We start from the raw sequence: 50507 nt of genomic DNA, 5'->3' as shown, positions 1-50507 counted from the left end.
TCATATCCATAAAATTGGTATGTGATTGAATACCAGCACTAATAGAGTTAATATATTGCAGTTCCTGTAGTTTCAGAGAATGAGCATAATTCAGTCAGTGTCAGGTGAGAATTATGTCTCCACACCCCTGATAAAGGGAGTAGCGCATACACAGGAAGCACAGCTTGTAGTTATCACAAGTGGGCCTGCAAAGGGGAAGAATTAAGAGGGAAATGAATTGGCCGTGCCCCAGATATATTATTTATCTGAAGGGTGGATTGACTTCTCCTGCCTGTTACACTTGTTTTGACATTTCAGCATATCTCTGGTTATCTATAAGTAAAAGTCCCACATGGTGGGGCCCTAACACCTAAGCTGGCAGCCAGAATGCAAGCAAACGATTCCCCATGTCATATGAGACCCATTGTAAAAATCACATTCCTGTGACTTTGCGTTAGACTAAATGTTCTCATAAACACAACAATGTTTGAGTATCACTGTGAGTAATGTTTGTACACACTCTGTTTATTCTAGCTATGAAAATTCTACTCTGGAAACAATCTTCACTCATGGCAGCTGGCCCACATTCTGGATCAAGGTGGCATCGTGCTGGACCTGCGTCATCCTTTATTTGTGGATACTGCTGGCACCAACTTGCTTTTCTGGAACAGGCCAAAGAAATGGCCCAACACGTACTGAGAAGGAGGCAATTCAGGAGGGTGACTGATTCAAAATGATACCGTCCATTGTCAGCAGCTGCCACTCTTTTTGGAGAAAACACAAGCCTTCCTGTATTATCTTTCTACCCTATTAATACCATTGGTGTCAAGCATCATTTTTATTGGTCAACTGGCAACCCTATGAGTGAGCATGGGATGAAGAATCAAAGACATATACCAACGATTCAGACTATGCTCCATGATAATCATTAAAGTTCAGGTTATATCCTGCTAGCCTATAGAGAAACGGCAGAGAAATATAATAGATAGAAGTTTGACACTTCAAGAACTGAAATCACCAAATTCCTATTGCCAAGTGTGAAGGTGCATGAACTCTATTTTAGTGTACATTGTGCAAGTGTCAACCTACTGCTGGTGGTTTTATATACAAGTATAGATTGCTGAATTAATTATAAGGGAAGAGACAGTAGAAAGGGCTACAGTATCTGAACAAAAAACTGCAAACGGCTTAAATCTGGTCAATCCTGACCTTTTAATAAAACTCTTTGGGCTTTTTTTTATGACACAGAGAGGGATTTATATGTCAAAAATCCCTTTATCCCCTCTTGGCATATAACAACCAGCTGTTACATTGCTGCTGAGTTTACAAGTAACAAACAACTCTTTGGTGCAGGGGGCACCATTAACACTTCTTGAGCAGTGACTTCTAAGCCCCTCCGAAAGCTTAATATGTTAAGCATCAATGCACCAGCACTGTGGTAAATCTCTAATGAACAGACATTCCTGCACTGACCCTTGGAAAAGTCACTGAATGTTGCAGGACTGAATGACATATACTTACAAAGGTTGTTTTTTTGTGAAGCTATGCAAGTTGTACTTTGATTACGGTGAATAGCTCTGAGTTACAAATGATCCTAGTGTTTCCACTAGTTTATTCTAACGTTATTTGCAGAGACAAATGCCAAACGAGTTTAACAAAGAAGATGTTCTTAGACTAAAAGCCATGAAAAACTTACACCTTCAAGCAGCACAATAAGACGTGCGTACAAGCTGTGCAGCCTGCATACCTCTGCTCTCATCTATACATAATGAGATTAGTACTGAAGCTACCTGAAGTGTCCCATAGAAGCCTAATGCGCAGATCCCAGGAGGGAATTACCTTGGCTGACAAGGATTTTGCTTTTAGATGTGAATTACAAATAAAATGTAATTTTCAGCAACTTTTGAATATACATTCATTACAAATGGTCAGTGGTTTTAAAGTTTCCATTTTCAGTTCCAAAGCCGTATCTGTCTGGCTGTTTATATTCTCCACACTACCAAAACAGTGTAGCAGAAGCCAGTCTAGAGGCTGTTAGGCAAACTTCTGCTGCAATTTTTCCTCTGCAAATACATTTACAAATAGCTGTAAATCCTCGTTAATGAATGTATATGGGAAATCTGCTCAGAATTACATTATCTTTCATTATTCAATAAAAGTTTCACTTTTAGGGTGTTCTGGGTCATCACATTTTAACATCCATCTTTTGTCAGAAGTGATATTTTTTACAGGTGGCCCTGTATTTACACACGTGTCTGTGTCATTTGTTCAGGAATTCTGCGTGCAGCACCTGTGATAAGATCACATCTATAAGGAGTACAGCTTAGTATCAGTATTCTGGAAGTGATTCTTTGAGCAACATTGTCTGGGTATCTGGTACTGTTCTGTGTGGTCAGTTTGACACTGGATTTGCCCACAAATGTTACCTGAGGGACAAGAACATCTAGTATCACATGCTACTAAGCCCTGTGCAGAAAATTGCAGCTTTTGCTATTTCCAGGCCAAGCAACTATATTTGCAAATGGAATGTGATTGGCCTAGCTCGCTCACAACCATACTGGCTTCATACATTGTACCTTGTGTGTCTGACTTTGGCAACACACAACATCTCATGTGCTTTCGGAAGTTTAAAAAGGGCCCAGTCAGTATAGGCCCCATATGAAAGATTGGGCTTATATTAACTCACACATTCCCATGCAGCAGAATGGAAAATGGTTTTATTTCCTGTTCTGTAGGCCTCCCTAAATGGCAATCCTATGCTTTACTCAGCAAACCACAAAACTGAAATCAGCTACTCTTGTGCTGAGCAGGAGCGTTACACTGTGCATTTTACACTCGTAATAGTTCCCCTTTAAGTATATCTTAGAGATGGTATCAGGGACGCTGCGCTAATGAGCGCCCCACTAGGTACCAGGGGCACTGTGACTTTAAGGGCAGAGACACATGGTCAGATTCGGGGAGATTAGTCGCCCGGCGACAAATCTCCTCTTCTTCGGGGCAAGTAATCTCCCAAATGGCCTTCCCATCGGCTAGAATGTAAATCGTCGGCAGGATGGCACTCGGAGCGCTTCGTTTCCGAAGTCGCCTGAAGTTTCCTCGTGAGTAACCTGAAGTGTTCCAGGGAAGGCGGTTCCCCGAATGTGACCGTGTGTCTCTGCCCTAAGTGCCAAATTTCTGGTTTCAAAAGGAAACTCTGCTCTTCCAAGTGCAGGGGGTGCAATTATGCTCTCTGTGCATCCTGGCCCTCGCAACAGCTACAGCAAGCTGCCTCAGGCAACAGGGGGCCAGGATCATCCCCGGATAGTATAGAACCAGAAACAAATTGCAATGTATTTCTCTACAGTAGGACAAAATAAGCCATTTTCCAATTTGCTTTTATTATTGTTATTATTATTTGTTATGTGTGACTGGATTTAAACTGGCTGCCTCTCTGATCAGAAACCCATCGACAATAATCAAGTGCTTTTATTTTTATATTAAAACCACTACAGAAAAAAAACAATGAAAGTGGTTTATTATGCTTTATAGTAACACAATCTATGCACTTTGCTTCTGAGTTTACACGTCCTCTGAATTTATTAGAGGTGTAATGAAACAACATTCTCACAACATTTCAATACAAAATTTACAAGCTCACCTCTGTCGATGGTAGTTATATAGGAGTAGTACAGGGGTGGAGGATCAGTCTTAAACAAAGGGACATAAAAACGAATAAAATAGGGTGGTTTCTCTTTTAGCGCACTAAGCTTATGAGATAATTGCCATTAGTCAACTAGAAAACCAAACATTTGCAAAGCATAAAAGCTGCAGCGGCAACTAATATCTTTTCTTCTTGTTATTGTTCCGAGAATGCAGGGTGAAGGACCATAATTATGTTTATTCATTTGCCGACTCCTCATCCGTAATATATGGACTTGCGTTTGTTTTGCAGTATTGATAAGTGAGCATTCAGTTTTCAAAGAGGTTAAAATAAATTACGTATGAAACTCTGTGCTTTAATATTTACATAAAGATTCATAAAGATGCATGGTTATAAAAATAGAAAAGTGTTCTTATCATACACATACTGGTGAAAAAGACAAAATTAAACTTATTTTACACACCTTCATATTACTGTCAGGGTCTATGGGAGACCATTACAACTGCAAGTACAACATTTTATATGGCTTTGACTCATGCAGGACATACATAGAATGCAATAGAGTGGAAAAGACATGAAATGTATAATTTTTTATTGGCATATGCATTGTAAGTGGATCGTAAGGGGTTGAATCATTTGAAGTTACAACTGTATGTACATGCTATGTGTGTGTGTCCTAACATTGACATGCTGTATGCTGAAATAGTGAAAATTTGAGTGAAAACTGATTTCAACTAAAAGAGAGCAGCTGGCTACAAATGTGGACAGTAAAATGAACATATACTGACTGCACGAAAGTAACTGAAGAAGATTGGCCAAAGAAAAGATTCAGTTACAGGTTAAGAGGGTCCCTGTAATTTAAAATAACCAAATGAGTCACATTCCCTAGTGATCCACACATCTGAGCTGTTGCAATATGAATGGATCATATTCAATATGAGTGGCCAAGCTTAACTGATCCACTCATGTGGTTCAGGATCTAATAAAGTCATAAGAATGTAAAGGCTGGTACAGCCAATGTCCCTTCTATGTTGACCAATTCTCCCACATTAATTAATGGGAGGCATCAGAAAATTACAATATAATAGAATTGCAAGAAGGTGTAATGAATTGTGCAGGTCTTCCCACATAGAGCAGCAGTCGAGCAGCTCTTGCCTCCACATCTTTAGCTTCAGACCTCTGCACCCCTTCATAAGTGTACAGTTTTCCAGCTACACGATTTATAAATGTTTATACACTGTGCAATACTACATTAAATACACTGTACAAAGTCATCTGTAAATACTGAATTACAGTAAATACAAATTTTTCCTTGGTGCTAAACAGTTAATGATTCTGTTTTGTCCTTATTTGGAGTCCATATTTGGCACATTCTTTGTCAAGGTCTCTAAGCATCTTGTCCTCCTTCGGACTGTAGGAACGTACAAAACTGTGGGTCTCCAGCAAAATCCTGTTTAATGTGTGCTCATAGTTGACATGTCTCCGTGCCATTATAATATATTCCCTTTTCTCCAACATGTTAGGGCAGTCACAAGTGTTCGGAACCCAAATGTATTCCCGTCTCAAAATGGGAAAGTTGTTTTTGTAGGTCATCACCACGAGCATGTCGTAACATGTTTCCTTCCCAACTGCCTTTTTGCTTATAACTCTTCCTCTGAAAACTAGGAGATGCACATATTAAATCAAAAACAGTAAAATGGATTTAAGTTCATGCCAAAAATATACTTTTTGCAACATATATTTTTTCCTTTTAAAAGGTATCGTGTTTGATATGTAGCTATAAGATCACTGACTTTAATTTGATTTTGTTTCCATTTTTTTTGTATGACCCAGCCAGTGGAAACAGGAAATCTACCATATGTAAGGGGTCACTGACTAGTCTGCACTTCTCTTGCAGCCCAAAAGTCTAAAATATATATTCAAGTTACGAGGGCTCACTTACTAAGACCTGGGGCAGAAGTGCAACAGCTGAAGGGGGCACAAAAGCAATAGGGCAGATGGTAAGCATTAGGTCCCATTGTTTCCACTGCCACTCCATAATTTTCAAGTCATGGCTGCCTCTTATGAATACAGTGATGCCGAAAGCAGGAAACACTTTATTCATGGGGGGCAACTGCAGTTCTCTGAAAAGCAGTGCAGAGAGCTGCGGTAAGTCGCATTAGGGAGGAAAGCATAAAAAGGTGGATATCGCCTTTTTTTTTTGCACATAAATGTACATAAATTAAAAAAGATCTTAGCCTTCCACTGGCACAAAAAAAGACAAAAAAGGATGTTTAATTACCAAAGTCCTTTTGACAATATTGCTTCACTCTATTTTGCCGTCCTTTCACTTTCTTGCACTTTCCACATTTATCTGAAATTTGAAAAGAAAAATTGAAATAAACCAGACAGGAAAGCTGATAGGAAAAATAAATCACAAGAAAGATAATTAGGCATTTTGGGCATAGCTACACAGGTATAAAATATTGCCAGCAAAATTACCGGATGTAAAAGAAAAGACAAATCTGTGAGTGGAAAGAACAGAGTTCTAACTGTTCAAGTCCACTTTCAGGATGGATTAAGGTTCTCTTCTTTTGGAAGTGTTTGTGGGACCAATAGGGAACAATCCCAGGAGAGCATTCAATACATCACACATTTACTGTGCATATTTATCACACGGATCAGACATTTTTACAAATGAGCTGGAAACCATTTTCTACTATATAATATATGGCAGATAAATGGTTCTTAACTGAAACAGCTTCTGAAATTAACATAGAAAAATGGTCCAGAACCACTGACAGTGCACAATATATATACATCAAAACTACAAATATAATGGTTTATGTTGCTAATGTACATCATTAACTTGTGAATGCACTCTGCATGCAGACCATTGCCTTTCCACCACAATGATGTGTCTGGTGTCTATTTATTTCATGTAATAGATATAAATTGGGTATGGGTCATCCCTTGCATGCCATGTTTATATCAAACTAAATGGCAGGACTCAATACCAGATATAAGGGATGCTGTGAGCACTGCTTTGTCCCTCCAAAGCACAGCAAACTCATATGGCAGTGGTGGGACACTATGCTGGAGGGGTTCCATTGGATATTCTCTATGGGCAATTAATCCCTGAGCCCCCACAGCTACAGTTATACTCAATGGCTACAAGAGCAGGCAGCCAAAATACTTTTTTTAACCTCAAAAAAATTAAGTAAATAGCTAAATTACTCAGGGGTGGACTTGCTGCATGTATACTGAAATTTTCCATCCTCTTTAATTTGACCAAGCAACATATAATCAGATGTGTGGATTTTATAATCCCATATAAAATGGGAAACACAACAGAAACAAAAAGTAACCCATCTGAGAGTAACTCAAATCTAAGAAATCTAAGAAATTAAAAATGGAATCCTGGAGGGATGCGTGTGGCTGCCTTGAGCACCCTGTGTGGAATTTTGTGATTTACAGATGTGGGAAAGCAGATTATTATTTCCTTTAGAAAATGCAGTTAACACCAGTTATTTTAGGGTGGTGACGGAGAAGCTGCTTCAAGTGGATTAGGGTGTTCTCATTGCTGTGGTTCTCTTTTAACTTCTTAAGCCACACTACTTAACCAGCAGTGTAATGAAAAGTTACCGGGGCCTACAGAAAAATCATCTTTGGTCCCCCGGAAACTTTGTGAATATATCTTCTGCCCCCCTTCAACAGCTGCAGTGTCTGCTCTATGCCATTTTCTGAAAGATATCTTATCAAGTGAGGGAATATACATTGTAGTAATGGGTTCCCTTATTAACACTTGTTTTTTATAATGAAACAAAGCAAAAGTACTGTGTTTTTTATATGAAGTCACTTGATTCATTCTCATCAGCAGTTATTTAATGGTGGCACAGTTTGCTGTTAGCAGAATGTAAAATTAGGTGCAATAGTTGCTTGGGGTATGGTAACCCATAACCTGATTTTATCAGTCTGCAAAAATCGAAGTGGTTGATAGGAGTTATAATAACCTGGTTGATTAGCAATATAATAAATTTCATTATAATACCATTTATGAAATTGCTATTGTCTGTGCAGATTAGCCCCGGGTCTGGTGGCAATGGCACTTTACTATTACTCTAGGCCTGGATTTAGCAAAACCATTCATACAAACATTGAAGAGATTCAAAGAACTACACTGAGCAGGCACAATAAGACTGTCCGGGTGTATCCCATGAAGACAAATTGCAAATTACCTTAGAATGTCACGGTGTGTATTATACAGTACAAAAAGGTACAGTACAAACTACCCAATTAAATGGATACTGCACATGTTTAAACCCAGTGGACAAGAACCTAGTGTGAGCCAAGGAGAACCAAAAAATACAACATTTTAGGTTTATACTTCATTGCCGTGGAAACCTGGCCAAACAGACATGCTTAGGAAGCAATCTTTTATAAGAAAACTACTGTTTTTTGTTTAAGGTAAACAGACACGTGATGTGATCAATGTGCAGTGGAAAGGGGCATAACTTGATCATTGTACATCATTATCTGTACAAATTCATTTAGACTGGAGTCAGAATTTTGAAAAGAAAGTGCCATTAAAACCAACGTGTCTGCATGTTACCACACTCTGCCCTCTGAATTTGTTTTCACATGCTGAGCACACATTTTAATCTGCTACACTATCCCCTGAAAAAATAACATGGTCCCATGTGCAAACACACCCCATTCCGTTCCACACTAAAGGGAATACGCCGCATAACCGTGCTCTGGAAATCTTGTACTTGGCTCAGAGCCAGGGTGTTTTTGCCAAAGAACTGACATCCTGACATTTTTTCCAGATAATTTTCTGCGTCTTCGCTTTGCCACTCCTGAAATGATATGCTGCTAACAGATCAAAGGTAACATTTTTAAGCAGCCAAGCAAGAAAGTTTTCAGGAGGATGATGAAGGCCAACACAAAATCTATAATAGAGGCTGTAAAGCACCTAGATTCTCTCAGTGATTTTCCCATCTCAACTGTTGCTGAACTCCAATTCCAAAATCTGTCATTGCTGGCAGCTGTAGTACAGCAAATTGTGATGAGATGCTGGTTTAAAAGCCAGCCAGCCTGGCAGTTGTATATTTAACTGGCAGTAGCTTCTTCCTGATGTACCACTGCTCCCCTGTCATGCCACACACAAACACATATCTTCACCTGCAAAACTATTATTGACACTCTCAGCCATGTTTCCACGGGTGTTATAAATAGTTGTGGCATTACTCACTCAGACAGTGAAAGCAAAAAGGAACATGCTGCATGTTCAGGAAAGCCCATCCCATAGTACAGAAGCAGGTTGGGTTGGAGTTCACTTGAGGAGAATAGGGTGGATCACTGAAGAAACAGATTATGAACTATAAATTTTGCTCATAAATACACGTATGCTGCATATATTAAAACTGGCTTTCAAACATTTCTAAAACATCTACACAAACAATTGGATAAGGAGGTGCTAGAAGACACATAGGACTCACTTCTACTCCACAGTTAAAGAACCGCCGCCCTAGTGTATTTTATAAGTTCCACAAACATCTACAAACCAGAAGGCCGTAGGCTGTCAAGCCTCAAGAGACTTGACATTGGTAACTGGTTTCACAGGCACATTAAAGCTATAGACATCTATCATGCAGCAGAAACATTTGAGATGGGGTGAAAGATCTGCAATCACACCCAGAGCCAGAATCTACGGGAACAAAGAAGGGAACATAGAATTTGGTTTTTATTTTAGGATATAAGAAAATTGTTTATGCTTGATTACTCCTGACATTAGCCGGATTAACCGGCATGACGTGTGGAGTGGCTTTGCACTCTCCTTCCTAAAAACCTACACTCAAATCTGCTAGGCCAAACTTTCCTTACTTAGGATGAGTATATACCCTGCTTGATTTATTTAGTAAGGGAGTCCTATATGTATTTTGTGTTTCATGAATTTGATTACAGGGCTTCTTGCACACCCAGATGTCGAGAGCAATTGGGTCACTCGGTTTTATTGGGTATAGGACTGTTATTTATAGTTTGATTATGGAGGAGGAAGGGAGGAGAGTGGTACTGCAATTTTAATTGTTTTTAGAGTTTTTGTACCATTGTTTCCTGCCATGTAAATTCAATTACATTAATAAAGATTGCCTTTTATAACTGACTTTGATGCAGCGTTGTTGGGTCTTTGTTCTTCGGCGTGGCAATAGTTTTTTTTAACCCCCTTGCACAATATATGTAAATTAATTATTGGGGATTGGTGCTGTGCTCATTTTTCTGTGCGGTTGTTTATGTTTGTGGGAATGGGTGCTTCAAGTGCCTGTACCAAAATTGGGAGGTCAGCTCTAACCTTCATGCCATTAAAACACTTGGCCTTATATCTTTCAAAACAAAAGGCTAATGAATATCCTGTAAATTATATTCTATATGATCCTAGATGGTGTTTTGTGATGAGGACACTGAAAATCAAATCAAATCGGCCTGCAGCCTTGTGCTTTACATGGTCATGGCACTCCTCATTGAGTTCTAATAGTCTAATATTTTACAGTAGGATGCAGATTATTCCCTAGTTATCACCGAAAGTGGTGCATCATTCCTTATTTAATTTACATCATATGATATGATATGATAAAATAAATGCCTCTTGTACATTATAAGTGTGATGTATGCACTGCTCTGCAGCAAATGCTTAATTTTATTCACATTATATAGAACAAAGGAAATTGCCTGGTACTTAATAAATAATATTGTCAATGCAAAGTAACAACTGTAATCATTGGGACGAGACATGCATTTTCAGGTGTGGCACAATGTACCCCATTTCATAGAAAGTTTGAACCTTATCTAGAAGTAAAATGTCACCAGAGATTGATATTACAATGCTGTGCGTGGTGGAACAGAACGCAAAAACAAATCGTAAAAAATGAAAACCAGTTACAAATTGTCTCATAATTTAATTCCTTACATAATGCTAATAGGTCATTTAAAGGTGAACAACCCCTTTAGAACGAGGAATTCACTTAATCTGTGATTAATGGTTTCCGCCAAGCATCATACTAAATCAACACTTTAATTTGCATATTCATATATGTGCAAAATCTGACAAAATTCAATCACATAATAAAATGTCACTCAGTTGTTGTCCAGTTCTAAAAGTTAGTGTAAAGGGGAACCACCCCTTTAAACACTATTGTCAAATCCTGTGTATCTCTATTAAGGAGTGACTACAGAGTTAGAGTGAGTTGTTAAAGGGACAGTACACCCCCTTGTTCAACATGAGTGCAATGAACAGGGCTTGTGCCAAACATAAGTTGATCTCATGTTGAAGAAGGTGCATATACTGCCCTTTTAAACTATTGGAAAAAGCACATTATTAGACAAAAAACAAGTAAAGACTATGTGCACGTGGAATAAGCTGAACTTCATACACTTATGTATTTTGTTATTTACTTAATTTCACAATATTTGAGTTGAGCAAAAGATGGGGTATTGCAACACTCGGACTCCTCAAGGACAAGTATAAGCTTTTTGCACTTACTATTCTCTTTAGATTCCTTAACTTGGTTCCACTCAGTGTTCTCCCTTTGGAGACGTGCCTGGGGCTGCTGCTTGATGGGATGTCTTATTCTTTGTGCTGTTAAGACAAAACAACAACCAATGGAGCTTTTATGCTAGCATATATATTCAGTGGTTGGCTGAAGGATGCCCATCGCAGAATGTTAACTATAGGTTTTCCAAGATCCGAGCAATAATTGTGCAGATACAACTGTCTGAAGCTAGGGAAATGTAAATGTTAATTTGCCTTGATTTGTAGAGTCAGAGAGAGGGTGATTTGTAGAGTCAGAGCACTTGTGTGCTAGAGGCATAGAGAGGGTAAACCTGGCTCTATGCTGGAGCCATAGAGAGGGTAAACATGTGTGCTAGAGCCATAGAGAGGGTAATCCTGTGTGCTAGAGCCAGAGAGGGTAAGCCTGTGTGTGCTAGAGCCAGAGAGAGGGTAAACTTGTGTGCTAGAGCCAGAGAGAGGGTAAATCTGTGTACTAGAGTCAGAGAGAGGGTAATCTTGTGTGCTAGAGTCAGAGAGAGGGTAATCCTATGTGCTAAAGCCAGAGAAAGGGAAAAATCTGTGTGTTAGAGTTAGCGAGAGAGAGGGGGGGGTAAACCTGAGTGCTAGAGTCAGAGAGAGGATTAATCTGTGTGCTAGAGTCAGAGAGAGAGGGAGTAAATCTGTATGCTTGAGCCAGAGAGAGGGTTAATCTGTGTGTGAGAGAGAGAGAGAGAGAGAGAGAGAGAGAGAGTGTAAATCTGTGTGCTAGAGCCAGAGAGAGGGTTAATCTGTGTGCTAGCGTCAGAGAGAGAGAGTGAGAGAAGGGGCAAATCTGTATACCGGGATTTTGCTTTGCGGTGATTAACTAATTCTGGCAACAGAGCTGTTTACAAATGAAGAGCAGGTACTTAAAATAGCTTCATAGTACTTTTCGCCTCTTGCTAAGATTTTTTCATGCTAATTGGACAAATTATGAAATAACCCTTCCATTTTAATCTCAAAGGGTACATTTGTGTACACAATGAAGTTGAAAGAAGACAGGCACATATCAAGAGGTCTCACAAAGGGCACAACAGACTCTTAAAAGCTGGGATGTTTTAGCATGTCGCCTAGCTGCTGTAAAAGGTCAATTAAAACATGCCTGTTTGGGAATTCTAGATCAGCAAAAGCAGAGGCCCATAGCTAAATGCCCCTATTAACATAAATGGGTTGATGCTGGCTGCTTTCCATTGGCAACATGAACATGAATTAGGGAACTGACTTTACTGCAGTGGCAGCAGAATCTGTGTGTATCTAGCTTTAGGCCTTTGTAAGCTCTTAAATACTGCTCCAGTACAGCACACAGTAAGACATTTCCATTTCAAATAAAATATATATTTGAATGTCTCAAAATATTTTAGTGAAATTGACGTCAGGGCTATTAAAGTTAGCATTGGCTGTAGGGTCCCCCTTGTTTCCTTGGTCTCTTAAGGAAAAGAGTAGAGGTATGAAATCATAAACTAACTTGGATTAGGATAGGGACATACTTGTGTGATTATCAGATTGACTGGCCTGGCAAAGCAGTTTGATTTTAGCAATGCTTAATACATTTAAATGGTTACTTCTTAATGATTAAAGGTCCCCTCTGAGCAAAACAAAATAACCATACGTTTCTTGCCAATAATCTAGTTATCACCTTTATGCCACACTGAAAATGTATGAGTAATTTGAGTTCCCACATACCCAGGGCTTACCAGTGGTCGTTGGTGTTGGCTGTGTAGTTGTAGAAGGATGGGTAGGATGGATAGGAGACACCTCTCCATACTCTTGCAAAGAACTGCGGTCTCTTTGGTGCTGTATATAATAATCCTTGGTAAGCCAGTATTCATACTCAATTCCCAAATTCAGCTCTGTAAAGAGTACCTGGAGCAAAGGAATCAGCAAATGATCAGGCTGCTGATCAACTGGTTATTGAAAAAAAACAATTACACCCAGAGGCTTCTGATAGTTTTACATATTTCATTCGTTGTAACCTTTGCCTAGATTACTAGTAAACCTCCTTTAGTGAAACTGAAAAAGTTTACAAAGCTTTCAGAAAAAAAGAAAAACAGCACAGCAGGGGAGGGAAAGGAAGAAAACAAGTGTGTTCTCCACTAAAAGGTATCGGCCTTTTATAATGGCATTGGAGGGATTGAAAACACCTCATGAGGGAATTCACAAAAGAGGAGCAGACTGAAATTGGAGCAAGTATGTGATGGGCCCAGAAGGGACTGTTGTTAAATTCCAACACATACATGCAAAATAAGTCAAATTCCCTACATTTTTGGCACCCCAAATTTGATTTGCAATGTGGCTTGGTATTTGTAACAATGCCAGGATACCATGCACAGGCAGATTGAAAGGATACATGATCTGTCTCTATTTTAGCTACATTGTTAGGTTTCTTTGCATTGCCAGTTTTACTGCAATTTAGATATACAGGTATAGTGAATATTAGTAATATCACTAACCACTGATTAGAACTGATGAAATCACTAAGCAATGTTTCTAAGGATATAATCTACATACAGGATATTCACAGCTCTTGTATCTTGTATCATTGGCTTATTAAATATTAAATAGATTTAAATACCATAAACTGATTACTGTTGATGTATTTCTTATTCGGCAGTCAAGTCTACAAAAGGATATGGTGTTTCCACTCTGTTTGTTAAAGATACAACAATAGCCAATAAATTTCAGCAAGTGACCTGTATAAAAACTAACATTTACACAGTAAAAAATAGTACATTACTATTTTATGGATTAATTCATTACTGGTACTGTTATAAGATAATAATTTAGTATTTAAATGGTAACTGTTACCATTATAAATATCAACTAACTAACTGTAGTAGATGCCTAATAAATCTGTTGAGACCTGCAGTCAACAGCTGGCTAGTTCCAGGGTCAGTCAATTAAAGCAGAACTAAACCCTAAAAATGTATATGACTAGAAATGCTGGATTTTACCATTATGTATTAAAAACTATAAGAAAAAATAATACAAATGCTAGTTGTGAAAAATAATTTTTATTAAAGGGTTAATTCACCATTAAGTTAACTTTTAGTATGCTATAGAATGTCTCCATTTTTCATATTTTTGAAATAATGTGTCTTCTCCTTCTGCATCTTTTCAGTTGTTCAGGGGTGGGGGTGGTCACTGACCCCAACGGCCAAAACCAACAAGTTGCTTGCTTAAGCCACTGAAAGAAAGCCGCCACACGGTACTAGCTGCTTAAAGTGCTTTATTACACTACATGTTTGGAACTCTACTGACTCTTTATCAACAGCCAAGAAGTCATTGCTCTGTGAGGCTACAAATGTAGTTACTTTTTATTACTTCTCTTTCTATTCAGGTATTTTCCTATTTATCATGCAATCTTTCATTCAAACCACTTAATTGCAACTAGCAACCACATTGTAGAGATGCTGAGCAAAAACCTAAATAATTTAAAAAAATATATATAAAAAATAAAAACCGACTGCAATTAGTCTACATCATACTAAAAGATATTTAGAGGTGCACCCACCCCATCCACTACAATTTCATAGATTTTTCTTGCATGTAATCAGACATATCCAAAGTTGATTTTTCTTTTATTAAATATTGTGACTGTAGATATCAGTATTGTACCTTACCTTTGGGATCCTCCTTATCATTTTACATGCCTGCCGTATGTGTATGTGCTTCTACAGTAACTATTCACATGTTTAAATGCACATTTCAATTCTTCTAAGATGACATTCTCGCAGATCAACCAGAACACTGTCATTGTGAAGGGCATTTTATTTTTATAGATTTCACAATTCATCTGCTGCAAACAGTGTTATACAGTGAGACCCACTTGCAAACCTAGTGAGGCCATGTATCCCATCCCACCAGCTTCTGCCTCTTCTGCTACAACACTGCTTGCATTCCCTGTATTCTGATGACAGAATCTGTCCACATCTGTCGAGTGAATATAAATATAAAAGTAATGGCTGCCGACACCTGCAGCCTTAATTGTAAGTTCAGCATTGATGTTTCACACATAAGAAGTATGACTGCTCATGGGGCGACAAGTGTATGGTGCCTTTAGACTGTATGGTCTAATAGAAATATAATCGCATAACTTTGAGAGGTTCTCTATCGTATATAAGAAACAAAATTGTATTTCTGAATTTGTGAAACAGGATCAGCGTTGCAACAACACAGGTGCATCCTAACCCATATTGCTCTTTTACTGGAACCACTGATTTTCAGTCAGTGCTCTTATATTTGCATGTATTCTGGGCACTTAAGACGCTTCATTGTACAGGTATAGGATTGATTATCCAGAGACTCGTTATCCAGAAAGTTCTGAATTACGGAAAGGTCAGAAAGCTCATCCCCCATAGAAATGTTATTTAAATAATTTAAAATTGTAAAATATGTTCCTTTTACTCTGTAATAATAAAACAGTATGTTGTACTTCATCCCAGCTACGATATAATTAATCCTTATTGGTGAGAAAATGATCCTATTGGGTTTAATTAATGTTTAAATTGTTTTTTTAGCAAGTTGAGGGTAAGGGCATACCTGGCGATTCGGGGAGATTTAGTCGCCTGGCGACTAATCACCTCGTCTTTGCGGCGACTAATCTCCCAGAACACCTTCCCTCTGTCTTGCGCCGCCTATAATGTAAAGTCGCCTGCGGCATGGCACACGCGGTGCTTCGTATTCCGAAGTCATCCGAAGTTTCCTCGTGAGGCGACTACATCTCCATGAATCACCAGGTGTGCCCTTACCCTTAACGTATGGAGAACCAAATTACGAAAACACCTCTTATCTAGAAAACCCCAGGTCCCGGGCAATCTAGATAACAGGATTCCAGGGAAAGAAACCAATTTTAATTCCTCAAATTTCGCTTTTCATGGGATACCCTGTGAGCTGAAGCTCACCCACTGAAGCAGGGTTCTGATCCAAACTAAGTACTTGCTTCATCCTTATTGGGGGGTCATCAGAAGTGCAGGGTTTTCTAACTAACTCTGTTTTCCCCCCAAGAGTCCTATAGTTTTGCATTTAAATGTGGTGGGGGTGCTCCTCACTTTGAATAAGCTGCTAATGTGGAACCTCTTTACAAAAGAATTTTCCCTAGTAAGCAAATTGAGATCTGTGATGGTTTCAACAGATCAAAGTTTTATGAGTAAGTGAATAATTGCCCTTCTGGTAAAAGAAAGTCTGTGAGGCTTCAACTAGGCAGATTGATTACCCACAATGTTGTCTGCTTCCCTGATAACAGTCTCTGTTCTTACAATCCTTTCTTGTCCTTTGTATCTCTTAGTCTCATCTCTAATTACATGTCTGTATTTATCTATATTCACTATCTCTGATTCTTTGTTTGAAACTTTTATAGAATATAAATTTGTGTACTGCTAATGTACACTTGAGTGCAGATCTGCCATAGATCTCAAATACAGAACACAGAAGCAAGCGGCACTTCTGTTCGGCATCTGGATAGAATCAAAACAATGCATTTACTTAAATAAAATTCTAGCTTGTATAACAGATTCTCGTATGTATAATACAATGTTCGGGACAATACCTATGCTTTTTTTTTTTTTTTTACTAGTTTAGCACCTTAAACTATACAGATATATAGTCATATAAATATAATATAGACTTATGCACATCTAACAGTAGTTTATCTGCCAAATCTCTAGCACACTCATAGAAGTTTCTGTGAATGATAAAAGTACAGTTCAACAGCTTCAGAGAATCAGGCTGAGCTTCATACATGGAGTGGTTAGCCAAATGCACTGCATGAATTTAGTCTGGAATACAAACCATGATGTGTAAATCCTCAGTGGTGGGTCCTTGTGCCTCAAAACTCTCTTGATTGTCAGCAGCACGTTTATACTGGACTTTGGTCCCTGCCACATTGTAGACACCAGGATAGCTAATGGCCCAGTTGCCATTGATGACATAATGGTAATTCCTGTTTCTCAGGGCTGCCAAACAGAATAAAGGGAATATTAGAGAGTTATAAAGCCCAGAGAATTGGCACATTGTAATATGGACTTTGGCTGTATTTATCTCTGTAACATTAGCTACAATATCAAGGATAATCTGTACAATCAGCTAATAATAATCACCTGAACTAATTCAAATAGTAGGAAATAGTCTGCAATTACAATTATACATTTCAACTTTCATTCATGACTCTATAATGAAGAAAGCACTCTAAAACCCATAACAAATGCAAATCAATTATTGTTCAATTGCCAATAAATAAAGCGCAATCTGTAACGATCTGTTCATAACAAATAATCACAGAAACAGGCTGTGGTCTGCATCATCCTTGCATATATTTACCATGTCTGTTTGATATACAATATATATATATATATATATATATATATATATATATATATATATATATATATATATATATATAGATATAGATATATAGATATAGATATATATATATATATATATAGAGAGAGAGAGAGATCATTATTTGTTGGTTGCACAGAATTTACTTGCAATATTCAGTGTATAAATGTTTTCTGCAAGTTTATATGAACTGTGACTGTAATGTTTCTTTAGAAGGTAAACTGTTTTATGGCCAGGAAGGTGTTTGCACCAGTTCAGTCACCAGTCACCACTTGAAATCAATAAAAAGTTTTCATTCAGTATTCTTTAGCTTAAATCAATAAAAGCCAACTGCTGATTGGTTACTTTTGATGACTGGAAGCAAGGCACGTCTCTCCAAATAAAAACACAGACTATTAACAACTAAGGAACACATGTGCACATAAACAAAATACTTTATAATGGTTGTTTATAGATAGAAAGGCTTAAATCCAACATTCTTTGGAGAAATCCCCCATTTACATTAGGTTCTGGAAGATATAAATATTTAAACATAAATTTGCAAATATACACTCAAATAAGTGCAGCAATGTCACTTCACTTAACCCAAGCATGAGCATCATAAGTTCTACTTCATATAATTGTACCCAATAAATGTCTGTTTTGTCTTGAGACCCACTACCATTAATATCCACTACCACTAATATGGACCATATCAGCAAAACTCAATAAATGAGTAGTATTTCCTGTTATCTTGTACAATATGGTGTGTTTATCATCTGTTAAACTTCTTTTTGCAGTATAGCAGAAACCTCCCACACAGATATATACTACATAAGTGGAAACATTCCAGTGTACCGTGGTGCCAGAAATGAGGCAATGACCGAGATTTACTTTACAAGAATGACACTTTAGCTTATTCCTCATCAGAAACACTCCCTCTTCCATACACAGCAATCAATGTCTAGGAAAACAGAGGACACTGATCTCATTCCAGAGGGGTGAGGACTAACCTGAAAATAAATGGTATGAGGCAAAAGAACAGCTTCTGTCTCAGCTTTTCTGATTCTTGGGCAAGATCTTACCTGTCTGATTTGGGAATCCAACAAACAAATTAATATATGCTGAAAAAAAGCCAGAGGGCTTTAAAATACCTTGATTGTTAATTCTCTTTCTTTGAAACGTATCACAGTGACTTTGATTCTAATGTAGCAAAAAGGCACACGTGCATCAAGCAGAGCTGAATATGATCATAAGAGTAAAAGTTTTAAAAGATTTTTTTTGGCTTAGTCTTTAGCTGCCTGCTTGTTATAATCCAGCTGTTGTGAATTTTAACTCCCATCATACATAGCAAGCACCATCAGTCTTAACGCATTCATAATTTGACATCTGACCGCCCATCCAAGTGCTTGATCTCTATGCTGAAGTTCATGAAGGTGGGGGAGGATGGTTGATGAGAAATTTTCAGGATCACAAAAATGCTTCGATTGTTGGAAATTGGATTGCAATGGAATTCTTGACAGCTGGGGGAGTGCAAATGAGGGAGCTTGGTAGCAAATTCCTAAGATATAGTGTATGTGAATTTCATGCAAGAGTGTAAGCAGCTGTTTCAAATATACATATATACTTTGTGGCACCATTATCATTGATAATGCAACACAGTCATTCACGCTATACATCACAATTAGTGATGCATGGATTACCCCAAAACCTGGTGATTTGGGTTGACCCATCCAGGTATATGGCCTCTGGTATGGTTAAGACAGGTTACAAAAATCTTCGACCTGCCTATTATTAATGAGGATATTTTGGGATTTTTATTATTTGCTATGATCTAACTGTGCACAACCACAAGTAAACCTTTTCTCATAACCACTCAACCACAAATACACATACAATGCCTTTGTACTTCTGAACCTTTTCCCTGTTCATGGCAGAACTCCACACTTACCCAAATAATTGTTACTCCTGTCAGTCACCTTGATGTTGGTGGCTCCTGCAGGAATCAGTGTCACTTCATTGTATCCAAAGAGTCCTAAAATGATAATAAGTAACTGAGTACTGCCATCACACTCAGGCACTAGGTCAGCTCTCTGGCTGCTTGCAGTAGACAAAACAGAAATATTGTAGCCAAATTTGCTAACCATGCCTCTGTCTGTGAGGTCAAATCAACTCTAATTAATCTGTTCAAAACTGATATGATTTCAGCCTGGCAGTCTTTAGCCAATCAACCTGTCTGAGATCCCAGTGGCCCGCTTCTTCTCCAAAATGATCTGTGTTAGACATGTATTGGCCTTTCTGGTTTTTCATGGACATGGCAAAATATCATAGAATGGAAGCAAGTAGATATTAAGGCAGACAGGCCAGTCAATCACACAGCAGAAAAGGTACTGCCTCAGTCTAACAGAGGTGTTTGGGGCACAGAACATAGCCCCAGGCTAAATATGGCTTTGTATCAATAAATTACATTATTCCTTCAAGGACAGATAAATAAATAAAAATAATTAGTCAGAATAGAGTAAGTTGCCAAGTATGTAGAGATAGTTTGCTACCCTGATTAGGCTTAAGCACCAAGAAATTATTCAACAACATGCACCATACTCCTCTAGAAGCCGCAATGCAAAAACAAACTGTGCATGTCCCAAGAGAAGAGAAGGTCTCCTCCAGCAATGCAGTTAGATGTTTATATATTGGTATAGAAGAACAAACAAAAAGATCTCTGTACATAATCATGACTTTTTACTGCAGTCCATGTATTTATACATAAATGAAAAGAATTTGCTGTATTTATTCATGAAATGAACACGACTGCTTTCAGCTGTTCTCCAACACTGCTGCATTTTCAAATATTTCCATATGAGCATTTTTGAACATTGTAAGAATATATACAGCAGTCACTATTTCCTCTTTTGGATTCTCCACTGCTATTCTGATTCGTACCTGGACAGGGCAGTCGTGAGTTTTCTTACTGTCTTATTGTAAAGCCATGGAATAGTTATTAAACAAGAGGCCCTTGTCCAAACCATGAGCAGGAATGACACAGGACTGTAGTAACTGATAGAAATAGTGTTTTAACAGAGCCAAGAAGGATGTCTGTTTACTATGTTCTGATGATAATCCTTTTTTCTTGCAAATACTTTCCCCATTCTCATAGTATATTACTATGTGTCTCTTCATTGTTCCAATCAGAATCTCATTTCCCCTCTCACCCACTGGTAATCTATACCAAGATATGGTGTGGAATGCTGGGGATTTTCTAGTTGTGCATTTGGGTAACACCTAGCATACTGAAAGTTGCCTTCTTCCTGATACTAAACACATAAAACATATGATAGCGATACTTACAGTTTATCAGAACACACTTTTGCAGAGTGGATGTGCCACTTACCAGAAGGTGGGTATTTGGTAGTATATATATTATGGTGATGTCTGCATGAGATGTTCTTCCCACCACAAACTCCACAAACGTCTGTCTTCTCCTCGGACCCCAAGATAAGATCACAGCCAATTTTCTGGCAAAACAATAAAGACAAGGGTTATACAGTTTACAGAGAAGCCCCAAGATATTTTTGCAGAGGTAACAGGTATATGACTGATCAGTAGCTGGTAATCACCTAATGTGACCTACTTAGCTGATGAGCCTATAGTTCACTAGACTTGGGCAAATGTCTATGTGATCTAGCCAACTGTTATGAACAACATGATACTTCTGCACAACTTCCTTTCCTTTAATTTACCATACAAGGAAGAATCCTTGGTTAAAGGAGAAACTGCAGAGGTTTTTGCTATGATAACACAAATGAATCTAATGGAAAATAGGATGGGTAGGATTTTCTTGGTTATTTTAATGGATGAGCAAAACTTACCAGGCACTGCCCATTAATGCATAAGCCATCATATTCTGAACGGCACGATGTTCCATCTAAAACTCGGCCAAAGTTATAATAAAAATTCTGTCCTTCTGCCAAACAGCTCAGCTCACAATCACTTTGACCTTTTTAGGAAACAGGAAAGAAAGTTTTAGTTCTTTCACAACAAACAAGAAGCTTGGCATGCTCTAGAGCTATTCTGGTGGAAAACATCTAAACCGTATATGACTGCAAAAAACATAATTTTTCCTTTTTAACTAATGTTATACTTGTATTGCAATTGTTTTGTCCTATAATGACTTCCATAAAAATTACTGAAATACAAAATGTGCAAATTAAAACCATAAAGTTTAATTTCTAAAGAAGTTGCCATTTCAAGCCAGATTACAGCTAGTCATTCATGGGCAAATAACAGCTGCAGGTGCCTTATTTGCCCATGTAGAGTTCTAAAATAAATATCTGGTCTGCAATCAGTCAGATCTTGATGCAGAAGGTTTAGGCCATGGATGAGCTTCTCTGCCTTGTCTACATAGGTCATGTGTGACCCCCGTCCTTTGCCTCTGGTGCAAACACTTGTACACCAATTTGCCACATTTGTATGGCCGAAAATGACCAGCGTGTCTAACCAGGTTGCATTTTCCATGACTGATCAAATGGCACAGTCATTCAAGTGGGTATAAATAACAACGTATTAAATACATTGAACTAATTTGGAGCCCCCGAGTTCCATTCTACGGCTACACATATCTATGTTTTTGGCATAGATCTTTTTCATCTAATGTGATGTTTCCACATCTTCTCAGAAAATGCGAGAACTAAAAAGAACTAAAAAGTAGATTGTTTTTGTCCCACACTCATTCGGCCGATCACAAACCAATACTTTGGTGGATACAACACAGCATATGATGCACCAGTTAGACCCATAAAACAAACTTTCCCAACAGTGATGTGTTAAACTGTATTGCTGTCACAGAAGTTGCTTTGTACCCAAGGATACTTGGTGAACCTACAGATAATGGCTTTGATTGATAACGGCTTTAAAGTGAACGGACATTTACTATATAAAATATTCATATTGTTTTTAAAGCTTACTTTGGATGCTATTCCAGGTGAGAATATAATCAGAGATTTTTCCTAAATGGGTAGAAAAAAAACTAATTTTTCGTAGGGCTTCTGGCAGTGGAAGAACCGCCATACAGCAGACCCTGCGACTGCAGGAGGGGCCTGGACAGTTGCGGGTCTGTTCTCCCACCCCTTGCCATCCATTTATTTCATGCCAGTGCCAAACTGCCTACAGTTAGTGCTTTCCACACATTCCTGAGAGATCATTTTTTCTCTGTAAAAAGGAAAAAAAAAAAAGAAAGAAAAAAATAGACTAACCATTACTTTAAAAAAGGTTAGCTTAGTTGGAGGCTCTATAGAGAAATAGCTAGCTGTGATAATAAAGTCTATTTTATTATTACAACATTCTGCTAAAGCAAACTATTATATAAACTTGACAAAGGACAGCATGCTTTAGTTAAGATAACTCCATATCACTACTAGAACTGCTGTTTTCTGTTTATTACTCTGCTTCAGATGGTTTTGATTATGAAGAGAGAAAAAATTTAAATTTAGCTGTTGCTGAACAATGAATTAAAAAAAATAAAGGGATCTAGCTTTTTAAAATAATTCCAGATCCAGGTTTTGGTAAGTAACTAAAATTGGTGGAGTTAAGCAAACCTGACCCAACTACAACAAGCCATGTGCAAAACAGAAGTACTTACATATACATATTTACAAAATAGATGTACATACATATTTACAGAGCTCAACCAAACCAACATTTGCCGATATTAGCCAAAATCAGGCTTCATACATGCCGTGACACAAATGAGAAATTAGAACTTATAGGGATAAAACCAGAAGACACACCTTAGCACTATAAATAACCCAGTCTTAATTATAAAGTAGTATTTTACTTTAACCTTTTGAGGTGCGGTTGCTGGGTTATAAGAGATGCATATGTGAGGAGGTATAATTACTGAATAATCATCTTCTTACCAGAGTTGAAAGGAACCCATCTGAAGTAATTTCCCATCAAAGGTTTGTTGTTGTATGCAGAACACTGGAAGTGCCTGAAATCTGCAACTCCCGATGGGCAGTCCTGGGTTAGACAATTTGATTAGGTTCTGTGTGTGAGGACAGACTTTTATATATTTCAGTTTGTCAGATGAGCTAGCTGATTTTATACTACATTTACAATCCATATGAAATAGCACTCACTTGTGTGTTACATGCTTGATACTGTCTCATTTCACCTTGGCACATTGGGCTTGCTTGATCCCTAATGGGAAAAGGACATACAATATTTAATGGATATTATTATCCTTTATATATTATTCACATCTCTTCTGGCCCTCATGGAATGTATAGTTAAATTAAGTCTCTATCACATTCACTCATACTATTGTCAGTTGGAGCCAATTAACCTGCCTGTGTAATTTTTGATGTAAGAGGAACCCACACAGAGATGGGAAAACATACAAACTCCTCGCAGGTAGTGCCCTAGTGGGACTCAAACCTAGGATCCCCTAGCACTGCAAAATAGCAATGTTAAAAGTTCTTGCCACCTATAAACGAATGCATTATGCTTAATGAAAGAACATATAATTCAAATCAAATTTCCAATATATATTTTTTTGGTGGTTTTAACGCCATTTGTAAATGTAATTGCAATTGAATGTACTGTTTGTTACTTTCATTCCACTGGGTCTGATTCATAAAACTGTAACCAGAGTCTGTTCTCCAGGTCTGTTAATCAGCTGCCTTGCAACCTTTTTTCAGGAGTAAAAGAGCCAGGAGAACAGACGATGTAAACAGCCAGGCAAATTCTTTCATTAACAAATAACTTAAAAACCAACAAAAATGTCTAATAAATGTATATTGGAAAGCTGCTTGGAATTTTCTTTTACTATACAAAAACTGTTTGTGGATGGACGACCCCTTTAAAATCTGCACCATCATGCTGTTCTCCTAAATTACGATGAAAACTAACTGTCCATCTAATTATTCTTAGAAATTGTGCACTTATCACTATTACATTGTATAGGTATAATTTCTATATGTTACTTGACTCATTGATTTATATACATCATATACATCATCGCACTTTATTTTGCTTACCCACTTTATCATCCTTTTATTTGTAATTTTTGTTTTTAGTTTTGTGTTTCTTTTTCTTTTGAATATAAAAATTGAAGATAATAAAAACTCAATTGCTTCCAGTTAATCGCATTAAGGAAACAAAGGGACCAAACAAACAAGGAAAATGTAATCTATTCCCAGTTCCGGAAAAGTGTTACCTGTTAATTAACATCTCTTTCATTGGAGCTGACAATGTAAGGATTGCTTTCTTTTTTTCCTTTTTGATTTTCATGCACAAATGTTAATAATGCATAAAACTAAATAATCTGCACATTTTCTCCCAGCACACCCGTGTTGTATTAGTGAGGTCTGTGCAAACTACAAATCCTTCAAAGTGGCAGCCCTGCCTCTACGTTTAAATAAAGAAGTCATATATTTGAATGCCGGTCTTAAAAAGATGTCAGACACTCTTTTGTTAACGATTTAACAGCTTAACACATCTGTTATCACAAATTTGATTTCTGACACATGATTGCAGCAGTCTGTGCCTCCAGGTGAAAAGCTCAGGAGGAGGAGAATTGTAATTTCACTTCTGAACTGGAGAAAATGTGGCTGTTTAAAAGCTTGATTTAAAGGAGAAGGAAAGCTCCAAGACTGTTTATTGCCAACAGATTAGCCACAATAGTGCAAGCTAGAACGTTATATTAATTCTACAGAATGCTTTACCATACCTGAGTATACAGCTCTAGACACTGTTTGTTTAGGATAGAAGCTGCCATATAAGCTTGGTGTGACATAACTTCCTGCCTCAGTCTTTCCCTGCTCACTAACAGCTCTGAGCTCAGATTACAGCAGGGATGGGAGGAGGGAGGGGGAGAGGAGCAAACTGAGCATGCTCAAGCCCTGTCCTGGAGGTTTAAGCTGAATACAGGAAGTCTGATACAGAAGTCCATGTGTACACAATAAAAAGGAAAGAAATGCCGTGTTTCTTTTGACAGAGGACTCAGAGCAGCATTACTTTGAGGGTTTACTGGTGTATTTATATAGACCTTTCTGATAAAGCTTATTTAATTTTAGTCTTTCCTTCTCCTTTAAAGGGGAAAAAGGTTCTCATCATCATAGCCCCCCTGAATCAGACTTATTTCACTATTTTTTAGACCTTTCCAGCCAAAGATGTGGTATATTTAACACGCCAAAACACTGAACCAGTCAGAGAATCTGAAAATGTACCAGAAATATGAAGATATCATCTGAGATATCACAAGACAGACCAAAACAGTCCCAATTTTTATGCTGAGAATGTTGGGAAATATAATACTGTATAGCTGCAAGAGTCACTAGCAGCAGTCTGAAAGACACTACATACATAGAGCAAACTGCATTTAGGATAAGTGGTTCTTTGATAGAATATATATATGGAAGAAAGCCCCTGTTCTTTATAATGTATATTTTGCCTTGATTCAGCTGATATGATCATATTTATTCTGCATACAAAACCAAATCTATTTATGCCCAAATTAAGACAGCCTTTCTATGTTATTTTAGTATTATTAGCTTTTTAGAAGAGCCAATTAGGACCATCATATAAGTAAAATCCCACCCCCTGGTCACCTGATTAGGCATGTCCTGAGGCGTACAGCAGCACCCCCACCACAAGTTCGAGAACATGGGGACCAGCTGTGCCACACGCTCCACTCATTTCTGGAGCTCAGGGGTGGACTCTGATCAGGGCCAAACCTGTTGACATATCCCCACTGAAAAGGGCTCCTCTGAACCTAAAAAAAAAGAAAATCAAGTAAGTGCAGAAAAGATTTTAGATTTGCTTCTTAAAGCCCAAATTGCCACGTAATGGAAAGTATGCATGAGCACACAGCAAGCTGCACAAACATGATCACTATCTATTCTGTTGTTTGTTCATCACTTTATTTGGTGTATCCAACCCTGGAGGGATAAAAGTGGTGAACGGCTAGTTAGCTGGGCTCGGAGTACTCAGACAACAGCTCAGTGTTTCAAAACGTGTTTGTGGTGCCTCCTTGAAAAGCCAAAAAACTCTTATGTCAAAATTCGAATTGTTCAACGAGCCCTCCAGTTTTGCGTTGTCTGACCGAACAAGGGCATAACTATAAATAAGCAAAAGTAAGCTGCTTGTAATGTTTTTGGTGCGTTTAACTTGAACACGAAAGTGGGCTTTAGAGATCCTTTAATCCTAATGAAATACTTTGAAGAGCAATTAGTGATAAAAACCATACATTTGGGAATGAAAGGCATTATTATAAGCAAGAGAATGTTGTAACATTTTCAACTATTTCATTAAATCTAAAGGAGTGAAGAAATTGCTGATGAAGAGGCAATTCACCTTGCTGCACTACTGAATGAAACCACCCTAGCTGTAAAATAGCACAACCAGGTAATAAAGATGGCCAAAACAGGTCCCTAAGCTGTCTAAGGTAGTAAATAATCATTAAGACAAGGCACATACTTATTTCTAAATCAATTTTCGGGTTGCAAAGCTGTTTCTGCCAATTTATTTGGGTCCCCTGAAAATAAGGTTAAGGAAACACTGTTTTACGGGGTCATAGTGGAACAGGATACACACTGTCTGTGTGAGACATGGAATGCAATGTTAAACACAACTGCAATGGATGATAATTTCCTGCCTTTTTTGACAGCCATAAATAACAGTAATAGAAACAAACAACCTAATCACTGTATGTTTATTGGTCATTAAATCATTTGGGATTAAGTCTCCAAAGTGAAAGCTGGCTGAGAAGAAAAACAGAAACTGGGGAAATTGTCTCAGTGTAAAGCAGCATTTGCTAATTGTTGTAAAACAGTAATAGTGTCAGAATGCATAGTATAAATGCAGGCCTGCACATTTCCAGCTGGCATAAATGTCTGTTTACAAGCAAGCACTGCCAGGTGGAAGAGAGTTTTTATTAGAGTAGCATCTCTGAGAAGTAATTAGGGCTAAAATACACTGTGTGCCATGGGCTTGTTCTCAATACAGAACTTGGTCTACACTCTAAATTTAAAGAGAACAAAGAGCACATATTTTGATTTCAGATATAATTCTCAAGTGTGTGTGTGATCCAAACGTTGCAGTATGCTGAAACTGGTGCAACCAACTGAATAGGAAGGTGATGCATCACACACAAATGCAATTGGATACAGACATCAATGGAAGCCAAAATTGATGAAGTGCAATTATGTGCACTCAACAAAATAATACTAGTAAAAGAAATCTTATAATAAATTACAGTAAGCATTTAAAAGAATTTTCTTACACATTTCAGGAATAGAAAAAAAAACTTAATGTTTCTTGTACCTGGCTGGAAGCTGGAACGATCTTGAGGATCCAAAGAACACATGCAGTAGCCAAACAGGGACATATTATCCTGAAAAATTAGGGCACATATGAAGATGTACATAGTGTGTAGATGATAAACTAAAGAAAAACCGAATGCTCATATACAGGTTATTATCTGCACAGGTTACTGAAACAGGAACATGCTAGCCAAAAACATGGTACAGCTATGGGACTTATCCAGATATGCTTGGGACCTGGTGTTTTCCGGTGTTTTTCCATAATTTTTGATGCCTTAAGTCTACTAGAAAATCATGTAAACATTAAATAAACCCAATAAACTGGTTTTGCTTCCAATAAGAATTAATTATATCTTAGATTGGAGCAAGTACAAAGTACTGTTTTATTATTACAGAGAAGGGGAATACATTTAAAAAATTTGGATTATTTGATTATAATGGAGTCTATGGGAGATGGCCTTTCCATAATTTGGATCTTTCTGGATAACAGGTTTCTGGATAATGGATCCCATGCCTGTACAATGGTTGGCCTAAAAATAACTGCAGTCTGGACCAAATATAGGGTTTGTTGTGTCCGTGTGATCTCAGTTAATTTGTCCAGTCTGAAAATCAGGTTTGACAAATAACTACAGATGGGTCTGCGTGTGAAATTATCAGACAGTAAGAAGTGACATAATTTTCCATCCTATGCAATATAATTACTCTATACTGGTTGTAAATATGTAAATCAATGCAATTGGACCATGAGCAGGAATTAGGCTGTGTGCATTTGACCCCATTAAGCCCCCTGGCATCCAATGACCTTCATGCTGAACCACAGCTTCCACCATCCACAGATTTTTGTCCAAGTTTGTAACTCTGATTTGGACCTACAGTCTCTACAATTCTCAGACACAACTGAATAAGTAAATACTTATGTAAACAAGACTAAAGGAATCAGTCAAAAAAAAAGGATATATTGACAGCTATGGAATGCATTAGGATAAGACGTTCTATTCTGATAGATTTGAGTTCTGAGATGCAAAAGGAGAAAACTTTTGTGCTTTCATGTTGGAATCACTTCTTCACAGGTGGCCAGAGAAGGGATGTGAGAGGGCAGCAAGAGGTGACTGGAAAATTCTGCTTCAGGCAGCAAAATCCTTCTGATCAGCCTTGTCTGAATGTGCCTAAAGCATTCATCCCCTTACCAGACATACTGCCTTTGCTTTCATGCAAAATAAATGAGAAGCAGGTTGTTAGGACATGACTTGATAATACAGTAATGTTTTAGGTGCTTACAGCATGAAAGCCAGCTAGTTGGAAAGTTGCAGGTCTAATAACCCACAGAAACCAACAACCAAAGAGCATTTAATGGTCTTTTTGAGAACCAACACATTTCTGTATGGAAATATTGATCGGTTTACAAGAGGAGATTATAATAAAAAAATGTCAACATAAACATTGTCAGGAACACCCATAAAAACTGGTTATAATATTGTGGACACAGCAGTAGTTAACAAGTTTGTTCTTAAAATTTAAACATAGCATGAAATTATTACGGCACTTGCGAGGCAATACCTCAGCTACTCTCAATTGCAGCACCTCCTAGTTGCATACATTATCCATCTATTTAGACTATAATCTCTGTATAATTTCCTCCTTAACACATTGCCCTTAATTTATATTCTTGTATTATATTACTCCCTATCTGTTCCATTATTGGATTGTTTTAATGCACAGCAATGTATATCCAACTAGTACTATATAAAAAATAAGGTGCCCCTAAGATATTTCCTGTAGTGATACTTTAACAGTTGGGCCTTATATCATCTTATAACTTGTTCCCACGCTCACCATCCATGGCCTGGCTTGATGACTAACAACTCCAAAAGGAATGGACTTCTGACATATGTTATCAACAATTAACAGTGCACTCCAAACATATGTGTCTGGTGCCTGTCTGTTTGAAAGAATAACCTTCAAAAACGTAGCACTTCTCTGTGAGGCTAAATGGGTTCAAAACCATGCAATGAGGGAAGTCTGAAGTCTGACTGCAGGGTCAGTGGCCCTGGGAAATATTTTATATGCCAGAATAACAACAGCCCAGTGGAGTTTTCATTTTTGGTATGTTATAAAATGGTAAATTCTAAGCAACTTTTCAATTGGTCATGTAGAGACCCTGAGGGTTAGGCATCTCCCCTGGCAGTTTCCCCCTGTAGTTTGGACACCTAAAGTTGTCCTTAGTGTGCCCTGGGCGAAACAACCATTTACTGAATATTATCAGTAATCTGATCTGGTTAATTGTTTGCTCAGTAGGTGGCAGTGCTTAAAAGGGAGAGCACATGTGCTCAGGGCTCTTTTCCTGGATCCCACCTTGTGGGGAGGTGGGTACAGGAGCGGGTCTGAGCAGGTTACAGGTCCTGGTTAGAGAAAGTTTATCTAGTGGTAGAAGTTTGTATAATAGTTGCTCTATGAGCGAAAGTTAGAGGCAGTGTATTTAGTGAGCAGCTTTCTGGCATCAACAAAGAGAATAGTTAGGATTAGCACCCTTTGCGGTGATCAAGCCGCCAGACAGGGACACGAATGGGTGAGCTCAGGAGCAGGGAAAGTGCCAAGAAGCAAGATACCCAGTGGGATCCCTTGTGCTGGGGAAAACTACCAAGACAGGCTGCACTATCCTCTAATAGGGATCTACTTGCAATATCAGAAAGTGTAAAGGTTTTCCAGTGATGATTGTGACTGTACTTGAAGATCTTATTGTCTGACTCCTTTGAGACAGATCCACTGCCACTGTGGTTTTTGAAGCAACCCTCTGGACTGCTGGTACTCTCAACCTGGTTGATCTGGGCACCAGGGGACTCAAAAGGGGCACACACACTGCTGTGAGTTGCAGGAAGTTGCCCACAGCCTAAGGGTATCCAGAATACACTGTTAACAAGTCACACTCTTAAGCTGACCATAGATGTAAAGATTTTTAAAAGATCCGATCGTCATCGTGAGACCACGATTATCTCGAAACGATCATACAAATTGTCCATCAACTAAAAAGACCATTTCAGGCGATATTGCCAGGAAAACAAAGAGGAGCTGCCTACTTGTCCCTGCAGACATAGATAGATTGCACTGGGACCGATAAAGATTTTTTAATCTGGCCGATCAATTTTCTGACAGATGTCGGCCCAAAAAAATCGTAAGATGTACGATCTTTCGAATCCCACTAACCGCACAATAATTTCGAAGGATTGGTCGGACTTCGCTAAAATCGGTCGTTCGGCAAGAGAAATCTTTGCGTCTATGGGGACCTTTACTTAATCACTTATCTCAGGCCCACTTATGGGTGTGTCATCATTTAATTTTTATAGCTTTTTAATTATTTGCCTTCTTCTTCTGACTCTGGCTTTCAAATAGGGGTAGTTCTGTGACGTCTACTAATGTATTCTTATTGCTAAATTTGTGTTACTCATTTTTCTATTCAGAACCTCCCCTATATATATTCTAGTCCCTTATTCAAATCAATGCATGGTTGCTAAGGAAATTTACACAGAGGCCCATACAGCCCCCCAAGTCTCAATAAATAGTGATGATCTATGGTATCTTATAGAAGCATTTGCCAGAATTCACACATTGTCATCCAGGCTTGACCACACTGATTCCTGGTGACAGTCATACATGGACCCTACTGGGCAAATAGGATGGGCCCTAGTTTTCCCTCACAAGTCAATCATCTCCCATTACTATTATTAGAAAAAAGGAAAGATATGATATTCTTATGACCTACTAGCTAGGGTACTATCTGTTTCATGGAACACATAAGAATGTAATGCAATCACCCTCTAGACTTTTCCTCTATAAATAATCAATGAAGGCGGTTTAGGAAAAAAAAGTAGGGAATTGGAATAAAGGTGAAAGAAGTTTCCCCAGTTAACTTTAATCTGGGCAAGGCAATTGGCTAAACATTCTTGGAACTCAATTTTAAGTCCCATAGTCAGAAAGTACAATGGATACAACCAAAGAAGCAAAAAGGACACAGCAAAAGTTCCCCCTTTGACATTAAACAAATATTTAGCATAAAGAACATAGCAACACACCACAGCCTTACATATCCGTAACTATATAACCCCAGAGTCCTAGACATAGGAAAGCATGGGAATTCCCGATTGTAAATGACCCCATTTAGATCTTCAAAAGTTTGATTATGTAACTGATTGTAATGAATTATAATAAGGTATTCCGCCTGTTTGCACTAGTAAGTGTGTACACAGCAAAGTTACTATTTTAAATCGCGATCGTGAGGATTTGTGTTTGTTTAGCTATTACCCATGACAAAGCAGATTTTTTATCTAGACATTTCTATCAAACTTGTTCACGCGTCAAGAGCAGTATGTTGCCCTGTGCAGATTACACTAACAACAAGGCTATGATTATGCCCAGATTCCAAGCAGCTGATGCCCAGTAAATCATAAATCATGTTCTCGGTGATATTTTATTTCACAGCATGAAACCTCATAATACTATATTCTTTTTGCCTCCTCATAATACTATATTCTTTTTGCCTCCTCATAATACTATATTCTTTTTGCCTCCTCATAATACTATATTCTTTTTGCCTTGTCAGCTTGGCTTATTGAATAAGAAAAATAAAACGACATGAAAATATGATTTACAAATGCTTTACATAAAAATTCTGAGCTATTTTGGAGATATAAAGGCTTAAATTCACCACCGCCAATGTCTACTGTACTCTTCTTTATTGCTGCTGCTGCGGTTGCCTTGGGTATTATTTAAACATATAGGTGCTCATTCCCTAACACTGAGCAGTAACCAAGGGCTACCAATCAAAATCTTGCTTTCACTGATTATTGGCTGAACAAAGCTGCTGCCAGCCATCAACCCCCTTTCCCTTCCATCCAGGGCATGCATGGTATAAGCTGTGCACCGGTTGGAAATGGGGTTACCCCCCCCACACACACACAATGCCTAGTGATTAAGAGGCAAGTGTCTGGCTGTGGGCTTGGTACCCCCCCTAAAGCTGCCACACTAACCACAGCCTCTTGGGCACAGATATGGTAAATATGGCTCTGCTCATTTCTAATTTCTAATAAAAATCCTGCCCAACATCTACAGCATGGGGGAAGAAGACTGCAGTGCAGATGCTGGGAGTTAAAGTTAACCTTTTATATCTTAGGTGTTTTATATAAACATCTCCAAATGTTTAACAATTATATATAGAACATTTCGTAGTACAATCTTATTTAGAACATATGTTTAAAAAAATGACGTGGTTGTGTTAAAACAAAATATTTAGGGTTGTGTATTTATAGTTTATTGGGCAGGGCATTCAAGAATAACACTCATATTTTAGGAAGGCCTATATATATATAGGTATACAGATGCAAGTAGTGCAGGGTCTGTGTATACCATTGTTGCCATCAGTGGGGGTTCATTTAAAACGGAGCATGAGGAAATCTAGTTGATTGGGTTAAATTAACTTACATCCTTTGAGAGTTAAATGGAGGTTAAAGGTTTCTTTGTTAGGACTGATTTGGGGCGTTAATAGGCTCCATATTCCCAGATGTAACCACTTACACATGCCAGTGACATTACTTGTCATTAGTTCTGCCTTGAGAAAGAATTGCTGCATTCAGAAACAAACATGGGATTAAATTAGTCAAGGAAGCAAGGCCTTCCAGCTAAAGGTACGTAATAGAATTAATCCAGCACACGAAATCTGCTCAAGGGTTATTACCCGTGTTTAATGTCAAGCCAAACAGGTTACAACGTTTCGGGGGCATACCCCTTCGTCAGGTACGCCCCCGAAACGTTGTAACCTGTTTGGCTTGACATTAAACACGGGTAATAACCCTTGAGCAGATTTCGTGTGCTGGATTAATTCTATTACGTACCATTTGTTGGGGGTGCCGTCCTCCTATGGTCCATGCACCGTGGACATTGAAAGAGGGACCACGTGTGCATCTGCATTTCGTTTGGCTGAAGTTCCTTCCAGCTAAAGCAAATTACATTGGCAGTGATCGGAATAGTCAGTTTTTAGAAATCATCTTTTTCATAATGTAAATACTATATTCCACAGCAATGCAAAGTATGAGTTTGGTGACATATTTGAGATCAGTTACACTGCACAAACTGACCCACAGTAAAACAAAACACAGGGCTAGAGGGTGTCCCACCGCAGGTCCAGATGGAAGAATCCAGCCCCATTGATCATTTCTGCTGATAAGCGAGCAAGTCCCAAGGTAAAAAGGTCATTCATTTAATAGTCTGTGACACATTAAACTCCATTACTTCTGGCATAAATCTGTCAAAGGTGATGCCTTTGTTACCCCTGGGCATGCAAACTGCAATGTTAAATGATGGCAGTGTCACTGCTGTCTGAGTCATCAACATCCTTATCTTCTAGGAATGTTATAAAGGGGCATGATGTCTGTCCAGACCTTTTTCCTAACCTTCCAGGTGCAAAGTTTCCAGGACAGGAGAATGGAGGAAGGTTGCACATGCATATACAACTAAGCATGCAATATATTAAATATGGCACTGGATGTATAGCTATCGAATCAGATATAAATGCAGTGATTTGAATGGCTCTGCCTACAGTTCCTTAAGAGAGGAAAACAGTGTCACATATGCATTTGTTCTAAGTGGAGTTTTGCTGTATTGCTCTACAGTGGAGGTTTGTTAGACCACCTCTCAAAACCATTACAGCCCTGGTGTACATTAGAGAATGCAATATGTTGGCGCTATATAAATACATGCTAATAATAATAATATTTCAAAGCATTTTAGTCTCTTCTTCAGGTCCAGTAAGCCTTTCAAAAATGATGCCTTTCGTGTGCCTTAAAGGTGAAACTTTAGCAGCAGTTTGAATCATATGCAGAATGGCATATTAAAGGGATACTGTCATGGGAAAAAAAATGTCAAAAATAATCAGTTAATAGTGCTGCTCCAGCAGAATTCTGCACTCAAAAGAGCAAACAGATTTTTTTATATTCAATTTTGAAATCTGACATGGGGCTAGACATATTGTCAATTTCCCAGCTGCCCAAAGTCATGTGACTTGTGCTCTGATAAACCTTGTGCTCTGATTAAACTTTCTGCTTTCATCGCTGGAAGCCTTAACCTTTGGTCCTACACCTGTCACTAAAGAACAATTTTCTTCATCATATGATTGCATATTACTCTTTTTCTGATGCTGGGAACTGTAATTCAGCAACTACAGAGATTTGCTATATCAAAAACATTAAAAACAACTGCACCCAGGTATGAGCAAATACAGATGGGAGCAGCTGCTACCCCCACCCATTTCATTCCAGATTTTCCATGTTCTGCCTATGAAAACCCTAATATGCCCCCTTCCCCACTGGGACGCCAGCTCTTTACTGCCAGAGAGGCATGAAGCTTATTTGCAAGGCTTTCTCGGCGAGCTGTTGACAGCCACGCTTCATAACTAAAAGGCAGCTGTGCCCTCCTGTTGTAACAAATGCTTGCAAAGACATGGTGTTAGTATCGCTCTGCAAAGCCATGCAGAATTGATGGGATAAGTTAACCACTTCAGGACACAAGGCTCCGCCCTTCATACACGTCTAATTTATCCATGCTGTGGTGGCTAGACGTTTGTTCCTATATATCAGCACTGCTACAGGAGAAATGCAGAAATTATAGGGACCAGCCTTTCACTAACAACAAACCATTGGTCTGAAGTATTTGGCACAAGTGCAGCTTCCTACCATCTCAGTGGTCCCACAGTAAAATGCATGCCAAAGAGGTAGTGTTATAAGCCACCCTGGTTGCAAAAATTATTTTGCATTGTGTTTGCATTGAAAATTGTGTTTTCCAGGCACATACCTCTGGACAACAGTTTCTAGTAGTTTTCTACCCCTTGTACTCACAAGCATCATATCTAAACAGATATTCACCTCATGCAGCGCTATGCCAGTAATATTGTAATGACACAGTGCCCCTGATCAATTCTTCAGTCCCGGTACAAAGCTAACAATGCTTAACCACCTTATATTTACGAACGTCAGAACAGGGACACAGATATCTTCCTCACCCAGCAATGTACCACTGGTATCCAACTTAAGCAGCAATGTGCCACTGATGCCCCTTCCACTGATTTGCCCTCAGCCAGTTCAGAGCTACTGATATGCCCCCAGCCAGCATCATGCTACAGATATTCCTTCATCCAGTATTAATGTCACCAATAATCACCTCAGGCAGCACCATTACACTGATATTTCCCTCTGTCACCATTGTGCCACTTTTATTCCCCTTAGTCACAAATGTGCCATTAATTTTCCCCTCAGTTAACCCCATATGCCAATGATATCCCCCACAGTTACCACTGTGCTGATATTTCTCTTAGTTACCTCCCTGTTCCAATGATATTCCCCTCAGTTACCCCTCTGTACCAATGTTATTCCCCTCAATTACCCCTGTGCCAATGATATTCCCGTCAATTACCCCTGTGCCAGATATCCCCCTCAATTACCCCTGTGCCAATGATATTCCCCTCAATTACCCCTGTGCCAATGATATTCCTCTCAATTACCCCTGTGCCAATGATATTCCCCTCAATTACTCCTGTGCCAATGATATTCCCCTCAATACCCCTGTGCCAATGATATTCCCCTTAATTACCACTGTGCCAATTGTATTTCCCTCAAATTACCCCTGTGCCAATAATATTCCCCTCAATTACCACTGTGCCAATGATATTCCCTTAATAACCCCTGTGCCAATGATATTCCCCTCACTTACCCCTGTGCCAATAATATTCACATGAGCAGACAATGACAGTACCACTAACTTTGACTAAACTTACCTGCAACTCCGAAGCATCCTTCTCTGTCAGTGGTGCAAAGGTTAATCACATAAACCAAGGAACAAAGCAGGGGGAAAAGAGTCCAGTTAAAGCAAACAAAGTCTAGGATCCAACAGGAATTAAGCCACAGGTATCATGCCCAGTGGGTCCTTGTTCTGTTTCAGTGCTTACTGCAGGGTTAGCCATGGTTGCTAAATACCAGTAAGGGTAGGGTGAGTGGGAGTTGTGCCCCTAGCCCATGCTCTGGCAGCTCCTGCTAATCTCCGTGCAACTTTGTGTCCCAGGTGAAGCTGCTTTGTGTTTCTGTTCCAAGAGAACTGGGGGATTTGGCAATGCAGGAGTCAGGCTGAGAGCAGGGAGAAAGAGATTAGCAGTTTTACCCTCCCACCCTGACTCCTCACACACCCTAGGGCTCTGGCTGTTCCACTTGCTGTGTGAGCATGGTGTGTACTCCTGTGGGGTAGAGGTGCAGTGCAGACTCCAGCAGCTCAATAGCGGCTCATTGTGAGTCAGTGTTACATGTGCAGCCTCTTCCTGCTACTACTCAGCCACTAGCACATGGGCGTAATCAGCCAAACACATGGGCGTAACATGCACATGGGCCAGGGCTGGTGGGACATGCTACTACCTGTCAGGAGCCCACAGGTCTCAGCAAAAGTGGAGGATGTTTTTTTTTTTTAATTTGTTTGGGGAGGCTTAAGTTGCATAATTATAGGCTGACTGACTTAAAACTAATATAAGATGTAGCGGATTCGCAACTGGTGTAAAAATGAACATTCAACTACCCCTTGGTTTCCACTGAAGTGCAGGTGGAAGTGTTTTTTTCTAAATATACCTTGATTTCCCAGCATTCAAATCACTGACAGTGTGCTTGCTTAGTCACTTGAAAATTCAGCAATAAGCACTTTTAAGTGACAACAGTGGAATACAGTGATCTCAAAACTGAACAATCGGAAACATTTTTAAACCCATAACTGATGGGCAGACAGCTAGTGTACTGTGTCAGTCATGATACCTTGAGAGAAACGGGTAATGGCAATGCATTCACATCATACAATGCGAGTAATGGGTCCTGAGCCCTAGCACATTATATAAAATGAAAGACTGCGGGTACTGACTTTATTTACAGTGAGAATAAGTGGGTACTGTCTGGAACCTCATTACATTACACACTATAAGAGGCCATGCTTACTGCCCAAGCACATTATATACAGCGACTAGTAGTTTAAGTTGAAAAAAAGACTAAAATCCACAAAGTTCATATTTTTGTCCAACTGAAACTTGCCTACCGGTAACTGCTAATTGATTAATTAAATCAAAGACCAAACAAGCTCATAGTACACTGTAAGAGCAATGTATACTGACCAGTGTCGGACTGGCCCACTGGGATACCAGGAAAAGTCCCGGTGGGCCCAGGTGTCAGGGGGCCTTCATGCTGCTAAACATTTGGCATATTTCATGGCCATTCCCTATTTCTATGAGAACAAAGAGGCTAAATAGATGGAATAATAAATTATAGTATGTAAAGAAAAGAGACTAGGTGAATAGAGGTTGAGTGAGGAGAGGAAAAAAAATAGTACGGAGAGTGAGCCCCTGGTCTAAGGTTTTTTGGTGGGCCCCTGGTGTCCCAGTCCGACACTGATACTGACACCCCAAGCACATTGTAGTAAAAGGTAGTAAGTACTGACCCCCATTTAAGCGGGTACTGACAGACATGCCAGCTAGACAATGAAAAGCAGGACCATTAGGGTTAGCAGTGATTACCCAGCAAGAATAAAATGCTCAGTGTTTCATCACCCTTTCTGGCCTTCCCACAAATCTAGGCCTGAGCACTATATAAAGCATAATAATAAAATACTTCAGGTGGTGAACTGAAACCTGTATGTTTCAGATAAAGATCTGGGTGCAGCACTATGAGCAATTATTTGGGGACTTTCCACAGAATTAATTTTACTAACATTATTGTTGTTTACATAAATCTATTAATTCTAAATTCCAGTCAAAATACAAACACCTACTCACTGCTTTTTGAATTCCTTCCTGACCCTGACAAACAGCTGTAACATATTGATATATGCCATGACTTTGTTGTACAATGCAGCCCCAAGCAGATTTACTGTATGCCACACTCATTAGGATATCCTCTGCCTGTGTTACGGTGGCCATACATAGGGAGATCCACTCGTTTGTCGATGTTGCCAAACAAAAGGGGCTCTCCTAGGATTTGTCCACCTAGGGCCCAACAATCGGATCAGAATAGAGGCCATACGGGCGGTTGGATCGCGGGGCAGCATCAACAAAAAGATGCGGCCTCAATCCGAAGGGATTTTTCACCCGGCCTGATCCGCATCTGGCCGAAAGTCGGGAACACACGTCGGATGGCCCCACACATGGGCAAATAAGCTGTCGGCAGCTTTTATCGGCCCGTGTATGGGGGCCTTTAGAGTTGTATCATAGCTAGATTAAGAAAATATGCAAGCAGAAAACCATTAGCATTTTCACATAAGTAAGACCTTTTTACACTACTATAGTACTTGCCTTTCTAGGATGTCAGGCTGGAATCATGAGTATTGGTGATGAGAGAGGCTCATGGTATTCAGGGTCTATGGTACAAGTTTGATTGTTACTACTCAGAAGAGATTAAAAAGCTGAGGATCGCTGCACAGCACTTTCCATTGAAGATGATTGAAGCTGTGTGTTGCGCTAGAGACTATGGTTTTAACAGGACAATCATAAAATTCAGATAATCTGGTCAACATGCTTGTGCAAAGACTTCTAATCTGATTAAACAGGTGACTTTATTGCTGCAACTTTTTACAGGTGCAAAATAAAGATAACTATTACCATAGCAGCATGACCTATGAGCACCCTCATTTATAGCCTATTATACTATGTCCCGAAAACAATAATCAACCCTTAATAAGATCACAAACCACCAAAAATAACTAAGCACAAAAATGAGTCAGCTCTCCTGTATTTGTTAGAATCACTCGTATCTATAACCCAGCATGGGCAGAGCAGGGATGTGTTATTCTTTGGGTAACCTGACAGGAATTTCTCCACACTCCACACACCTTCATCCTGGTATACAGCTTCCAGATACAGAGATGTCAAAACATACACATTTTTGGGAGTGTCCCAGATTTATACCTCAGTTTGCATGGAGCTAGGCTGTGGCATGGCTGTAACAGGAGTGATCTGTGCTTAACAGAAGGGTCATGTCTAGAGACTTTAGTATTAGTTATATAGTTAAGTAAGGTTGAAAAAAGTCCATCAAGTTCAATCCCTCCAAATGAAACCCAGTGCACATTTATACACACACTCACACCAACCCCTCCATACATTCACATAAACTATATATACTAATATCTATACTAATTGTAGATTTTAGAATGACAATAGACTGTTTGTCCAAGACATTATCCAAACCCCTCTTAAAGGCATTAATAAAATGCTGGGATGTTTGGAAAATCCAGCTAGAAAGCTGCACTGGTTGCAATTAAATTAATTCAGCGCTTACATATAAATTATTTCTTGTCTGCAAATATCCTGTAATATATGGGAGAGGTTTTCATTCTATTATTCTATGATATTTGACCCCTGTCTATCTTCCCTTGGAAGAACAGCTTATATGTTATCTTCTTCTGTGCCCAATAGCCCAATTTCAATTTGAATGGCAGCCATCTGGCTGAGGTGTATTTACATATTTAATTATGTAATTGGAGCAATCTTGAGTTTTTTGAGAGAGTGTATCTGTGCATGATTGCTAAGGGCTCTTACACATGAGCGTTCTGACCTGCGCTCCCCTGCGTTCCGTTTTTTGGCGTTCAGCCGCAGGGGAGCGCAGGAATAGACGCAAGTCATTATTTGAAATGGGGCTGTACTCACTCAGGCGCGTGTAGGCGCCGAACGCAGGTTCAGACGCAACATGCTGCATTTTTCCTGCGTTCGGCGCCTACACGCGCCTGAGTGAGTACAGCCCCATTTCAAATAATGACTTGCGTCTATTCCTGCGCTCCCCTGCGGCTGAACGCCAAAAAACGGAACGCAGGGGAGCGCAGGTCAGAACGCTCATGTGTAAGAGCCCTAAGGAAGGTGCTTTTGGGAATTTGATCACCACAGTTTTTTTTAGGGAGAACCAAGGCAATTGACATGCCCAAAATAGCAGTTGATCAATTAATCTTACTACAGTTTATTGTATTTCCACAAGCCATCAGCCACATTATTATCCCTTTCAATAATAGAAAGTGATTGGGAATTCCAAAGTCATTTATTTTACCAAATTTTCTCAAATCATCCATTGGCATTAGGGTGGTGGTATTATATTTATGAAATATTTTTAAAACTTTGTTTTGTCCCTGAGGCTGAAGGCAAATGCGCTTTTTTTCTCTGATGCTTGATGCAAATGTTATTACTAGGGAAGAAGTATAAAATAGGAAGGCCTGCATTTTATTCCAGTGATCCACAGACAGCGTGATTCAGTAGTCGGAGAAGTGGTAGCCAGGGTTTTGAGGCATTTTGATCATAGTTATTCTCCTTAAGAGGATTATATTGAACAAAGTTCGCTGTGGGAAAATTCCTAAGGAAGGCCTTGTTTACATGGTGAAAAACTGCATGTGATTAATCCCATGTTTTAGGTGTCATTGTTTTCTATGGCATGATTTACACTAGGAATTACTGTTACAACTCTAAAATAGTGGGCATCGCCTTTGTTTTAGAGATTGGAACTGGCGTTCTCTGTACTGTTTTCAGGTCTAGGGATTTAATTTAACAACTATAGTCACTTAGATAATTGTCACTTTGTTGTTTATTATATGTTGACATGTTCCCCACACACCTCTATGTTTTTTATGTTGTCTGCGCCAATCCCCTTCCTCTCTTGCCTAAATAAAAATTAAACAATAAATAATGACATGAAAAAAACTGTTTTAAAAATTAAACTGTGCAGTAACTCCATAGCATTAACAGTTAGCTCAAACGAGTGCCCATTTCTGAAAGAAAACACTTGGTTGTTATGGATCATGTTGGCCTGTATCTTTAGTTCAAGTATATATTAAATCCAGGAATACGCTTACACTTATTTGCAGGATATGGATTTGGGCAAAGTTTTCAGCCAACCAAATCCAAACCCTTTAATTCATATGACTTAAAAGTTGGATGGCCATTCTGCCAGATAGTAGTTATGGAGGGAGAATGTAGGCCAAGAGTCCAACTCACTTGGAATAAGCCAGAGACTACAAACTCAGAGTGAAGCCCACTGTTCTGTTGGCGACTGGGAAAAACTGTGTAAATAAACCAAGAATTCTGTACAGGCAAATGAGCCTTCCATATTCCATTTTGCACTTCTACATGATTATTGTGCTCCTAAACTGTTCCAATTCCAACAGTGAAACAGAGGACTCAATTAGTGGGAACCATTGACAAACGGTTATATTTCAAGATTAAGGTTGTAGCCCCAGAGTAAGTGAAACTTTTTTTAATGCTGAAATGAACACAAGGGCAGCGTGTGCAAGTGGCAGCCAGGGGAAAGGCTAAACATGTAGAAAGGTAAATAAGTGGAACCTAATATCAGATGTCATTTTCATTCTAGAGGATTTCTCTGGCTGTCATGCAACTGAAATTCCTTCCTTTCAGCTCAGGCAGTAACCTTTGGCACTAACCCCCATTGAGCTCCTGGAGAGGAGTTTACTGACGTGGAATCTTTATCCTCCTGTCTTCACCTGGACACTACATGCGGGTAGACGTTTCAGTCCAACACTGCTGAGAGGTCAGACTGGTTTCTGGAGAATCTCACTTGGTTTCAATCCTTTCACAATGACCATTTGGTGTTTTTTTCATGACATATAAACATCCCGCCGGCCTGGTATTTGTTAAGGTTGATTATATTTTCTTCTCATTATCAGGCTGTAAAACATTTTGGCAGCAGACTTCCTTGGCTGAGTTACCAATTATTTCTACTTGGTAGGTGCCATGTTTTTCTCTCTCAGCTGGTGGCATACTCCCGAGTGGAATAGCAGCTATCATTTCCTCTGGGGCCCCCTTCTGTTTAGCAAGAACATCATTCTTATGACAGTTTTCATTCCTGTCAGTATATCTGAGCATGTTCTTTCTCTCCATGGAACATGTATCAAGACTGTGCTGAAGGGAAAATGTCAGTTTAACTTAGTGATTGTTGGCATGACTCGATCCAGGCAATTTATGACATATCAACTCAGAAAAGCAAATAACAGGATTTACTAGCCAGGCTGCTCAAATAATAGAAACTTTAGGCAATTCCCATATATAAATCAGATTTCATGTCTACCACAGCCAAATGAAAAGGCTTATAGCAGCACCAAAAGAACGAGGGACTCTGTCATCTCCATCAGGCTAGACCTGGATTTTTGGAACAGTAGTGCTGCAGGTCCAAATTTACCTTCAGTCCCAAAGAGGATACAGAAGTATTCATTGGTCTCTTCAGCAAAACTGAAAATATCTTTGCTCCTATTCATCCTGCTATATGTGTGCTAGGAACAAAAACCAATGTATTTAAATCTTTCTTTCATCTCATCTATCTAAGGCTAAGGGGACATAATATAGTTGAAAGCGGATCTGCTTCCATCTCCTCCTTAACCTCATAGTTATTCCTCCTAATTATAATGTCTAGTGGCAGATTACCATATGTTACTGCCCCAGGGCTCTACATGTGGTTAATTCAGTGCTGGAATTGGGGAGGGATGCCATCCCTTCACTTTTTTATTTCTGTGAAATAGCATCCACTCAGAGGGGATGCAAGAGTTTTGAATCCCGGAAATTTATTTTGCTCCTTTCCACTTTTGCATGTAAATAAAATGAAGAGGTAAAATATAATATAGTTAAATATATATATAGAGGATAAAAGGAGAGGAAAGATTGCTGGGAGAGAAGTAGAACAGAGACAGAGTAGTGTTCAACAGCTAAAGAAGGTGGAGGCATCAGAGAAGGTAATAGAGAAAAGGAGATAAGAAGAAAACAGGGGGGGGGAAGAGAAAATGAAGGTATTAAAAAGAAACAGATTAAGGAATAAGGAGATAATGATATATATGAAATAATCTTGGGTGATATAGAATATTCTGGGGTTGTGCTGTGTTATGACAGACAATACACAGGCAAGGTGCTGTGTTTGCAGAAGCTGAATTGTCAGCCAAGAAAAGCCTAATTCACAATTTAAATTTTGGGTCCCTACAGGTCACATAATTAGGCAAATCTATGCATACTGGGCATCAAATTGTGCACTAGAAGGAAATGCCAAATTGGAAATAGCAAAATGGCTTAGTATTGGTGGGTGAGGCTTATTATGACAATGGGTGGCAGTGTGTGTGCTCAGGGCCGGATTTACATAGTGGGCGCCCCTAGGCCAACTGCCGTACGTCGCCCCTGTCCCCTCCCTTTTATTTGTGCAAATTTTCATCATCTGGACTGGAGCAATGGGTATTGGTGCAGGGGAAATTTAAAAAATGAACCAATGTGGGTGTGGTTGGGCAGTATGCCGCCCCCCTAAAATCCTGCCGCCCTAGGCCTGGGCCTAGGTGGCCTTTCCACAAATCCGGGCCTGTGTGTGCTGATATGTTCATGTGTGGCAGACAGGTCGGTTGCATGCTCATTGTGTGTGCAGGAGGCAGGGGCAGAGAGCTGGCTGGTCAGGTTGCCCACCCCTGTATGCCAGAGCCTCTATTTTTACGTTTTACCGGACTGTCTTCTAAAGAAGGACCTGCTGCATGGTTTCATGTGTAGAATGAATGCTGTTTCTAAACCAATATACTGACAAGTGTAACAATTACAGTGGGCAAGCAATAACTGTCTCAAATGATTGAATTTGAGTCAAATCTAAGCAAGACTGGGGGTTAGATAAAACAAGTACCCAAATAAGCAGGTGGGAATAAAGTCTGGTATGTGGCTGTGCAACATATGGCCATCCAGCTGTTGTTGTTGGCTGCTAGAAATTGAATTGAAGAACTGGAGGACTACAGGCTACATATCTCTGATGTAACTAATATTTAACAGATGCTCTGGGTTCCACTTTAAGCTGCATCAAAATAAACCCCTTTTATATCTTTCTTTCCACTTTTTTTATAGTGCAATTTCCTTTTCAAACAAGGGCCACAATTCTTGCTCCAGATTAGGCACATTTGGTTGGCAACCAGAATTACAGATAGAAACAGAGCAGTGCTGCCAGAACAGGGAATAGAAGAACAACAATATGTGTTTGCCAGTGATTTACAATGGCATAGCACATCGCAGGGGAACTTAAGATGTATTCATGCATGGTGTGCTTTGCTGGCACCAGTCTCTTGGTGATTTTAAAAAGCTCAAAGCAGGGGCAAAATAAGAACATGATTACACATTAATAATTACTGTTAAACAGGCATTCACACTTTAGTAACAGAAAAAATGACATAAAATTATGCTATATTGCTTTCTTATAGTTGCTGCTTTATGTATACAATACTGTAAAGGGCTAGATCGTGTAGTGTTTCAATAATCCAATTTGGTCAGAATGCTCTCAGTGCTCTCAGCCTGCATTTTTTTTTGCATCCTGAGAGAAGCGCATCACAGCTTCTGCCTGCTTGCAGCTACCCGGAGCGGAGTTTGTTCCGAAGATGCCTGTTTTCAAATTTTTGGGCCGATCTCCTCTTCCATTCTGTGTATCTACAGGCAGGTGTGATTGTCAGTATAGCTACAGGGGGATGCAGGAGGGAGAAGATCAGCTTCTCTCAGCCTGCAAAAAAAATGCAGGCTGTAAGCAGCGAAGCCAATGCTCAGTGTACCTTCAGCCTAAGGGTAAGCCATGATACCAGCCATAAGGGTACTGCCATTATAACAGCCCCTCTGATGGCATCCACTTACTTGTGTGTCTGCGTGTTGTGGTTGTTGAGAGTCAGTTGTAGGTTGTGTAGCCAAGCAAGGAACAAGGTATTTCGTAGCATCCCTCCCCAATTTAGGCACTGTTTAATGTGCATAATGCTGCCCAGTGGAGCAAACTATATAATTTACAATCTTTTTCCCACTAGCGGATGGGTTGCTTTATAAAACCTATATAAAATTCACACCAAATAAGAATTGGACACATCACACCTGTTTTTCCCATTAACATCGTTTAACCCCATTAACATTCCCCATAATTATTTAGCTGTTTGCATAAAATACTTTCCAGAAGCATAGCTAGTATTTAAGAAAGGTATTAAGATATAAAAGGACAGGTAGAATAAGATTAGTCTTAGTAAAATATACTTGTGGCACTGCTGTGCAGCTTCGTCTGCAGAATCTCACAAAATCTTTCCCTCTATTTTTAATGCTGATAAATGTGATCAGACCTCCTTTTATGAATGCAACCTGGCCTGGTGAACCCAAACATATTAGGGCGAAGCTCTAGCCCTAGTGTTGGACTGAACATAGCTTTTTTTCATGGCATACTCAGACATCGTCATCACTGATCAGATAAGACCACCTCTGTTTGCCACTTTTTTCCCCGAGCTGCTCTCCGATTTCCGGAGGACTGCAATCATTCATTTGTAGAAACTATATGTGAAAGAAAAAAGAACCCCAATTGCCTCCCACTCGTACAGCAGTTCCTCGGATGTTACACTACTTATAAAGTATTTTGTGATTGCGTGAGGGCAATCACTGAACGTTAAAAATACTAATGTGCGGGGGGCGCATGCGCGCTATGTAGAGTGTGGACGTGTTTGCTGTGAGCTCCGTTCCGGGGGGTGCTAACCTCATTGTTTAGCTGACGGACGAGCATTCTGTTTTGCTACGATATTACCTGACGGTTGGTGCACAGCGGACGATGCCAGCTAAATTTAAAAAAAAAGATCAGCAGAGCCTTTCCAGCTATTTACAGCGCTCTCAGCCGAGACGGAGCGAGGCCCATTCTCAAGATGGCGCAGTAGCTTCTTCGCCTACGCAGTCCGAAGTTTCTGGTGACTGGGCCGCGGCTGTGACTTCACAGGAATTGCAGACCCAGTTGGACCAGCTTTACACCAAGATTTCTGGAGTCATCTCGGACTCGGTTAACAAAGCTGTAACCACGCTACAAGCGGATATTACCGAGTTGGGCCAAAGAACGTCACATTTGGAAAACAAAATGTCTGAGTCGGTGCGTCGTCATAACATTCTGGTTGACGAATTTGAGCGGTTGGCAAACGATTTTGCTATGGCACAACATCATATTGAGGATATGGAAAACAGGGATCGCAGACAGAATCTACGGATCCGAGGTATCCCTAATAGTGTTGTTGCAGCAGAGCTACCTGCGTACTTGCTGGAGTTGTTCCAGTCGATTGTACCTACTATTTCTGAAGGGGAGTGGAGGCTTGATCGGGCGCACAGGGCCTTGGGCCGCAACAGGGAGTTCCCGGATCGCCCTAAAGACGTGGTACTTCGCTTGCACTATTATACTAGCAAGGAAGCCGTTGTACAGGCTACTCGTAATATGGCTTCGGTCTCGTTTAAGGAGCATGATCTGCAGATCTTTTCGGATCTCGCGCCCTCCACTCTGGCTAAAAGACGAGCGTTAAAGGGTCTTACCACTCATTTGCGAGAGAAAGGGATTCGCTACAAGTGGGGATTTCCATTTAAGTTGATTGTTACCCATTTGGACAAAACGTTTCTCTTACATGACCCGGACGATCTGGTTCCGTTTGCAAAGAAGCTTGGCCTGGAAGGCGATTTCGACCGGCGCCCTGCTACTCGTGAGGCAATGGCTTCGACTTCAAGTACCGTCGACCCTGAATGGCAAACTCCGAAGAAGGCCTGCAAGTCTGAACCTCCCTGATCTATCTGTTATAGGCTACTGGCTGTCGCAAAGTTTTGTGAGTTTTGGTTCGAACTTTTCTATTATGCTACATTTTTTTTCTTAAGGTTGAGGGGTTGCCCCTTGGATGGAGCTCCGCGATTGTGGACACTCATGGAAACCCCCGTATCCGACAGTTGTCGGCACCCAGATTGGCTCTGGGCTGGACTGAGCAATTTTTTCTCCCACTGCTTATTCCCAACATCGTGGCTTCTATGTGCTACTATTGAAGGCAAATTGTGGGTTTTGATTATTCTGTTTTTCTATTTTTTTCTCTTGTTCTTTTCTTTTTTTCTGGCTGTTCTTTTTTCTCTTTCTCTGTCTTGGGTCCCTTGCTTATGTATGAATGTATTGGGTGTTGTTGGTGAGATGAGTCTCGTGCAGCTGCGTATTTTAGTCCGAGCGTATCAGTTTTGGTCATGGTAATGGCTTCTATTACCCTAGTCTCTCATAATGTTAAAGGCTTTAATTCACCAGCCAAACGTAAAGCGGCCTTTCTCTATTATAGGAGGGTGCGGGCTGATGTTGTTATGCTGCAGGAGACTCATTTTGCCACTGGAAGAACACCTAACTTTTTTGATACACAGTACGCACAGGCAATTTATACTACTTTTGATTCTAAAACTAGAGGCGTGGGTATCTTTATTAGAAAAGGCTTCCCTTTAACTATTGACCATATTATTAGGGATCGGGAGAGTCGTTATATAGTATTGGTTGCTACGTTTGCTGGGAAAAAGCTTACCTTGGCTAATATTTATGCACCCACCGAGTCTCCTAATCCTTTTTTGGTGGAGTTTCTGGGATTATTGGGGAAGCATGCTGAAGGGCAAATTCTGTTAGCGGGTGACTTTAATACAGTGATGCAGGCTTCCAAAGATAGGTCTAGTTTAACCCCATATTCTCGCGAAATTTCTAAGCAAGTGCGACGCCTTCTAGAACAAAATTTGTTGCTAGATTCGTGGCGCTATCTGCATCCGACCTCATCTAGTTATACATATTTCTCGGCACCCCATGATTCATTTTCCCGTATTGATTACATTTTTGCGCACTCTGATTTTGCCCCTTGTTTTCGGGAGGGATGTATACAATCGGTAGGTTGGTCTGATCATAATGTGTGTTCGTTGACAATCCAATTGGCCCCTTTTGTGCTACATTCTAAAGTTTGGGCGTTTAACGAATCTTTACTGCTAAATTCCCACATCACTTCGGATTTACATCATTATATTGAGGAATATTTTTTGCATAACTGCACAGCTGATGTTTCCCCTCTTATGATTTGGGCAGCGTTTAAACCGTTTTTGCGGGGCCATTTAATTCGGTTAGGATCCCAAGCTAAGAAACGTAGATTGGCCCACTGTCAACTGTTAACAACTCAGTTGTCTCAATGTTATAAAAGCCCTTCTTGGAAACGGTCTCCCACTGTTCTTCAAGATATACAGAGATTGAAACGGGAACTTGCTGATTTACAGCTTGCTGAGGCAGAAAAATGCTTAAAATGGTCAAAACATAAATTTTATGCCTTTTCTAATAAAGCTTCCACTCAGTTTGCTAGGCGGCTCCGATTGGATGATCATGGGCCTCTCTATTGGATCCCTTTTGAGCACGACTAATATGAAATCTTTTCAGATTTTTCAGTATACTTATGATTTCACGGAGGCAGATCGGTATGCTTATACCCAGGTTCGGCACTTTGTGCAGTCCACGATACAGAATATGGCTTCTCGGGATCTAACGGTGTTTGAAACCATTTGTCATAATTGTCCGCTGGCCAAAGGGATGATTTCTCTACTTTATACTCAATTGCTGGGGTTTACTCTTGCTGCACAACCTGCGTACTGTGCTGCTTGGGAACGAGACTTGTTGGTTCCGTTACAAGGGGATGGCTGGAATAAAATTTGGGCATCCACCAAAGGAGTTTCTGAAAATGTGGCGACTAAGGAGCTCTCTTATAAACTTCTTACTAGATGGTACATGACCCCACAAAGGAAACACAAAATTTCTGCTGTACACTCCCCTTTGTGTTTTAGGGGATGTCCTGCAGTTGGTACTTTGGTTCATGTTTGGTGGGATTGCCCTATTGCACAAGCTCACTGGATTAAGGTACATTTGTTGTTACAAGAGCTGTTTTCCGTTTCATTTCCACTGAACCCCTGGGAGCTCTTACATAATCATCCAATCACAGCTTTGAAGAAACGGTCCAGGCAGTTAACTAAGCATGTCCTTTCGGCTGCTAAATGGAGTTTGGCTATTAGTTGGTTGTCCCCAGTCATAGCATGGCAACAGACCTTGCGGAAAATACAGGCTATCTATGTCATGGAACAGCTTTCAGCTCGTGTTCAGGGAACCTTGGATGGCTTTTCGGAAATTTGGGCTCCGTGGATTAGCTATGTGGCAACTGCACAGCTCCTTTTATAGCATTGTCTCTATAATGGATCTTTGAAAGATATTCTGTGTACATCCCTGTGTTTATTGTTACATGTGTGGGGGACCCTATTCTCTGAACTCTTTCCTTCTTTCTTTCTTTTCCTCTCTTATCTGTTTTATTTATTTATTTTTATTTTTTTTTCTATTCTTCAATAATTGGAGATTGTGTGGCATTGTTTCACTTTGCGATTATTTTGTGATAACTTAAGCTATTAATATTGTATTGCATGCAATGTTTATGTGGCTTTATGTGGAATGCTGTCCACTATGTGATTGTGTATTATTTTGTTTTGTTTTCTTTTCTTTTTGTAAAACTAATAAAAAACTTTTGAGTGAAAAAAAAAAAAATACTAATGTGCTTGATTTGCACAAATTACAAATGCATTAAAGTGCCAGTGCTATAAAAATTAATTCAGTTAGAATGCTTTGCACAAATAAATAATTAACCTTTTAATCCAGTGTATTATCAAATACCTTATATTTGCACCCACAATCAATCCGACCAGGAATTAATGAGAATAAAAATACTAAAGTGCTTTGAGTGCTAATAGGTTTATTGTAAGGTAGCAATTACTAAAATTTCATAATTGCTTACGAATTAATTGATTGTAAAGTGCTAAACAGTGCCAAGTAAT

General features: G+C 39.4%; 1 protein-coding gene across 1 annotated transcript; it reads right to left on the bottom strand.

Annotated features, from left to right (window-relative positions):
* Positions 1-3426: 3426 nt before the first annotated feature.
* Positions 3427-37166, bottom strand: adamtsl5.L (ADAMTS like 5 L homeolog). Its single transcript, XM_018253168.2, has 13 exons — positions 36636-37166; positions 27822-27891; positions 26108-26271; positions 23636-23696; positions 23414-23516; positions 21368-21495; positions 20890-21013; positions 19453-19536; positions 16974-17137; positions 12881-13049; positions 11139-11234; positions 5901-5972; positions 3427-5280 (listed from the first exon to the last, which is right to left on the bottom strand). Exons 1-13 carry the CDS (start codon positions 36650-36652, stop codon positions 4946-4948), a joined length of 1587 nt encoding a protein of 528 aa, XP_018108657.1. The 5' UTR covers positions 36653-37166; the 3' UTR covers positions 3427-4945.
* Between the last annotated feature and the right edge of the window lie 13341 nt (positions 37167-50507).

Source organism: Xenopus laevis, chromosome 3L (assembly GCF_017654675.1).
Source record: "Xenopus laevis strain J_2021 chromosome 3L, Xenopus_laevis_v10.1, whole genome shotgun sequence".
Taxonomy (NCBI): domain Eukaryota; kingdom Metazoa; phylum Chordata; class Amphibia; order Anura; family Pipidae; genus Xenopus; species Xenopus laevis.
The sequence above is the reverse complement of the archived record's forward strand: the minus strand, read 5'-3'. Positions and strand labels throughout refer to the sequence as shown.

Bases quoted from the DNA above. Each gene is read 5' to 3' on its own strand.
- adamtsl5.L (XM_018253168.2), bottom strand. The intron at 23,697-26,107 runs GTGACCAGGGGG...TTTTCCCATTAG, and splicing joins CTCAGGACATGCCTAATCAG to GGATCAAGCAAGCCCAATGT. The intron at 19,537-20,889 runs GTAAGTGGCACA...TTATCATTTTAG, and splicing joins TACCAAATACCCACCTTCTG to GACTCTTTGGATACAATGAA.